This window comes from Coffea arabica, chromosome 3e, assembly GCF_036785885.1.
Source record: "Coffea arabica cultivar ET-39 chromosome 3e, Coffea Arabica ET-39 HiFi, whole genome shotgun sequence".
Classification (NCBI taxonomy): Eukaryota; Viridiplantae; Streptophyta; class Magnoliopsida; order Gentianales; family Rubiaceae; genus Coffea; species Coffea arabica.
Genome location: NC_092315.1, coordinates 11213979 through 11268701, shown reverse-complemented (window position 1 = coordinate 11268701; position 54723 = coordinate 11213979). Strand labels below are relative to the sequence as shown.

General features: G+C 35.4%; 2 protein-coding genes and 1 non-coding gene across 3 annotated transcripts; 2 read left to right on the top strand and 1 right to left on the bottom strand.

Annotated features, from left to right (window-relative positions):
• The first annotated feature begins 10918 nt into the window (after positions 1-10918).
• Positions 10919-15002, top strand: LOC113736459 (putative late blight resistance protein homolog R1A-3). The gene is made up of 2 exons (XM_027263444.2): positions 10919-14517; positions 14662-15002. The coding sequence occupies exon 1, from the start codon at positions 11004-11006 to the stop codon at positions 14490-14492; it is 3489 nt and encodes a 1162-aa protein (XP_027119245.2). The 5' UTR covers positions 10919-11003; the 3' UTR covers positions 14493-14517; positions 14662-15002.
• Positions 15003-21286: 6284 nt separating this feature from the next.
• LOC113737818 (probably inactive leucine-rich repeat receptor-like protein kinase At5g48380) lies at positions 21287-23240 on the top strand. The gene is made up of 2 exons (XM_027264988.2): positions 21287-21901; positions 22359-23240. The coding sequence occupies exons 1-2, from the start codon at positions 21287-21289 to the stop codon at positions 23238-23240; spliced, it is 1497 nt and encodes a 498-aa protein (XP_027120789.2).
• A 17963-nt stretch (positions 23241-41203) lies between these two features.
• Positions 41204-41310, bottom strand: LOC113710757 (small nucleolar RNA R71). The gene has a single exon (XR_003452943.2). It is a non-coding gene; the product is annotated as a small nucleolar RNA R71 (small nucleolar RNA).
• Between the last annotated feature and the right edge of the window lie 13413 nt (positions 41311-54723).

Sequence of the window (54723 nt, the reverse complement as noted above, 5' to 3'; positions counted from 1 at the left end):
AATTGCTGTCTGCTGCATTTCTCTCCCTGCTCTCTCTCTCTCCGCGCGGGTTGCTCTCTTCCATCCCAGCCCAGCTCCGCCACCACCAGCTCGCACTCGGCCCTCCTCGCGCGAGCTCGCCTCTTCCTCCCGCAGCGACGTGAGCCGCCAGCGCCTCCACTCCCGCAGTCCTCGCCGCCATTGCGCACCTCTGCTCTCCGTCTCCCTCTCGTTGCCGCAGCAGCCTAGCTCTCTTGTGCACGGCGAGCCAACCAGCTGCTGCCCATGGCTAGCTCTCACGCCGCGAGCCTCCCTGTCCTCTTCCTCAGCGCAGCCAACCTATCAGACGGGTCGCTCTTCAGGTCAGCCAATAGGCTTCGACCCAACTACAACCAGCAGGCACCCCACCCTTTTCCTCTCAACTCCGTCGCGGCTCCTGTTCTCATCACACGCTGCCAGCCGCTAGCCCATCGCACATCGCCGCCGTCCGCTCCTTTGTGGCACCATCGCATCCTGTTGGCGTTCAGGTGTAGGTATACCTCCACTTCAGCCGTAAGTTACGATTCTGAAATTTGGAGTGTGTGGGTCACTCTTGAATTCCATTGAGGTCCGTTCTACTGCTTTCGTATTGCATAACTTGAAGTGATTTGTTGGGATGTTATTGGGCGTCGACTGCACGACCTCTAGTGCAACTTTAGTGGCACAATTTCTAGGTTGTTTGTTGAAGTTGGTTGCATCATATTGACTTGTGGGGGATGTTTTGCCTTTTTATTCCACTTGCCTTACATATTGACTTCAATTGAGTTCATTTGCTGAGTTTGTTGGAGCCTTTGTTCAAAGTTTGGAATTGTATATTCTACTGTTGGCTGATGCATTGGGGGCCATAGGTAGCATTTACTCTGCTCTGTTATATCTATTTCATTGATTGTGGACTACGTTTTACACCAGTGGTACTGGTTGGGGTATTTTGCCTAGCATTTGTTATTTCTAATTGGTTGGCTGCCTGATTGAAAAGAGAAAACTTGTAATTGTGTGGTTATTCTCCAACTTCTATACTGCTATTACTGGAATTGCTGCTTTTGAGTTGAGAAATTAACTGTCTACTTGGAGGCTTTGTTGAGATTTTGGGTGGACAGAGTTTTGCATTTGCTGGTTGAATTGAGTATGATGTCTCAGAACTTGGGCGCGTACTTCCACCACATTGGTTTCCTCCACCGTCCCCGCCTACCTCTTGGCCACTCAAAGAGGGAAGTTTCGTTGTCCTCTTCACTTTAATTGCTTTAATTCCTCCATTGAGGACAATGTAGGATTTAGGTGTGGGGGGAGCAGTTATGGTGCTAGTGTCTTTCATTCATTTCCTTTTTCTTCTTTTTAGTGATTAGCTCGTATGTGATGCCAAGTTTGATGTTGGATTGTTGCCTCTATTTCTGCTTTTGCCAAGTTTTTAAAATAAGAATGTATCAAGTTAATGGGGTTGAATTCAAGAACATCTCTTTGGTGAATATCGATGATTGTTTTACTCTTATAATTTTTGGTTAACTTTCCTAGGCATGGGGAATGATTATTGGCATTTTCATGTGAATTGATCCGGTTATTAACTTTAGTTCTCCATGTTTGAAAATGAAGCTAGCTGATGCAAGTTTTATTTTGGTTCTTGTGTTATATTGAGTTTTTGTGATTTTTAGCTATGAATAAACTTGACTGTACTCCGCTATTAGTTACTACTGAGTAACCGGGGATCTGCACCTAAAAGTGTTGATTCTCGCGTCAAAAGGTAGTAATTCCTATGAGTACGTGGTCACGTGGCGATAGAAGCTGAGTAACCGGGCTCCTTCATCTGGCCAATGTTGGAGTTCGCGTCAAAAGGCTCAAATGGCTAGCGACTAAGTCTTTTGTTACTATTGAAAAGAAGAATAAAAAAAAAAAGAAGAGAGAAAAGTAGAAAAAAATGTGAAAAAAAAAGTGAAGGTTGTGTTAGTGTGTAATAAAAGTCAGCTTGCCGAATTATGGATTTAATGTTGAGATTTTGGTTAATAGTTGGACCATTTGCTGATAAATGTTATGCGTCATTCCTTTTTCTTAGATTAGTTAACCTGAAATTGGAGGAATTTGTGGTTTAGAGGCTAACCGGAGTGATGTTTTTTTTGGATCTTGATCACTGATGCTTGATATATATTTTTCTTGATATCTTGGCAATATGGTAGATAGAGCAACAGTCGTTATCAAATTTCGGTATCTGTTTACTGTTCTTATGCTTGAGGACAAGCCTGGTTTAGCTGTGGGGGGAATTGATAGGTTGCAATTTTGTCATTTATTTTATTATTAATTTTCCCTATTACCTGACTTGATATGGATTAATTATTAGATTCTACTCACTTTTCGTAATTTGTATTTATTTCAGGGAGTAGATCGAAAATACCATAATAAGAGCCAATTTGATGATTATCGGAAAAGAGTTCAAATAGCAGGCAATCAAGGGCATTCTTGGAACAAGGAGATGCAAGACCTTTTTGGTAATTTTGACCGAACACAGCAACTAGAAAAAGGGCAAAGAAAGCAAACCTGGGGGGGTCTTCTTCTTCCCCCTGAGGGGGCCGCCGCACAAGACCAGACAGTAGCAATAGGCCATTAGGATAGGAACTATTAGATTGCAGAGAACAAGCACTTTCTTTTTCTAGCTTCACTTTGACTTTTCTTCCTAGCTTTCCATTGCTTTTCTCCACGCATGTCAGGAGGAAGCAATTTTTAGTTTTAGCGTTTGACTTTTCCATTTCGTCTTCTTGTGGTTCTCTAGTCCGTATGTGAAGACCAAGTGAAAACATTGAATTCCTTCCTGTAGCTTGTCTTTCTCCTTGATTTCTCCGAATTGAATTTGACGATGGCCGCTACTGTTGCATCAGCTTTGTATGGGGTTTTTCCATCAACGATGAGCTAAATCCATTTTCTCTAGTCAAGGAGTAACGGATGCTTTGAGTCATCTAAAATTGTGAGATCGATTTAATTTTATCTTTTTCTCTTATTTATTGGTATTTGCATATTCTCTGGTTGCAGTGCTTATGGTTGTTTAATTAATTGATTGTCTTGGATCCGGATAATTAATTGATTTGATAATCTATTGTCAATTGAGGTATTAAATCCGTAATTGTTTAATTACCTCAAAATAGTGACAACTGGCACGATTAGATTCGTGTCAGGGGAATACGCGGGCTAATCTAAAATAACCCTGGTAGTGTGTTATTTGGTTAGAATAGGGCTCCTCTAATACGTAAGGCAATTGGGGAATTAAATTCTATGGGCGTACCTAGGATTATTTCTCAATTAGAACAGTGATTAACGGGCGTACCTTGATCACCGACACAGTAAGGAGAGGTTGACTGCCATCGCTTGTTTGGTAGTTATAACCTATTTATTAGTAAATAATTGGAATTGCCTTTGCTTATCGATGATCAATTGGGTGAACCATTGCTGAAGTTATTTCTTGGCTAGATCCTTAATTATCACTCATTTGATTTCAGTAATTTGTTATTTAATTTTTAGTAGTTTCTTAGATTTTAGTTGAATTTCTTTGATTGTCACATTCTGCACAAAAACACCCCCTTGTCACTGTGAACTTGAAAAGAAATAATTACTCCCAGTCCCTGTGGATTCGACCCTGCTTACCACTATCTACAGAAATTAATTTTAGCTGAGCAGGTTTTTATTATTGCACAGGCTGACAACCTGTCAATTTTTGGCGCCGTTGCCGGGGACTGGTGCCAGATTAATTTGTTTCTTTTTGAGTTTATCTTGTTTTCATTTTCTTTAATTTATTTTTCTCTTATTTTTTTTTATTATTTTTTTATGGCTGCTAACATTCCATATTTTGATGATAGACTGGACTTTGTTTCTGAATGGGATTATGAAACTCATGTTTTTCCTAATGATCAATGGGCTGTTGCAAATTGTGGAACTTATTTTGATTCAGGTTATTCAACTGACACATGCCCCGCATTTCAAGATAATTTAAGCGCTCCAATTGATACTTTTGGAGATTTTCCACCCCAATATCAAACGCAGTGTGACCCTTATTCAAACGGGTATGATCAAGGATGGTGGGATAATTCCAATTTTGATTATGCAACCGGGCCAATGGATTTTCAACAGCAAGAGTCTCGGCAATCATCCTCCGTGTCAGGTATGTCTCTTGAAGAAATGATAGGTTTACTAATTGCTAATTCAAATCGATTTCATCAGGAGACACAAGCGAGCCTAAATCGATTTCATCAGAAGACACAAGCGAGCCTTCGCGACCTGGCGGATCAAATGCGTCAATTGACATCCAGGATAGATCGATTGGCTTCTCAAATGGAAGAATTACCCGCACAAACCAATATCAATCTTGAGGAAGATGAGAGTGCAATTGTCCGGCCAAATGACATGGAACTGCAAGAGTTTCAAGAAAACGGATTTAAAGATGCAGTTGAAAAGGAAGCTGAAGTGCAAGAAATGAGACTCCAAGATCAACAAGTAATTATGTTACTCAGTACATTGCTTAAGAAACCGTATTGAAATGTCAAAACTTCATTGCCACTTAATTACTAAGTTGAGGTTAATTTGGAAAAAGCAAATGATATTTGCACTTCAAAAGCTTTAGGTACTCCACACCTGTCCCTTTTTTTGGTTAAAGATGACATAAAGATCCAAAGCCTATGTTCTATAATAACTTGAATACCAAAATTACCCCAAGGTAGTGTTCTTATTTAACTGTTAAATCAAACAACGAATTATTCACCTTGTATAAAATTATAGAGGGATTACGTGGATAAATACGAAAATCGTGAGGGGGTAAAATAGATATTTATGCAAATCATAAAAGTATTAAGTGAATAGTGTAATTTTATCATACGCGCTTTTAAAGCACGTGTGGTCGAATCGCCATAACTAATTATGCATTTCGTCCATTTTCCACTTTATATAAAATGATAGGGATTACGTGACTATTTTGATACCTTAGATGGATTATCTGACATTGTGCAAAAGTATAGGGGAGTTATATGCAATTTACCCTACAATTTGCTAAGTGACTCAAACTCTTGGTTTTCAAAAGTGCAGATTATCTACTTTTCTTTTTCATATGTTCTAGCATCAGGGGAGTTATATCTAATTTATCCTACAATTTGCTAAATAACTCGAACTCTTGGTTTTCAGAAGCGTGAGTTTATCAAGTTTTCTTTTTCATATGTTCTTGCATCAGGATAGTTCGAATTTGATGGCTTCACATATAGATATAATTGGCCCTTACTTAATTTGTGTACATTTTCTGTAACTATGATAATACTTTGTTTGGAAATAAATCCCCGGCATAACTGGGAAGCCAATATAATGGTGCATATTAATCATAACTTTACATTAAAAGTGTGTGGAGTTATAAAGAAAAATTTTATTTAAGAAAATTTGTGTAGAAATCCTTAACTTTACGTTAAAATATAAGCATATTAACGGAATCAGTTTTGTGACGTCGGAAATTTCTGTTTAACTTAAAGTCCTTATTTATTTTTCCTACTCAATGGTTGCTTTGGACGGTAAAATCATCAAAGTGTCTCGAATCACAAAAAAAAAAAAACAGAGCCCAGGTGCGGATGCAGGGTCCTTCCCAGAAATATGAGGATAAATAGCCCAAAAACAATAAAAATTTCTTTCCTTGAATCTTTCAAAACGCAAGGCAAGTGTAGGGTGCAGGTCCTTTCTTCTCACCAACCTATCGAGTATAAAAAAACTCCAAAAGAAATACTAAATACTTGCTTGCTCTGCAGTCGGTGAGGTCTGTTTCTATAAAAGGTGAAATTCCTGTAAACTTGCAAATTGTACATTTCTAAATACCCTACAACTCAACAACAACCACTTAACAGGTCAAATTCCAGCAGAAATTGGATCGGTTGAAGACTTCTGATGCTGCCAACATCCTTATATCTTGCCCTTTAGTAGAACGACCTTTGATTAAATTCATGTGACATAAAGTTAGTCAAAAAAATTAATATCAGAATTGATGGAGATCTGATGCAGAGGATGGTAAAGTGGCCCGATGGTTATGTATAACTTTTCAAGGTGTAAGTGAGTTATATATATATATAAAAAAAATCCATAAGGTACAAAAGTGTAATTTATCCTATATATATATATATTAAAATTTTTTTTTAGCAAGAAAGAAGTAGGGCTTTTTTTTTTTTTTTTTTTTGCAAAAGCGGAGAGGAGGAAGGAGAATTAGATTCCAAGACTTCTAAATCTTAGAATTTCAACGTTAGTTAATAAAATCATTTTAGGCTTTTAATATAAATAATTTTAACATTTTAACTAATTCCAACGCAGAGGACGATATCCATCATTTTGACACTGTGCTTCAAAGCTTGGAGTCATGTGCATTTTACCACACGATGATTATACGAAAATGCACTAGATTGTAAGGGGTTACACTATAATTTATTCGTTTGTTTGCTGATGAATATAATAGGAAGGAGGCTGATCAGTAAGGGGGTACTCTATGATCATGGACACAGTTATGATTTAATTTTTTGTCGAACCAATAGAATCGGTTCGGATTACAAATCTATTAGGCGGAAAGGACACCTGACCCGTGAAACATAATCACAGACTGATGCTTAAGGCCCCCTGTTAGTAGTTATATAAACTCAAGTCAAAGATTCCATCAAACTAAAATCTCTTTTGAAAATAAAAACTAGCTATTGGTTTTGGATTATAAGATTAATTTTTGGAGCATGCATATTGAACAGTAATGCTTGAATTTTCAACAAAAAGAGAAAAAAGCAAAATAAAGCTAACATGAATAACTAATTATAAATTATCATTCTCCTTTTCCTTTTCACTTCAAAATGAAAGAAACTATTGTCGTGATAATGAAAATTTCTCTTCAACTTTAACTTTTTCCTTTCTCTGTTTTTGGGCCCCTTATGTGCTCTTTTTCTCTCAAAAATTCCAACAAAGTCTTACTTTACGGAAAGCGAAAATTTTTTAAATTAAATAAAAAGGTCTAGGTGTAGGGTCCCTTTCTTAGTGGACAATGCCGACACTGGTGCTTCTTAGCTACAAAATGAGAGTGAAATAATTCATTCAAAAACCATAAAGTAATGAATAAAAAAAAAATTCTTTGCTTTTCCAAACCGAGATGCAACTTTCACGTAATTCCTACCCTACTGTCACCACTACGTTGTTATTTGTTAGTCTTTTCTTTCTTGCTCCGATTGTTTGTTGAATAATTGAATATTCCACAAAAGAAAAACTTGCTAGATCCGGAGAAGGCGAGATTTGTTAATATTTCTCCTTATGCTACACTAAAATTTGGGAGTGAAATTGAGGAATTTCCTTGCATTATAAGAGATGGAGATGACCTCCGCTTGCATTGATCGGATCTGATCGAGCTCATACGTAAGTAGATATTAGTTATAATATTTTTTTGAAGGAATTTAAAATAGACAATGGGTACTAATGTTAAAAAGTATGCCTACATATCATGAGGTTTGGGAGTATTTTCTTAATCAAACTACTTGATTTGATACTTTGATCAAACTGCTTGAGCTCAGCCAGCCAATTAAGGCAGTTTTCGCTGCTAAAAAGTTGGTTTACGAGATTCGTTTGTAGTTCTACCTAAGAGATAAATATAACACTATAAAAATCTTATCAGTTCATTAGCTGTGTATAATATTATTAAATTTAACCACAAGAGAATATGAAAATATTCTTCCAATGTATATCAATTAGCCCAAAATTGCTTAGGTCTCAAAACCTGAATATAGTTGCTCGCACGTAAAAAAAGGAGCAGGTTAGAATCACAAGGCGAGACTGGTTACGCATTGTGAATGAAATCTTCTCCCATCTAAAAACAAGAACCCCCGAATTAAAGGCTAAAGCTTGAATTAAAGAACAAGAAATGGGACCGTCCAGTAACCATTCCTGACCAAAACAGTATCCGATCTCCATCAATCCATCGAATTCTGCACATTGACCCCCCGAACGTGGAAGAAAGACTAAGAGTTGAATTGATTCCTAATAGCTGTAATAGTATATGCTTGTATTAGTATGCATTTCGGTTCTAACTCTTCAGCATTTAGTAAAATTGAAATTTGAATCTATTAAATTATTTGAATATGTCGCATTAAGTGTTAATGATAAGTGAATAGGTTATCATTTTTTTAAGAGTAAATTTTGTCAAAAAAATTCAGTGCTGCTTAATTAATACAAATGTTAATTTTTTGTTATCAAACGCATTTGAACATGTTAAAATCTGAATCCATTAAATTTAAGTGTTGAATTGAATTATCAAATAAGACCTAATTCTCAATCAACTCGTGGAAGTTTTCTATGTGAATAATAAGAATTGATATCAAACATTTAAAAATATGGGTATGCCTTACCCATGAACCCTTAGTTAAAAAGCAAGGAAAGGGACGGTTCTCTGGCCGTGCTTGACCAGAAGAACAACCAGTCTCCTTCTCTCTCATTTTCCAAACGGACACCCTCAATATTGAAGAAAGACTAATGAGAAGACTTTCAATTAATTTCCAATGGCCCAAGTAACACTGAAATGGGCATATATTTGTGTCTGTATAGGAGATTATTTCGGACAATATTTTAAAAAAAATTCTGTATCACTTTTTTGATGTGAAAAGGTAATTGAAAAATATGCTTATGATACAAGTAAATAAATTAGTATAAATAATTAGCATGCATTTAAGTCCTGACTCTTGAAATGAAGCACTGCTACTAATTAGCAGAATATTTTACTTCTTTAATCCAATCATTTTCTTTGACCATTGTATATTGTTAACATTAATGCATTCCGTAACATTAATTTTGAACTTTATCATTTTACTCTTTATATTTATTATGACTGTCAATGGGATCGGGCCAGCCCGACCTTGGCGCGTTCAGCCCGAAAAAAGTCCGATGAACCCGACCTTTCACTGAGCCAATTTGAGTTTGAACCTAAAAATTATGCCCAAATTAAATATGAGTCAAATTTGGTCCTCATCAGGTTTAAACCCGATATAGGCCTGATCCTTAAATTAGCTATATATATAATTATATATCCAAATATATTATTACTAAATGCTAAATTTATACTAATTACGAAACACAAAAATACATTTGAAAACTTCTCTACTAACTTTCTCGAGAGCCAATATTGATATTGCATAACTGAAACTTTAACTTTTCTTATTGGTTGAGCAAATTTTTTGGTTGATTTCTTTTTGGTCTAGAAACATAAATTTCGTTTGTATCATAAATATATTTTCTAATTCAACTTTTATATTCCCAATCACCTTTTTATCTCACATACATCACATCATAAAAAGTGCTATAATAATTATTTCAAATAACATTTCAAATAATACTCTATTCATATTTCAAACATGGATGAATTAAAACACTCAACCCTCACTCCACATCTGCTATCAAAACAAGGCTTCTTAATTACGAAGTTTAACAAATTAAATTGTGGATAGTCGATTTTTTCCTACTCACTGATTGCCTCATGACAAGAAGTGGAATTATTGCAAAAACAGGGGCTTACAATAATTGGAGAAGGGGCAGGAACGGTTACTGTTATTGCAGGTTCATGGTTAAGATTTGGTAAAAAAAAAAAATATAAAATTCAGATTGCATCTTATATAGTATTTTTCACACTATACATTAGACTTACAAAATTTTATTCTATAATTACATACTATTAAAAATAAATTACACCGTGTTATCCAGAGTCACACGTTGTGCATTTTACACAAAAACTTCACGCCCTGCCCCCGTCCGCAATAATTCTGGTCTGTGGAGCCGGACCCCATTGTGTGGAAAGAGAATACAATAATTCCCAATAATTCTATGAAACCGACCCGCTACTTATCAAAGGTTCAGAAGCGCTGAGCCCACCACTTGCATATGTCTGCTAATACAACTTATATTCCACTTTATATTCCTCTCTATTATAAATGTATGATAGAGAGGGGCTGATCCGTCTGGACCATTCTTGGTAGGGATTAATCCTACCTTTAATTTAGTTATTCTACATGCTTTGGACCGTAAAATCATCAAAGTGTCTCAAATCACCTAAACTACTACTGTTATTGTGAATGAAAGTCGACTAAAACAGAGGCTTTTCCTCGTACGAACGAATCATTATCTTCTGTTAATGAGAAGCTAGCATACAGCTCCATGTTATTCCTAAACTTGCACCAATAGTGTGTGAAACCATACTATTTTGAAAGAATTAACAACTTCAGAGTGCAAAACGGTAGAATTAACAACTGAAAGAATCCATTAACAACTTTGTTTTGGCAGTTCAAGCTTTCAAGGCCTGGCTCAGTTGTACTTATTTTCATTCAACTGAAAGAATCCATTAAACTAAAACCTCTAATGTCATTTTACTTTTTCCATAGTAACTAAAATGAAAATTGTTATTTCATAGAATTTATGTATGTAATAATCCACGTTGAAAGAGTACAAAATTAATGTGTTTGTAATACAACATTGGTTATCGAAATGACCCAATAGAAAATGTTTCAAGAATGCATTTCTCTGTGATCATGAGAGATGGTCATATCAAATTTCCCCAATAAAATGTTGATGACAGAGTCAACTAATTTTTATTAATTTCCATTTGTAATTAGTTCAAAATAAATTTGGATTTTGGGTGAAGCCAGTTTAACCCAATACGTGCCTAGCTCCAATTCCACCTAGTTGAATAATTGATTTTATCAACTTCCTTTTGTAATTAGACATGAGCAAATGATATTGCTGATGACCCACGATTTATTTTCACACTAACTTTTGCTAACGTGACAAAATTGTAGTATTATCAGTGTCTGGGGTCCACCTTGATGCCGATTCCACCTTGTTGCCAATAATTGATTGTCTCAATACTCTTCAGAAGAAGAAAAGCAAAGAAGTAATTTTCAGGAAAGAAATACTTGCTGGCTCTGCAATAAGTGAGATTTGCTTCTCTCTTAAAATTTGAGACCAAAATCCCTGCATAAGAGATGGAGATGGTCTCCACTTGCAGCATCGATCGGGTCTTACTTGATCTAGAGTTGCTGCTCCTGAACATCGTCCGAAGCCGGTATGTTCCTTGCCGTGATCGTGTTCGTGATACAATCAAACGCATGAAATTTCTCAAAACATTTGTTATGTGTGCAAGAAAGTCCACCCAAAGCAATGATTTGTACTTGCAGTCTGACAATGTAGCGAAGAAGGTGAGTCTTCCATCTTTCTTATCTTGCATTGAAGACACCTTTCACAAATACGAGGAGGACATTCACTCTCTTTCCCTTAGATCAAAAGCGGGTAAAAGATTACTTAAGCCAGAAATTCAGAAACAGATCGAATTACTTGAGCAAGAAATCAAATTACTTAAGCAAGAAATCATCCAAATTTACTTTGCTTTGGCAAGCAGCAGGTCATTGCAATCAAATTCTTGGATGACAGATGATGAACTAATGGAATTCATAGACTTCATCCTACAAAATCTAGCAGATTTGACAAATGGCTATATGCATCGCAAAATTAGTGAATCATCTATTTATGCTGCTTTGAGTTCTCAATTCCAAGCCCTTGAAGCAAAGCTAACATTCTTCAAAAGCTTCATTCCCTTTGGCAAATTGCGAGGAACTGTAGATATTCCTGCCTTGCTGTTGGCTCACTTTGAAGTGGTGGCTTTGAACGCAGCACGCCTCTCTTACATGTGTTCTTTTTGGGAAGATGAGGATCTGCACAATCCTGAGTTCTGCTCCATGATATATGAACAACAACAGAAAATCACACCTGTTGATTTTCAAGTCTACGAGATTTATATGGACGTTCTTAGAGCTACAAGATCCTCAAAATCATTGCATGATAGAATGAGGGATAAGCAGATATTGAACAACTTCAATGATTGTCTGATAAGTCGTCTCTGGGAGTTGTTATGCTGCAGCTCTAGCTTTGTGGATTCTATGAAAGATGAAATTGAAATTCTCTATGCAGGATTGAGGTTTTTGAGAAGCATTTTAAGGGAGCAGCAGGAGAAGATGGATGAGCAAAATGAAAAAATTGGTGCTCTTCTTAGTGAGGCAGGCATTATAATTTGCTCGCCTTCTCTAAACAGAGTGAAGGAAGGAGAAGTCAGCTTCTCAGGATCCACAGAGGCCCTTGACTGTTATGATATGCTGTCTAATACCAACATCCATATCAAGCATTTTAAGGATCAGATCAGTGGCTCAAGCATTATTGAAAGTCTTCCTTCCTTTCACAGCTTAAGAGCACCAGAAGGTAGCAAGACTTTCAGCCACATGCTATCAAAAGGTAAAATGCCAATAGCCCATGAAGTCATGGTTGGTCTTGATGATGAGGTAGAAAAGGTAATTGAACGACTTGTAAGCGGATCAAAACAGGTGGAAATTGTTCCCATTGTGGGAATGGCTGGGCTTGGTAAAACAACTTTAGCCAAAAAAGTTTACAATGATAGTTCAATTATCTATAACTTCCAGATTCGTCTTTGGTGCACTGTTTCTCAAAAATTTGACATGGAAAGCTTGTTAATACAAATTTTGTGCTCTAATGGAAAACAATCTAGGATGGATGAAGAGCTTAAAAACTTGAATGAACCTGAATTGCTTCACAAGCTCTATCAAAGGCTGAAGACGAAGAGGTATCTTGTTGTTTTTGATGATGTCTGGGACATTAAGGTATGGAATGAGCTGAGAATTTCATTTCCCGATGAAAAGAAAGGAAGTAGAATCATCTTCACGAGTCGATCTTCTAATGTGGCTTCACAGGTTGAATATGGGGGGAAACCTCACAATCTTCGCCCACTCAGTGAGAAAGAAAGCTTTGAATTACTGCTGAAGAAGGTATTTGGAAAAGAAGATTGTCCTCAAGCATTGCATGGATTGGGAATGGAGATTGCCAAAAAGTGCAGAGGATTGCCACTTGCACTTGTTGTTGTAGCTGGAGTCCTAGCAACTATAGACCATGATATTTGGGTTTGGGAAGAATTTGCTAAAAGTTTAACTTTAACCATGGTGTCTGGTACAGACCAGTGCAAGAATTCATTGGAGCTCAGTTATGAGCATTTACCATGTCACTTGAAGGCATGCTTGCTGTATTTTGCGGCATTTCGAGAAGATGAAATAATTGGTGCCAAGAATTTGATGCGTCTATGGATTGCAGAAGGGTTTGTGGAAAAAATTGAAGGAGAGAGACTGGAGGACATTGCCGAAGAATATTTGATGGACCTAATTGGTCGAAACCTAGTTATGGTAAGTGAAAACAGATCCATTGGAGGAGTCAAAACTTGTTACATTCACGATTTGATATTTGAGTTCTGTAAGGGTGAGGCGAAAGAAAAGAAATTTCTTCAGGTCCTGCGAGGATATGATGAGCTTTCTATCTTTAATGAACCTCCCAACCTACCTCGGTTGTCCATTTGCTCCAGTGAAGAGGATTTTATAAAGTCAAAGCTATTTTGTCCATATTTAGGTACTCTGGTATTCTTTGATGCTACTCCAGGACGTAATAAGTTTAAGTTGCTTAATATCTCCTTCCTTTTTTGCATCTACAAACATCTTAAAGTTCTGAATTTAGAGGGCATTAACCTAAGGCTGAAGGAACTCCCAACTGAAGTCGAATCACTTCTTTGTTTGAGGTACTTAGCCCTTACAGCTTGGAAAATGAAATTCATCCCCCCATCTATAGCCAATCTCTCACATTTGGAAACCTTTCGTCTAAAATCTGGTGAGAAGATTTCATTGCCGGACAGTATCTGGAACATGAAGAAGTTGAGGCATGTACATGTAAGGCGTGTTTGTCTTCCTTCCAATAAAAACGTTGTGGAAATTCTCTGCACCCTACACAATTTAGACACACTCTCTACTCTGTGTCTTTTTCGTCGAGGGGAAGAGAACATATTGAGAAGGATTCCCAATATTCGCCAACTTAAAATTTTCAATTGTTGGGGAAAAAGAAGAGTGTGCTGCGACATGAGTCGACTAGAATGCCTAGAATCACTCACCTTAGGGGGCTACAACTTCTCAGGTTCACGGGAACATGTTGGGCTTTCTTTTCCCAAGAATTTGAAAAAGTTGTGTCTTTCCAACCTGGGTCTATCCTGTCGAAAAATGTCATTGATTGAACAATTACCCAATCTTGAAGTCCTCAAATTAAGACAGCGGTCAATGGACGGCCAAAAATGGGAGTTGATGGAAGGAGGATTCCCTAAACTCAGGGTCTTGACGTTGGAAGATGTAGAGGTTGTGGAGTGGATAGAGACAGACCTTGACAGTGATGATTACTTCCCGTGCCTTCAGCAATTAAAACTCCACAGAATTTCTTATTTGGAAATGATGCCTGCTTGTTTAGGGCGTATACCAACTCTTGAAACCATTAAGATGAATGTTTGTGGAGATGGTGTCAAATCTTTAGTATGGGAAATTGCAGAAGAACAGAAAAATTATGGAAATGAGAATCTGAAGATCATTTATGGAAAATATTGAAGGGCATCAGCGGGTACAATATCAGGTAATTTTTTTTGTCATTACCATTAATTGGCTTGCAGAAATAATCTATATTTAGCTTTTGGTAGTTTTTTTTGGTAATGCAGGCATGAAATTGATGAACAAACAACTAATTATTGCTCTATTTTTTTCTTAATGATATCATCAGGGAGTGCTGCGGTAGTGCTCATCTGTGTGGTTTGGCTTTCTTTGGTGCTTTTGTAGAAGATTTGAGGTAACAGTAGGCTCTTTTCTTGTCAAGATATGGTGGAAACAATGAATGAGGTTTGTACACCATTCACAATTTTATCAATCTGCATGGCAGCATAAAGGCCATGCAGATAATTTGCTGTTGGCGTATTTTGTGTAATTTCGTTTTGCTGAATTTAGTAATGGTTGTGTGTTATTTCTTTTCAAACATGTGTGAATTTGCTGAATTGGGACAGTGTACGAAGATACTACGCAAATGGTTGGCCTTTTGCTCTCAAGAAACTCTGTTATCTTTTTTCATTTTTTTTCTATTTGAGGTGGAAATTCCATCATTTTGACAGAATTGATTAACAATTTCTATTTGGACTCACGATTCTTGGAAGAATAAGACGGCCCAATTTGGGAATTAACAACATACTTTTGATCTACAAATTCATGTCAAAATGAAACCTATATGATCTTCTCTTTTCTGCTCAAAACAGGTTTAAGATAAAAGTTGCAATTGGGATCGCAAAAGGCATTGCGTGGCTTGATCAGGATAGAGTAGTACTCCGTCGTAGAATTGGTTGAAGATGTATGCTCAATCTTAATTTTGAATCCAGGATATCCAACTTTGAAATTTGCTAAATTTTCAGAATCATATTTTACTTCTTCAAGTTAAAGAATTTTGGGCAAATTACATTTTACCCCCCTGTGGTTTACTCTTTTTTTACATAACCCCCCTATGGTTTCAAAAGCTATACATAACCCCCTCATGGTTTGGATTAAAGTGTCAAAGTGACGGAAATAGTCACTCGTAACGGAACTTCTAAAAATGTCGAAATTACCCTTATAAATACATGACACATTAACCCCGTATGCTTTTTATATTTTACCATATAACCCCCTTATGGTTTAGTACTTTACCATATAACCCCCTTATGATTTTCAAAATATACACATAACCCCCTTGGTCAATAAATAATTTTCAACTTTACATGAGGGTAATTTTGACATTTTACATGACGCCGTTACGAATGATCATTTTCGTCACTTTAACACTTTAATTCAAACCATAAGGGGGTTGTGTATAGCTTTTAAAACCACTGGGGGGTTATGTGAAAAAATGCTAAACCACAAGGGGGTAAAGCGGAATTTACCCAAGAATTTTGGCAAAGAATGAAGTATGGACTTAGGTTCCTTTAAGAAAGATGTCTGCAACTTGATTTCCTGCTGCTTGAGCTATTTGCTGGAAAGGACGTTAGTAAAAATAATTAATTCTCCAAAGAGCTTCAAAGGTCATATGATTGTATGGATATTTAATCTTCTATTTTTGAATTCCACACTATAAAATATCCAAATTGTAGAGAAAACATGTATAAACTTCACAATTGTAGAGTAGGTCGATGCCTATATTTATTTGTAGGCTATGACAAGTGAACCTAGACAACTAATACAATGAATTTTGGGCTAATTAACATAGAATCAAATGAAAAAAAAAATGAGATTTGAATAATTTTAAAAGCCTCTGCTTGTCAAGCTATGCTAATAGATGGTCGTATTCCAACCGTGCAATTACTCTGCTATATGATAACGGTTCAACTAAGTTGATACTTTTAGTGCTGGAGGGTAGTGACAATGTACTTATCAAAGTCAATAAATTATAAGCTCAGAATCCAAAATAATTTTTTCTAAAAAATATATATAATCTTTTAGTTTAATAGCAGATTTTATTTCCTCTAAATCTTGCAGCAGAAAACATATAGTATCTATGTTCTGCTTGCTTGTCATCATAATCCCAATTAACTATATATGCTACTCAGCATTATGCTTAAAAAACCGAACTGAAAGGTAAATATTTCATTGTCACTTATCAAGTTGAGGTCAATTTGGAAACTAATAGGACTTTTTGTGTAGTACTCTTCATGTACCATGAATTTATAGTAGCATTATTCTACAAGGATCACCTTGAGTCTACTTCACACTATAACTTTAGAAGGTAAAGCATATAATGTAATTTTTTTCAACAATAGTTGTTCAAGGTAACTTGTTACATCCATAGTTAGCTTCATTACATACTTGGCCATGGGACTAAGTTCCTTTCCATTGCATTGCAAAAAAATTCTCTCCATTACACCCTAATAAAATAAATTTAAAAGTTATTTTTGAAAATCAACACTATTCATAATGTATTTCATCACTCGTATTAGTTACACACAAAATTTTGTATAAATTTGATTAAGTTTTCTTGCTAATTAATCATTACACATTTTGTTATAATTTGGACTCATTTTTCACCATTCAAATGTTTAGTGTAAATTGAATGCGAAAGTATAAGCAAGAGTACCATTTCTTAATATGTTAATCTAGAGATGAGAAGTGGAGAGAACAATGGAGAGGAATTCAATGGAGTGGATATTAACCCCTTGGCTATGGCCTAGAAAAATGATAATCGTATACTTGTTTCCTTGTTTAGACTAGCTTTTTTTGATGAGAATGATGGATAAATATGTTAATGGGGTTACCAAGGGAAGGCATTGACAGGTTGTGAGCCAATAAAAAATAAAATATCTACTCTGAAAAATAAGAGTTTGTATGCAATGGTAATTAGAATCATCTCAATAGAGATTGGATTGATTTATTTCCTTTCAAAGCAATGAATAAAAGGGGTGATCTTGGAGATTAAACTAACTAATTAGTTTAAATACAAAATAAACATACGAAAATTAACCAAGATTAAATTAACAATGATGGAGCTCCAGCAACAGTCAAAAATAGTTCATGCAATTGATTCTTGATACAAAGATAATTCAAATATTCGTGAATAAAGTGGTTATAATTGTCAACAAACTCTAACGACCAACCTTTCATTATTTTGTCGACCATTAACAATTTTTTATAGGATTTAATCTTTTAAGAGTATTAAAGATTAGAAAACTCCAATTCCAATCAACAAATATGTTACGAGGGTTCGTTTAAATTAGATTGTATATTTCCCTGACAAAAAGCCAATCATGCCAGTTGCCACAAATATTAAAATAGTCAAATAATTATAGATTTAATTGTCTCAATTGGCAATAAACTATTGTGAATAATCATATATTGTGTACCTATTTAATCACACACGGTAATCATTACAGGCATAATACAGGAAATATACAAATAAATAAACAAAAAATAAAAATAAATTAGATCTCACAATTGTCGTGAACCAATTCTTCAATTATTCTTTGACTACCAAAGTACGATTAACCACACCCCGTGGAGAAAGTACCTAAAGAGAAAAAATATCGGCGTTTTTGTGTCTTGGGAGAAGAGGAAAGAAAAACTAGCTACTCTAATCCTCTTCTTTAAATGAGAGTAAGAGTTGAGAATATATCGATCTTTCTATTCAAAAAAATGTTGCTCCTAACAAAAGAATTATCTCTTCTCTAATAAAACCTTCCAGAAATAAATTATTCTCCTACATAAAGTTGGAATAAAAATCCTTACTAATTATCCATCCAAATGTGATTCCCAAAGAAAATAGGACTCTTGGTTTTTTGCCATAGTTGTAGAGAATCAATGGATCATCTACTTTAATTGCTGAAATTAATCTAGAGTTCCACAGCTTCTGAATATCGCAAGTATTTTAACACACGCCCATGCTTTAAAGTAAATAACCTCCACAGCAACTCTTTTTAGCCCTTTTTCATTCCATAATCCTATGACACCATCAAAACACAAAACATAAGTAGAATCCACAAAGTAAAACAATAATATATTAAATCAAAGGGAAAATTGACATAAATTGTATATTAATTTAGCACACTAGCTATCAAGCATTCATCAATCTACAACGAGAAAAGAGAAGGAAAAGGAAAAGGATGCAATCAAAACAAACAACAGGTGCTTGGATCCATCTAATTCCACTATTTAAAGAAAAAGGAAAAACAAAACTAAAATTAAAAAGGCTCACTAAGAATTCTAAATAGAGAGGAAAATTCTCACTAGATAATTATAGGAGAGGCTAAAACTAACACTAGAAAAATCCTAAAATAGACTTATTATTTAAAAAAAAAAAGAAATAAAGCCATTGGAAGGAGAGAGATCAAGAGAACAATTAGTCTCCTTCGCGAAGAGAAAGATGTTCTGTTTGACAACTAATACAATAAATCAAAAAAAAAAAAGAAAAAGAAGAAGAGATTTGAATTTTAAATCCTTAGTCTTTCAAGCTATACTAATAGATTGTAATATTCCATGGCGGTTTAACTAAGTTGATACTCTTAGTGGTGGAGAGTTTTGAATAATTTACATATCAAAGTCAATAAGTTAGATGTTTAGAATCCAAAACAATCTCTCTTTTTTTTTTTTTTAAATTCATATAGTCTTTTAGTTTAATTTTGGTGATTTGACTCCCATCATATAGTATGATTTGGATAGTTAAAGTACTAATTTACAGTATAGCATTAGAATCTAAGGCTAGCATTAGAATTTTGCTTGTTCAAGATAACTTGTCCCGTCTGTAATTAGCTTGATTACATACTTGACTAAGGCCTTAGAAGATTGCATTTCAGTTGGTCTTGTTACAAAGGACCATTTTTTATTTTTTTGACATTTTAGTTTAAATTATGAGAGGGTTATGTTTGTATGTGTGTCTATATATATATATATATACATATATATATATGTATAAGTTTTAAAATCATAAGAGAGTTATGTAGAAATACTTTAAATTACAAGGAAGTAAAGTGTAATTTACCCATAAAATTAGTGCTGTGTTATTCTAAATTATTTTTCTCTTTCTAAACCCGAGAACAAATTTTAATTGAATAAAACTCGAATGATCTTTTGCCAACATCAGGCCTGAAATAAGGAAACATGTATAACCAAAAAAAAGAGGAGTTCGAAAAGGTGTTCAAAATTGTCCTGAATGCCCCCAAAATTGTTCTTAGGATACGAACCTAAGGCTAAATCACAAGCCCGCATGTTCCTACCGAACTTTATGCAGTTATCGACGTTTGAAGTTTACTGACTTGTGCGACGGTGAGGCCCATATTGCCGCAACTTGTCCCACATCTGTTACTCTCTAAATTAGTACGCGTATTTCTCTACTTTCTAAATCGGGTAGCCATTGAATTTTAAATTGCTAACGCCGAAACCAAAAATTTCTAACACAGCTTTGTTTGGATAGAGTATTATTTCAAATAATTATTTAAAATAATTACTGTAGTACTTTCTGTAATGTGATGTATTCGAGATAAAAAAGAGGTTGAAAATATAAAAAGGTAGATTGAAAATTATGTTTATGATATAAGCAAAAAAAATTTTTGAAAAAATTGGCTATCCAAACAAATTGTCGACGTGTCTTGCACCTTACTCTGTTTGTGCGTTGAATAATTGAATACTTGCTAGCTCCCTACAAGATGAGGTTTGGTTCTTCTTTAGCTGCACTAAATTAAGAGAGTGAAATTGAGGAAGATCCCTGCAAAAGAGATGGAGATGGCCTCCACTTGAGTCAATTGCAATTAGGATTAAGGTAAATTTGGGATTCCAATGGAGTGACAATGCTTCCGTAGAGTAGTATAAATTGGTAAAGTTAAAGATCTAAGAGATAAAAATAGGAGCCATTCGTAAAATGCTTTGGTAGCCATTTAGGTGGGGAGTTAGGATTCTCTCCATTGGATTTCTCTCTATTGTTCTCTTCATTTGTTTATGTCTAAAATTTTATAACTCAATAAATTCATCCGATTATGTCATCCATTTTTTATATCTATATCAACATATTAAAAATACTTAGTTAATTTCAACTTGCACAAAACTTATGAATGGTGAAAAATGAGTTAAAATTATAACAAAATTTGTAATGATTAATCCAAGGGCAAAACTTAGTTAATTTCATATGAAGTTTTATGTACAATTAATACAAGTAATGAAATATATTATGAACGGGATTGATTTTTAAAAATAAGTTTTAAATTCATTTTTAGGTAGGGGAGCTCAAATTCATCTCATTTTTAGGTGTTGCATATATTTAGGTCGCTATGTATTTAACCAAAGTTGATTTTGGCTACGGAATTCTAGGTCATGGATAGTCATCTAATTTAAGCAGTCAAGAGGTTAGCATTTAATCTAGCCCGTGTATGATATTTTTAAGCTAATCAAAGATGAAGCCAATAATACAATTGCCATTGCACCTGGTTCATGACAAAATGTGCCAAAATTTGCTAGACTTTGGCTGCCAATTCCATTTGGGACGATGCAACAAGGCCTACAAAAATTCCTTTAAATTTTGGACTTGGATCAAATGTATGTATATCTCATTCCTGTCTCATCTTCCTCACCTTATTATCTCCAACATTGTTGGTGAAACTAGCCCTTTCATGGCCGAGCTCAAAACTTGTGCATGTCATTTCAACAAAGAAACTGCTAAGGCCCTCAGCAGATGCATACCAGGGTTGAAGAAATCGATAGAGGCTACGATGATGGTAAATATGATGAACCCTACAATCGCATCCGTAAGCTAGGATGGATAAGGTGTGATACCTAAATCCTTCATTTGGGTAGGGTGTGATGAATTCTGGCATCCTTACGAGAATAAGGTTCAAACTATTAACCTACGTGGAATGGGACTAAAAGGTGAGTTTCCTAGAGGCCTAGCCAATTGCTCAGCTTTAACGGCTATAGACCTTTCAACAAATAGTCTCTATGGAACCATTCCTTCTGATTTATCACGTATTGTCCGATTTGCTCCAAATCTTAACCTTTCTTTCAACAATTTTTCGGGTGAAATTCCTGTAAATCTTGCAAATTGTTCATTTCTAAATGCCCTACAGCTCAGCAACAACCAATTAACAGGTCAAATTCCTCCAGAAATTGGCCTATTAGATCGCTTGAAGATTTTTAATGTTGCCAACAACCTTTTATCTGGCCCAGTCCCTATTTTTATTAGCGCAACTATACCTTCTGAAAGCTATGCAAATAATTTGGGGCTTTGTGGTGGTCCATTAGAGCCTTGTAAGTCTAATTCAGAAACAAAGAAACAGGACAAAATCCTCTTCACAAGTGGTTTTGTGGTTGGATGGGTACTTTCTACCATCTTGGCTCTAGTTCTTAACTTGTTTATTGTGCCTATCCTGAGTGCAAGAAAACTAAAGAGCAAGAATGAGAAAAAACAAAAGACTACAGCTTCTCAAGGACCACGACTTTTAACTTCGAATGGGAGAATCCAAGACTCCAAGGTAACTTCATTCCTTATAACCAAATTGAGTACATAAGCTTGTGTAAAGATCCGTACTATTTCCAATTCTATCGCACTCCTTGTTCCAAGAAATAAAATATTCTTTGATCAAGAAAGAAGATTCCTTTTTTTTTTTTTGTGGGTAAAACGTAAAAGGTTTGATCATTTAATTCATTCAAGTTTTAGTATAAACTTGCTAGCACACAGTTTTGTTTTACTATAGACAGACAATGAACTTTAAGTTACACCGGTGTATATATGGATTAAATTGAACATCATATGTCTAGTTTTGTTTTCTTTTTTTGGTTATGATTAAGCAGCTAACTGTTTTCTTTCTTTTACCACTTCATGAGTGCTCTCCATTTTTCAGATCATATTTATAACAAAATTTTTTCGGCATAAGTGAAGCTCCTTAAGGAGTATATATTTTGCAGCAATACTTTGTGCTCTAATGATAGATTATGGCACTGGAAAAACATGTAACAAGAATGAGTTTCGAAGAACTCGGCAAGGCAACCGATGATTTCCACTGTATGAATATAATTGGAACGGGGAAACTGGGGACAATGTACAAGGCAATACTCCAAAATGGTTGGTTTCTTGCCGTCAAGAAACTCCATAACTCATATGATTTCGATCAAGAATTTATGTCTGAGCTCATGACTGTTGGAAGGATGAGACATTGCAATTTCGTACCACTCATAGGCTTCTGCTATGAAATTAACAGCAGACTTTTAGTCTATAAATACATGTCGAACGGAAACCTCCATGATCTCCTCTTTTCTGCTCAAAACGGCAAGGTCAAGTGCATAGAATGGCCTGTGAGGGTGAAAATAGCAGTTGGGATTGCGAGAGGACTTGCATGGCTTCATCAGGTTGGAGTAGTCCATAGCAGCATTTGTTCAAGATGCATATTGCTTGATCATGGTTGTGAACCCAAGATATCCAACTTTGGAAGTGCAAAACTTTTGAAATCGAACTTTACTTCTTCGAGTTGGAGAACTGTGGTAGACAATGAAGTATGGGAGTCGGGTTCGTTTAAGAAGGATGTCTATGAGTTTGGAGTTGTGCTTCTTGAGTTAATTGCTGAAAAGGAATTTAGCCAAATGAATGGTTGTCTGAAGAGTTTTGAAGGTCTTGATATGGTCGAATGGACATTTCAGAACTCCAAACCATGCGATTCGGATGAGATTAGGCAAGTATCTGAAAATGAGATCCTTGAGTTTGTTAGAGTTGCAGTTGACTGCATTCAATCTAATCCGGCAAGAAGGCCATCCATGCTAGAAGTGTACAAAACATTGAGCAAAATCACTGGGAGATCTGAACTTGGAAATGATTAATTTGGCTCTCTATGGGTAGATGATTTTTTTGTTTTGAACTTCAAAATTCATAGTATTGTAAGATCCACCAAATAAACTCCAATGTACTTGTGATTGCTAGGGAAACTAATACCCAGGTATAGTGTATCACTCTAATCCTAAGGTAAAAGCAAATAACATGGAGTGTTTTTGGATAGGAAATTATTTGAAATAATATTTTGAAAAAACATTGTAACATTTCTTGTCATACGATGTATGTGAGATTAAAAAATAGTTAAATGATTAAAAAAAAATGTGTTGACTACGATACAATCAAATAATTTTTTTCGCTGATAAAATAATATCTATGGTTGCTGAAGTACTCAAAACACAAAATATTTCAATTTGCTTTCAAGTAAAAAGTGTAATGTAAGCAATAATGTCAACAGAGTCAATACGCGAATTGGAAATTAAAAGGAAGAAAAAATTTACATCTTTAGGTCGCTTTCTTGACTGGCTTTCATCTTTTTTTAGCCTATCACAAAGAGTTAACCAGACTAATGACAGAGAATGTGACGGCACTAGTGCATGAAATCGCCATTACAAGCCGAGATGAGACAGTCAAGTGACTTGTGTGTAATGTAATTTGAAGGACTTGTTCAAACTAGATTAATGGGCATCCATACTTCTCGTGGCATCAAGATACATTGAAATTAAATTGGAAGTACAATAATTACTATCTATCTATACGAAAGCATGCTATGTGGGGATTGGGATAGTTACGTTAATTTGAATCTTCCTTTCATACCGTGGAAATGCTTGTGAAATATGCAATTAATGTTGTCATGAATCCATAACAATGAGGCTATAAATCTTATTTTGGACACTTACACTATAAATGCATTCCTATTTTGGTCCTTAAATTTAAATTTTGGATGCTTTACTTCCTTTAAGTATGAAATTTATTCACTTTACTTCGTAAACTTTATTTTTAGACACTGTATCCCTTCAAATATCAGCTCCATTCCATAGAATTGTCAAAACTAATGGTAAGTGATGCTCAACGTTCAAGAAGTGGGATGAGTTTTATGCTTAAAAGGGTGAAGTGTCAAAAAGTGAAGTTTAAGGTATAATATGAAAGTACTTCTAACCTTCAAGGGACCAAAACAAAATTTAACCAAAGAATTGCCTCCCATTGCAGAAAAGTATTGGCTATATACAAAACTTAGGCCTATTTTCTGACCCGATCAAATATTTTCCGTTACTTCCGGTGTTTGGTTAGAAATAATTCATGAGTTTAAGATTGAATTATATTGTCCCTCCATCTGGAGAAAGATGCATCAACACATGTATAATAGTATGACCATATTCTTTTATGTAAATAATGTCCAAATAGAAATCAAAATTTAAAATGTACGTATTACTCGTGAAGCTAGTATTTTGTTTTTATTTTTGCCGCAAAAATAGAATTCCTATAACCTAATCTAGTCTAATCTAAGGAAAGGAGAAGGGCTATAACCTAATTAGGGAGACTAGATATGAGCAGAGACTCCATAAAAGGTCAATTAAAACCGCATCATATAATGGCAACTTAGTGGTGACCACCAGGCCAAAGCCTAATGGCTGTGAAGCCGGTATTAAAGAGCTTGAAAAGAGACCATTCTGTGGCCGTGGTTGACCCGAACGAATGGACCCTCCTTGAACGTGGAAGAAAGATTAAATATTAGACTTGAAATAATTTTCAATAGCCCAAGTAAGACTATAAGGGCATAGACTTTGTCAGTCATGGCACTTGAAAAAGTACGATTATTAATTAGGAGACTTCTCTGCTTCTCTAGTCCCAAGCTTTTCTGCAAAAATTGAATCTGCAAAAATTGAATATCATTCTCCTTATTTGTAAGAGTAACTGGCTGACACTAGTTAAATTTGTTTCATTTTTGCAGGACTGCGGGTTGGGGTTCTATGCAATTGGCACATGAATGATTAAAAAAAAACTGATGGTTGAATAAGTTTAATTTGAGGATGAACAAGATTATTGTAGGACAACTTTCGACCGATAACAAAATTTGTTGTGTTTTATCATGTTGTTATCTTAGTATCCTATATTTGTGTATGGTGCTTACATTGTAGAAGCCAATTATCTATCTAATTCGACTACTTCAACGGTTGAAGCCCTGATTCTATTTTCTTTGTCGCGTGCGTTTACTTTAACACTCATGGTCATTAATGTTGGAGAATAATAGTCATGATTATTAACCTCGTTGGTCAAATTTTGGTGGTTTGGGACTTGAATGTGAATAAGAAAGAAAACAACGAAGAAAATTGGAGAGCTAACTTAAACATGTTTTGTTTTTTTTTCCACTTGGGGGGTGTCCCAGCCTTTTTTGGCCAGACTAATCCCCTTTAAGGCCAGCAGAGCCCTGCCCAAGGATGCCAACAATTTTATCACAGTGGGGGTCGAACATGGAATCTTATCGTAAAAACGGACTTACCAGTACCGGCTGAGTTGCCTGTGGGGGCCAAAACTTAAACATGCTCTTGCTGAAGAAAAAAAATACAAAACTAACCAACTAAACATGAATGCTACAAATGTTATTATTGCAATAAAAAAAAACTAAGAGTATTGCCCAATGGAGAACCAGAGAAGAGCTTTTAGTGTTTTTGTTGCTCTAAATTAATTTGTTTTCTTTCTAAATTTCAAAGAAAACACAAATGGAAACCTATGACTGATGCTTTTTCTTCTATTTCTTTCTATTGTTACTTATTATTATTATTTTTTCCCTTTTGTTCTTTCTGCTTATCTTGGTAACTAGATACCAGAAAAGCTCAATAACTAAGCCAACATGCAAATATTGCTTTCGATTTTTATGAGTTGAAAGTCTTTTAGGTTCTATTTGATAGCTCAATTCAACATCTAAAGTTAATAGATTTAGATCTTAACGTGTTCAGATGTGTTTGATAACAAAAAATAAAACATCTAAATAAATTAAGCAACACTGAATTTTTTAGGCAAAAATTGTTCCAAAAAATAAGTAATAAGTTATTCAATTATCATTCAATGTGATATATACTCAAATGTGTCAAATTTAATAGATTAACATCTGCAATCTCAATAATGATAGTACATCATCCCAGTGTTGATATTTACAGTAATGAGATTCCCAGATATACTCTCGCACGCTATGTACATCATAAGTGTATTCTTCTTGACGTTACTATAACGTCCATCCATCAAGGTTCCGTAATCCTTAAACTTAGGAAAGGAATTTATTTTATCCAAAAAATGTGATGTACCTATTTATGAATATCCTACACCCCTCATTACACCCCTTCATAATGATTTTCTCCCTCATTAGTATGTGAAAATGGTTTAGCTTGTCATTGCGAACATGAAGGTCCACTTTGAATTTGCGATTTTTCATTACCACACCGAACATATCTTGAAAATTGGGCTTACACTAACCATTGGACCCACGGTCCAAAACGATAAACAAGCCCAATATGCTATCAATTAGCCCACACTTCATTGTGCTGCATGGCCATCATCTATTAAGGCAGTATTACTGCCAATCAGCACACTTCCATCGATGTTAATGGAAACCACTTTGCACTTGTTGTCATATTTATGTTTGGGTCCTTGGTCCAGTTCCGGGAGATTCATGTAATCGTGCCACATGGCATCACATGTCACGCTTCGTTAAGGTCAAAGGCCTCATTTATGTGACAATGACAGGTTGTCGAAACCTGTACAATAATAAAAATAAACCTAATTGTCAGTTAAAATAACCAAGACCCGATTCCAAGTATTGGAGTAGGGACTCTAGGTGTGCAATGGATTACTTGATTCACCCTGTTCTCGAAGAGTTTATTTGATCCGATATACCCGAATGGGATGGCTTTTTTTCACAAATAATTATGAATTTGTAGATAGGGCAAGTAGGGTTGTATCCTCAGGGACTGGGAATATTTGCCTCTTTAGAAATCCAAAGTAACACAGGGGGTGTTTTTGTATAAAAGATAACAATTAAGACAATTCAACTAAAAATTAAATGACAATTCACTAAAATCAAAGTAGTAATAATTAAAGGTCTAGCCAAGAAATAACTTCACCAATGGTTCACCTAATTGATCATCGATGCACAAGCAATTCCAATTATTTATTAATAAATAGGTTATAACTGCCAAACAAGCGATGACAGTCAACCCCTCCTTACTGTGTCGGTGACTAAAGTATGCCCGTTAATCACTGCTCTAATTGAGAAATAATCTCAGGTACGCCCGTAAGATTTAATTCCCCAATTGCCTTGCGTATTAGAGGAGCCCTATTCTAACCAAATAATGCACTACCAGGGTTATTTCAGATTAGCCCGCATATTCCCCTGACACAAGCTTAATCATGCCAGTTGTCACTATTTCAGGGCAATTAAACAATTACGGATTTAATGCCCCAATTGACAATAGATTACCCAATCAACTGAATATCCGGATCCAAGACAGTCAATTAATTGAATAATCATAAGCACGGTAATCAGAGAATATGTGAATATTAATAAATAAAAAGAAAGGATAAAATTAAATCGATTTCACAATTTTTAGGCGATCCAAAGCATCTGTTGTCCCTTGACTAGGTAAGGGAAATTAGTTCATTCTTGGTGAACAAAGCTCACGCAAAATTGAAGAGAAAGCAGCGGCCATCAATTGGGTAAATTCACGTCGTTGGAATACTGTCGAAAACGTAAAGCTACAGGAAGTGGTTCATTGTTTTGTTTGGTCTTGACATCCGAAAGAAGAAAAGCCACTGAGAGGCCAAAAGAAAAGTCAAAGTCTTAAAGCTACAAGTATTCTCCTCCTGAGGAAGCACTACTAAGAGGTACCAAAAAGAAGAATTAAAAGCTATCTATCTAAAAAGAGTGCTAGCCCTCTGCAACTTTTTGTTTCTTATCTAAGTAGCCTTTGATGCTCCTGTGCGGCCGCTTGCCCAACGGTGAGAAGACTTTCGTCTTTTTTTTTTCTCGGCAATTACCGAAATAGGCCCAAGTTTTTCCGTTGCTAACATTGCTCCTGGGGTAACTCTATGACTTGGACTCCTTTTCTGTCAAATTGGCACTTGTTATTATATTTTCATTTTACTCCCTGAAATAAATGCAGAATACTAAAAGTGAGTAGAATCCAGCAATTAATCCACATCGGGTCAAGCAATAGGGAAAATTAATGATAAAATAAATGATAAAATTGTAACCTATCAGACAAGTATCGAGTCTATATAATAATAAATATCTATTTAAATAAAATATAGAATTTTTGTATATAGTGATAAGTAGAATCGAATGCACAGGGATTAGAAAAATTTTATTTTTTCTAGAATCGAAAGTAAGGGGAGTTTAATAAAAATAGGAATAATTAAACAACTTAAATAAAAAGGCCTAACTGATAATTTATTAAAAATGAAGCAATAACCAATAAATTCCAATCAACAAAATAACTTTGGAGATGGTTCGCTCAATTGATGATCACTGCAATGATAATTTCATTTACTCACTGATAAACAAGTTATAATTGCCAAATAAACAATGACAATAAATTTTTTTTTACTGTATTGATGATTTAGGTACAATTGTTAATCACTTCTCTAATCAAGAAATAACCCTAGATACGATCATAGAGTTCAAATTTTCAATTGTCTTATGAATTAGAAAAGCTGTTCTAACCAAAAAAACATGCTATGAGGGTTATTTTAAATTAATCCATGTATCCCCCTGATACAAACCCAATCATGCCAATTACCACTAGTTTAAAATAATTAAACAATTACGGATTTAACTACTTCGACGTGCGTGGAATGAGGACATGCAGGGTTCCCCCTTGCATATCTTGTGTTCTAAATTGCTGGCGACACGGCGAGGCATTCAGGATTGGAATAAGCAGTCATTTGGGAATGTATTTGATGCGGTCCGGGAGGCAGAGGCGGGAGTAGTTAGAGCAGAGGCGGCTGTGGAGAATGAAGCATTGGAGGAGGCGCAGATTGAGCTATAAAGAGCTCAAGCGGAACTTACGAGGTCATTAGCAATCGAAGAGCAATTTTGGTGGCAGAAGGCAAGAGTGAAATGGTTTCGTAGTAGGGACCGGAACACCAAATACTTTCATGCGGTGGTTAAGTAGATGACAAGTTGTCGAGTCTGTGCAATAATAATTATCTACTCAAGAGAAATACAGATTTTATATATAGCGGTGAGTAGAGTCGAATCCACAGGGACTGGGGAGAAATTTGTTTCCTTTCGAGTCAAGTCAAACAGGGGTTTTCAGAATTAAATGCTAACTAAATAATTTAACTGCAGAAAAGTAATTAATTGAAAGAAATAATTAGGAGAGCTCTAGCCAAGGGTACACTTCAGAAATGGTTCATGCACTGATCATCGATTCACAGATAATTTCACATTTATTAATAGATTGGTTATAGTTGTCATACATGCGATAAACAACTAACCTTTCCTTACTTTCTCGATAGTTAAGGTACGACCGTTAACTATTTCTCTAACGCAAAAATAACCCTAGGTACGACCGTAGGATTTAATTTCTAGATTGCATTAAAAATTAGAAAGGCCCAATCCTAACTAACAAACACGTTACGAGGGTTTGTTTAAATTAGATCGTATATTTTCCTGACATAAACCCAATTACGCCAGTTGCTACTGGGATAGAGATAACGAACAATTACGGATTCAATTACCTCTATTTAGCAAAATAGCCTATATGAATAATTAATTATTGCGCACTAATCAATCATACACAAGAGCTATAACAATTAGAAGCAGGAATCATATAAATACCAATAAATGAGGAAGCGATTAAAATAAATTCGATCTCACAGTAATTGCAGAACCAAATCTTCAGTTGTCCCTTGACTACAATTAAAAAGCTAGTTCTCCATTAATGGTTAATGGAGAACCAGCCGTGCAAATAATTGTTCCTGGCCAAAATCGGCCAACCAGCCAAAGCAAAACAATTTTTCTCTTTTTTCTTCCGTCTAAAGTAGATCCCCTGAATTTGTTGCTGGCTCCAGTCCTAATCCCGCGGGCTCCGGCTTTTTCTCCCTCAAATCCGTGCAAAGCAAATCAAAGACAAGGAAATGCTAACTATTGCCTTCTTTTTCGTCTCTAGCTACGAAGATGCTTAATTGGTTGCTGCCGAATTTGCCTCCCAATTACCTAATTGATTGGCTTCCTAATACCAATCCAACTCTTAAAAAGATTCCTATTACAATTAATTTCCTCCACCTCTCCTTTTCCTTGAGAATGATTCACCAAAAATAAGGAGAGTCCTATCAGCTAACAAACTAGGAAGTTGACTCAGATTGGGAGACTGTCCAATATCAATCCCGACCTTCTGGCCTTGAATGTAGGTCCCAAACGTACCATCATTAAATTAATTGAAAAATTATCACTTTTAATCACGTTTTGCTCATTTTCCTACAATTGGCACCATTAACCAAATATAAGTAGAATCTATCAATTAAAATAATATTTGGTTAAAATCAAAGGAAAAAATAATTATAAATTTAGTAACAAATTATGACTTATCAGCAGAGGAGAGTGCACGAAATGATACACAGAATTAGGAAGGCAGATGGGCAATGGGTGGAGGATGACGATGCAATAGCAAATGAGCCGATCGCTCACTTTTCGGATCTTTTTTTTGGAGACACGACCTACGCTTCGAGTGGACTACTACATTTAATTCCATCCTTGATCACGGGGGAAGACAATTCGATGTTAGAGAAGGCGCCGACATTGGAGGAAGTCAAACGAGTTGTATTTGCAATGGATGGGGATAGTGTTGCAGGCCCGGATGGGTATAGGGTAGGTTCTTTACATTTGCGTGGGACATCATTGCTACTGATGTCCATAGGGCAGTGGTGAGTTTCTTTTGTGGAGCAGAGCTACCTCGGTTTGTAACGTCTACCTCTATAGTGCTTCTTCCAAAAGTTTCGAATCCCCAAGATTTCTCCAAGTTTCGATCGATCAGCCTTTGTAATTTCTTTAATAAACTGATATCTAGGATATTGGTGGACCGTGTAGCTCCGATTTTACTAAAACTCATCCCCCCTCAACAGACGGGGTTTGTCAAAGGGCGAGCCATCACGAAAAATTATTTGTTAGCCCAGGAGCTGGTGAAGGACATTAGTAAGAATTCGAGGAGGGGTAATGTGGCTTTAAAACTGGACATGACGAAGGCATATAATCGCATGTCTTGGATGCATATTATTGCTATTCTGCGGAGATTTGGCTTTGGGGAAAGATTTATAGACATGGTATGGCACCTAGTTTCGAATGTCTGGTTCTCGATTCTAATTAACGAGGTGTCTCATGGATTTTTTAGATCTAGCAAGGGTGTACGGCAACGAGATCCCCTATCCCCCATACTTTTTATTATTGGGGCGGAGATGTTATCACGCGATTTAAATAATTTAACTCAACAAGTGGGTTTTTTGGGATTTAGGGTCCCAAGGGGTTGTCCTACTGTTACGCATCTCGCTTTCGCAGACGACGTGCTAATTTTTTCGAATGGGTCTACCGCTGCGTTAAAAAACATTATGCAAGTTTTGGGGAAGTATCAGCAGTCATCGGGTCAATTGGTGAATGTCCAAAAAAGTGGGTATCTAATGCACTCGGCTATATCCTCGACTTGCAGAAGGGTGATTGAGCGAGTTACACGATTTTCAAGGCAAGTTTTTCCATTTCGATATCTTGGTTTCCCTCTATACATCGGCAGGAGTAAACCGTCATACCTTGAGGAGGTTGGTCAGGCTATGCTGCGTCGAATCGTCTCCTGAAAATCTAAGTTTCTTTCCTAAGGAGGGAAACTTACCTTGGTCAGGCATGTTTTGATGTCCATTCCAGTACATTTGCTGACAGTGACTGTGATACCAACCTTGGTGTTCAAAATGGTGGAAAAGGTATGTGCAAATTTTCTTTAGGGTGAATCGGAGGCAAGGTTGAAATACCATTGGATTGGATGGTCTCAATTGTGTTACCCGCTTGGGGAGGGAGGAGTGGGGATTAGGCGTTTAAGTGATGTGTATGCGGCATTCTCTTGCAAACTGTGGTGGCAGTTTAGGACGGGCTCATCGTTTTGGGCAAGTTTTTTACGGGCTAAATACTGCAGAGATCTTCACACATGTCAGGTTGAGCTGAGTCGGCAGGCCTCGGGGACATGGCAGAGGATGTTCAGTGTCAGTCGGCAAGTGGAGTTGTCTATGGTCTGACTGATCCAGGAGGAAATTTGTCATTTTTGGTATGATAACTGGCTGAGAACTGGCGCATTGTTTCTTAAAACCACAATGCATCCAACCCTATCTTTCAAAGATTTCATTACACATGGGAAGTGGGATGCAAGTTTGCTCTCCCAGGTCATTACTCTTGACCTTCTCCCTTCGGTTTTACATCATTCGGTTCCCCAGCATGGGCGGGTGGATGAGGTCGTTTGGAGCTTGTCGTCATCTGGCAAATTCTCTCTATCATCGGCGTTCAAGGAGATATGGCAAGGCCGAAGCTCCTTGATTGTTCTCTCTCTCATCTGGCATTGTCGCATTCCGACAAAGGTGTCCTTCTTCATGCTGCGCTTGTTGCTCAGACGACTGCCAACCCCAGACGTCTTCGGTAAGATGGGATTTCATATGCCTTCCAAATGTTTCTGCTGTCATAATGGAGCAAATGAGACATTGGAGCATCTCTTCTTGGAGGGACAGATCGCGATGGAGGTATGGACCTATTTTACTGACTTAAATGGGCTCCAGACTGTCGTGTCAACTTTGCGGGCTCGGGTAGTGGATTGGTGGATGGTGGGTCCGAGAGCTGAGAAAAGGCGCATACTCTTCAGGATTTTACCTTGTTATATTTGTTGGCACATATGGAAGGCAAGGAACCAAGCAGTATTTGATGGGATTCAGATGTGCGCGGTCACTATCCGACAAGCCATTATGTCAGACGTTGTGGCAGAACTGGAAATTCATTTTAATCATAGACTAGGAAGGGTCACGTTTCCCCAACTATATGACTGGTCGGGTCAACAAGCGAGCGGTGTCAGCTATCAAATTGTACGGTGGCAGGCAAAGAAACAGGGAGGTTTAACGCTGAATACGGATGGGTGTTCCAAAGGCAACCCAGGTTGGAGTGGTGGGAGAGGGATATTTGCGGGATTCTTCAGGCAGCCCCGTATTCGCTTACTCGGCATTCTTTGGGAGAAGATCCAGTTTGCATGCGGAAGCTCTGGCAATGCTAACGGGCTGTAGCTATGTGTAGAGAAGGGTTTCAGCAGTGTTGACATCCAATCGGATTCTCAGGTATTAGTGGGGATTGTACAACGCCGCTTGCGATGCCCGTGGCAGATTCGTCGAGAAATAGAGCAGATCTGGCAAATGGTGGGAGATGTAACGCAGGTTTCTCATTGTTTTTGAGAGGCTAATCGTGTGGCAGACATTCTGGTTAGCGAGGGTGTTTATCATCAACAACGTGCATGTACTGTCTATGAGCATATCTACAGTTATCCAAAACTAGCTAGGGGGGAATCCCGCCTGGATAGGCTAGGCATATCAGCTGTTAGGAGGACATCAAGGGGGAGAGATTGACCGCTGATATTCAAGGATCATCCTTCACATTGACTGGAAGAGCTGAAGTTGAAAAGAGAAGATTTAATCTTAGTTTCAGATCTTAAATGCTTAAAATTTTCACTATGATGTAAATTTGTTGTTGAATTGTGGGTTGATGGCAGGGAGTTTCGACCCTTTATAAGAGGAAACTCTATCGAAATTTTTTATATAAAAAAAAGTATGTTCAAAAAAAAAAAAAGGTAACCGCTACTTCATCTCTATGGAATAGAAGGCGCTCAAGTCACCTTCTTGTGCAAAAAATATATATATATCAGGCACCCTTAATATTTAATTAATATAACAACCGTAAGAAATAAAATCAGAAAATATTTGAATACTAGTAAATAAAAAGAAATAAATATAATTAATTCGATCTCACAATTTTAGATGAACCAAATCCTTCGTTGTTTCTTGACTAGAATGAGAATCTTAGTTCATCTCCAAGGAAAAAGCCATGCGCCAAGTATTGGAATTAATTGTCAAGACCATTTTCCAAGAATACAAGATGAAGTATTGAAAAAAAAAAAGGAAAAGACAAGTCGTTCTAATTACTTGCCTCGTTGTTCCGCGAAAGAAAAGATAAAGAAGCAAAACATGCCTTTTCTTATTCCATTTCCTACTACTACTAAACTACTATTACTTATCCAACCAAAATTCAAATCTTAATAAGCTAAAAAATCATCTTCAAAAAGTCCTACAAACTAGTCTAGTCTAGTATTTCAACAAAAGTAGGAGGCTATCCATTCGATGGAGAATCCGACTTTCACTTCTTCAATTTAAAATAAGAGATCACGTGCCAAATCTCGAGCTTCCGAAAGTGCAAGTTAATGCTTTGACATGCCTACGTCGAACAGTATAAAATTTAGTGAAAATCACGTCTTTAATCCATTTTTTATCCAAATCCCTATGTCCAATACCAATTACTAAAAATAAATAGAATATACCAATTAACGCAATATTTGGTAAAATAAAAGAGGAAAACAATCATAAAAGTTATAGCAAAAATGCAACCTATCATTATGATACTCGTTTGTGTGAAAGGGCGCTTCCTACGGCGCAAAAACAGCCTTGTGCGTCTTCCAAACATTGGCCCTGCGCTGCCACTGGCACCTATGCTGTTGAACAGCCTCCTCCTTTGCGGAATAGGTCTCACCAGAGTCCTGAGAGCAGCGTATTTTTTTGCAACTCAACTAGCCATTTTTCGGCACAACCATGAGCAGATGTCGAATCGCACACTCCAATTTATGTCACATTATTTCAGTGCATAACCTTTATGTCAATCACCAACAATTTCGTTCCCCTCTTCAACTGTAGATTCCTTCTTCTTCAAGGATACAACAGTAATTTTTATACTCTACTAGGCCAATTTCATTGGCCCAATAAATGTGTGAATAGTAAAATGGTCTGACCCACGGCGCTTTGGGGGCCAAAGAGATCGCGAGATCAAACAGTATATCGACCATAAGGATCTCCTTCCCAGCCTTTGCTTCGTAAATCGTGCAAAGGGTCTGCAAGCTATCCCTCCTCATCGATCACTGCGCAATTTGATACACTTCCTAGATTCTGATTAATAGCACCGGCAAAGTGAGGGTGTTCATATTTGACACAAAACTAGAAGGACAAAATTAGTTGTAGGCGGAGAACGTCTTTCCGGTGACATGTCCAATCATCCTGCACTATTACGGCACATTGTATTCCTCACTTAATGACGAGAAGGGTCCACGAGTAGCCAAGTACAAGCTCTAAGACTTCAACATCAAGATGGGGATTAATTTCTGTAAGATCAATGTCTACATGAATTTGGCTACCACTAAAGTACTAGACAAGATCTAATTCTAACCACCGAGGGCGCAGATACTTTCTGATCAATTCACCGAGGAACATATAGACCTGTGACACTGCAACTATACCTCCCAGCAGCCTACACTTTGTCAATCCACATCAACATTAGTCAGGTCCGCTACCTCTCAACTCCTAATTGGGCAAAGTAATTTGATGTCCCAGGTCTTTGCATCCATATTTGATGTTGGGTTTGGGCTCGTGATGACGGATTTGATCCAGGCCTATCGGCATCCCAAGTGGGCTACAATATTTCTCCATATTTGATGTTGGGTTCGAGATGATGGATCTGATCAAGAATCTGATTTAGGCCCATCGACATCGCAAGTGGTAGCAATGTGGGCCATAATATTTCTGTGGAGCAGTTGGACCATGTCGTGGCCTAATCAATATCAATAGTCATGTCAACTATAAAGGTTCAGAATCAACCCAACTTCAAGTTTGAGGTCAAACTTCCAATTTAATTAGTCCAATGGACCACATATCGGCCCAATTATGTATTTATTAATGTTCCACTGCGCTTGCCCATGTAATAGAAAAGGTTTATCGTTCAATAGATTGATTGTTCTATTATATATTTGTTGCACACAATATTTCATGTTTTTTTTAATTAAATAGCATAAATTAATAGATTTAGTCAATATATAACCGCAATCTCACTAATGATAGTATATCATCCAGGTATTAATATTTACAGTGGTGGGATTTTTGAGTATACTCTCCCACACTATGTATATCATAAGTGCATTCTCCTTGACGTTATTGTAATGTTCATCCGTCAAGGTTTCGTAATCCTTAAACTAGACTTGTCAATCAGGGCTACTAAGCCGGGTTTTCATAAGCTCGAGTTCAACTCATTTAATTTGTAACATTTTCGAATTTTAGACTATGAGTTTCGGATTAATAAATGTGAAACTTATACTCAATTTACATAATATGCGGTTGTGAGCCTTATTCGAGTTTAGCCCAAACTTACTTATTACCACTTAATTTTCTTAATATAATTATTATAACTATTAAGTTGTAAAACTAATTTAATATTTACAAAACTATAACATTAAAACTAAACATGAAAAAGCAATAGTTTTTATAAAGTATATAAACCAAAAAATTTTCAATAATATTTATATCTAATTCGTTCAAAATACATGAAAAATAGCAATAAAAAATGCAGTCATAAACCAATACATTTTTAAAGGTTGGAATTTCTTTATAGTCTTATAATTTGAATCCAAACATGCTTGATGATTTGTGCTTCTAGATCAAAAGGAAATCAACTAATATTATGGCAATACAAAAATTCACTCAACCAATAAGAAAAGTCAGAGATTCAGTTATGTATACTAATATTGGCTCTCAAGAAAGTTAGTAGAAGAGTCTGTAAATGTATTTTTGTGTTTTATAATTTGTATATATTTAGTATTTAGTAATAATATATTTGGATATATAATTATACATAATATCAAAATATAAATATTATTCCCTCCGTCTCATTAAAAGTGTCATACTTTCCTTTTTGGGATGTTCCAAAACAATTGTCATGTTAGAAAAGTCAAAGCACCTTTTAACCTCTCTTTCCAATATAGCCCTTCTTTTTAATAATATACATGTTATCAGTCAAATTTAAATTTTGAATTTGTGGGAGTAAAACTTGAAAGAGAAATACGAACATCACAATCAAACCACTATTCTTAAAAAGTTGGATTTCCCAAACACAACTAAATAAATAGGATGGAAGGAGTATATATATATATATATATATATATAGGTAATTAAAGGGTCGGATCTATGTTGGATTTGAGCCTAATGAGGTTTGAGCCTATAATTCAGGGTCAGATCTACAAATATTATATATTTTTGTATTTTGTAATTTGTATATATTGGGTTTGAGCCTATAAGTCGGGTAACATTAATATTGCACATTATTGTTTTATTGTTTATATTTATTATCTTAGTATTTACATTTATTATGATAATACGGATATTTTATGATATAATTGACACTAGTAATTGCAGAAATCCCAAATTCTTTGCTTCCACAATTTCAAGGTTGAAGCCCTCAAAAAAAAATTTTCTTGGACTGTTTACTTGTTGGTCATGATTATTAATCTCCCAGATCAATGGTCATGATTATTAATACAAGGGAATTAGAAGAGAAAGTAGTCAGATTTAGTGGTTTGCTCAAGAAAGAAAACAATTGAAGAAAATTGGAGAGCTAGCTTCAAGATTCATGCTAAAAGGAAACTACTCTTCATGAAAGTCGCTTAATTCCTTTATATTTTTGTGTTTCATTATTTATTTTATGAAAGTTGCTTAATTCCTAATATACCCACACTAAATAAGATAATACCTTAACCATAATTGACGAAATTGTCATATTTAAAAGATGGATGAATTAAAAGAATCAACTCTTACTTCATATTTGCTATCAAAACACGGCTTCTTAATTATAAAGTTAAACATATTAAACTGTGGAGAGTCGATTTTTTCGACTCAAAATTCAGTATGTTTGGTTATCAAGAATTTCAAAAAAATTTTAAATTTTATTCGGCTTACATCATAAACATAATTTTCAAACACTTTTTTATTTCATATGTATCACATCACAAAAACTGATGCGATAATTATTTCAAATAAATATTTCAAATAACCTCCCATCCAAACAAACTTTGCAGCCTCGTGATAAGCAGTGGAATTATTGCAAAAACAGGACCCGTTGTGTGGGAATGGAATACAATAATTCCCGATAATTCTATGGAACGGGACCCACTACTTGTGAAAGGTTCACAAGCACTGATATTAATGGCAGAAGAGGAGTAATTAGCATTTAATGGATTTTAAAAAAATTAATAAGAATATATGGAGTTAACTAATTGAGGGTAATTTTGACATTTGAGAAAATTTTCCTTTGACAGGAATATTATTACACTGGAAATATCACCAGCTCGAGCCCACCACTTGAATATGTTTGCAAGTACAACTTGTATTCCACTTTAGATTTCGGAAGGAATTTTTCTTTCTCACCCCATGTTTTTCCCCTATTGATTTAGTTATTTTCAATTTGAGGGAATATAAATGCATAATGGGATAATTTCACAAACTTCTCTTGAATTTTTTTAAAAATTACAGAGAGCTCTTCTTAGGTTTTAAAAATTACTTATACCTCCCATATTTTTACTATTTATGGTGCAACAAGCTAGATTTTCTCTAGACAATTCTAAATTGCCCTTTTCTACAAAACTGAAAATGAAAAATATAGTATAGTCAATCACTTTCTCTTCCACACTTTGTACAAACCCACTATCTTAATCCCTAACAACTATGTAAGCATAAACTCAAGGTCCAAATCCAAGTAACCGCCAAAGAGATCCCACCCCTTACCCCCAAATCAACAACCAATTTTATACCCCAAACTTAAATGTAAATGTCCTAACATCTTTCCAATACAAGCTAATCTAGTCTAAAATCACCATTTGATAGGTTGCAATTTTACCATATATTTTGTAATTAATTTCTCTTATTACCTTACCAAATGTGGATTAACTGTCAGATTCCACTCACTTTTGGAAATTTGTAATTATTGCAGGGAGTAGAATAAATTACCATAAAAAGGTGCCAATTTGACGGTAGCTAGCAGAAGAGTTTGAGTGGTAACAGGAGACACGAGACCAATGAAAGACAGAATTGAAGATTGTTTCCTTATCTTCTGATAATGACAGTACAGCGGATGAGAAGCAGTTGAACTCTTTCCTTTTATTTCTCTTGGCAACCGTATAGTAGAGGACTTTTAGGGAGGAAACTTTTTGGCTTTGGACAATTTCATCTTTTAGTGGCTGGGAGTCCATGTATGTTAGACATTTAGGTAGAAGCAATTAGGCATCTTTTGACTTGGTGGTATTCCGTTGTTCTTATTCTACCGTTTTTCATCTCAATTTCAGTGACAATGGCTGCGACTGGTTCTACAGTTTTGTGTGGGTTTTTCTTATCAAGGATGAACTAAATCCTTTTTTCTAGTCAAGGAACAACAGAGGCTTTGGTTCATCTAAAAATTGTGAGATCGAATTAATTTTATTTATTCTTCTTATTTTACTGGTATTTGCATATTCTCTGTTTGCAGTGTTTATGGTTGTTTTGTTAATTAAATATCCTGGGCTCGGATATTGAATTAATTTAGCAACCTAATGTCAATTGGGGCGTTGAATCCGTAATTGTTTAACTGCTCTAAAATAGTGACAACTGGCATGATTAGATTTGTGTTAGGGAAATACGCAGACTAATCTAAAATAACACTGGTAGTGTGTTAGTTGGCTAGAATAGGGCTTTTCTAATACGTAAGGTAATTGGGAAATTAAATTTTACGGGCGTACCTAAAATTATTTCTCGATTAGAGTAGTGGTTAACGGGCGTACCTTAGTCATCGATACAATAAGGAGGAGTTGACTGTCATCGCTTGTTTGACAGTTATAACCTATTTATTAGTTAATAATTGGTATTATTAGTTGAATTGTTATAATTGTTAATAATTATTGTTATCTCTGCATCGATGATCAATTAGTTGAACCATTGCCTAAATTGCTTCTTGACTAGAGCTATCCAATACTATTTGAGTTTTTACCTTATTGCTATTTAATTGTTATTTAATTCTTATTCAACTGTAATATTTGGTTAGCATAGTTTATTGTTAATTTTCTTAAAATCTCCCCATAACTTGAACTTTAGTAGAAACGAATTACTTCCAATCCATGTGGATTTGATCTTACTTATCCTATATACAAATTAACAAGTTCTTGGGAATAAATTCTGGTATACCGGATTAAACAAACTTTTTGAAATCAGGATGAATCTAGTAACCCATTGCACATCCAGAGTCCCTGCTGCAGTACTAGAATTGACTCAAAACTGCTTTTGTTGGCAACTAAGTTTATTTTATTATTGTACAGGCATCAACAACCTGTCAATTTTTGGCGCCGTTGTCGGGGACTGGTGTTAGTTAATTTTTTTTTTTTTTAAGTTCATTTTCGTTCTAATTTTCTGATACTTTTCTAGTGTATGCCCCGTTCCTCTTGGGCAGGTGAATTAATTTTTGATCATGAGATAAAGAGGACTGCGCATAATGCCAGCTCGAGCGATTCTGATCAAGAAGGTGACGCCATGACTAATGCTCGAATTTTAAGGGAATTGGCTGCTCCAAACTTAAATCAACAGTCATTATGCATTACCTTTTCAAATTTAGATGAAGAAACTCCTTTTGAATTAAAGTTTAGTCTAATTCACCTTTTACCTTCTTTTTATGATTTTTCGGGTGAGGATCCTTACAGGCACTTGCACGAATTTGATGTAGTATGCACAAGTATGAAATCTTCGGCGATTACTGAGGAGTAGATAAAAATGAGCATTTCCCTTTTCTCTCAAGGATGCGGCAAAAGATTGGTTCTATTATTTGCCACTAGGTAGTATAACAACTTGGAGACAGTTAAAGAAAAAGTTTTTGGAAAAATATTTCCCTGCGTCAAGAGTCGCCAATCTGAGGAAGGAAATATGCGGCATTACACAGCATCCGGGGGAGTCTCTCTACGATTACTGGGAGTAATTCAAGAAATTATGCATCAAATGCCCTCAGCATCAAATAAGTGAGCAGTTGCTCATCCAGTATTTTTACGAGAGGTTATTTTTCAGAGACAGGAGTATAATTGATACTGCAAGTGGAGGGGTGTTGGTGAATAAGACTCCTCGAGAAGCGTGAGAGTTGATCGAAGGGATGGCTGAGAACTCGCAGCAATTCAGTACAAGAGAGGATGTCCCGACACGTAGAGTGAATGAGGTAGAGACATCCTCTATCCAACAACAGTTGACTGAGTTGACATCATTTGTTAGGCAATTGGCTGTGGGATTTGCATGGCTATGGGTCACTCTACAGAGATATGCCCATTGACTCAAGAAAAGAATACGGAGCAACTAAACATAACTGGCCACACGCCCGTGCCAAGAAAGTCATATGACCTGTATTTGAACACATATAATCCGAGTTGGAGAGATCACCCTGACCTCAATTATGGAGGGAATAGGCGATCAAATTTTGCACCGAACAGACAGCAAGGGTATCATCAGCAATACCAACCTTGGCCAGCACCATCACCATCTCCAAGATCAGGGCCGTCTTTGGATGAAATGATGAAGCAGTTAATTGCTAGCCAAGCGTAATTTCAACAAAAGATGGAATCTGACTTGTAAAGTCAAATGGGTCAGATACAAGCAGTGCAAAATCAAATAGTACAGATGTAAGCAATGCAGAGTCAAATGAGTTAGATGGCAATAGCAATCAACCGTTTGGAATCTCAAGTTTACGGAAGACTTCCATCTCAGCTTGAAGTTGACCCAAAGAACATGAGTGAGTGCCATGACCCTCAGAAGTGGAAAAAAAATTAAAAGGCCTACAGTTCTGGAGGATAAGAATCAAGATCAAATTCAAAATGAGATGGAAGATGAAATGCGTGAATTGGCATCTACACTGAGCAAATTGAATTCTCCAATTTATGAAGAATTGCCCTCACAGACCATCGTCGACGTTAAGAAAGATGAGGATGTAATTATTCGGACAAATGACATGGAATTGCAAGAGTTTCAAAAAAATAGATCTAAAGATGCAGTTGAAAAGGAAGTTGAAGTGCAAGAAATGAGGCCTCATCATCAACTCGTTTAAGTGAATGAATTCAGTGAACAATCTCTAAATGCGGTGACATATTCTCCATTTCTTAATCAATATTCTCCTGACTCTTATTTTTCAATTCATGTTAGTGAGATTGACTTTATTATACTAGAAAATTTTAAATTTTATGACAGGAATAAGTTAAGAGTGGCGATGGAAAAATATCTTGAACCAATAAATACACGTGATGAAGGAATGAGTGAAGAATTTAGATTATTGTTGACTTGTTTGGCACCATCTACTAGTCCATGGAAGACCGTAGCTTGTGTGCTCAAGGATGAATCTATTCACGAGGGTTATCAGGACTATATAGAGGATGAATCATTGAAACGAGTTACAAGATTTTATCCTCCCTGAACAAACATGACAATGTCTACCCAAATATTGGTTTTGTTTATTTTTCGTTGTTCAATGCTTTAAATTTGTCGTTTTTCACTTGGGTACTAATTGATCTTGATGTTTTCCTCAACTGTGACCAGGACAAGAAAACTTGGCGTGCCCACACGAGGAGGGCACGCATTAATCTCATAAGCCCCAACCTCATGGTCAGGAGACTTTTGTAAAACATGGCGTGCCCACGCGATGTTGATAAAACCTTAACATCTCGTGACATTGGCAGGAAGTGGAATCATGGCATGCCCACACGAGGAAGGCACGCGTTAAATTGCAAAAAGTGACTCTCAAGTCAGAATACTTTTTCCAACCTTGGTGTGCCCACGCCGTGTTTGACGGCCCAAAAAAAATAAAAAATAAAAAATAAAACCAAAAACTATTTTTTTTCTTTTCCCTTCTTTTTCTTAGTTTCTTCTTTTTCTTTCCTCCTCTTTTCTTTCTATCTTCTTCCCCTTTTCCCCTGCTCTCCCCTGTTACTCCTTCTCTTTCGGTCGCAAACCCTTTTGCTGCCGCCGTCCTGTAATCACCAAGCGCCACCCGCCGTTTCCCCCTCACTCTCTCCCTCCCCAGCCGAACGCTCCATCGTCGCCAGTGCCGTGCCCGTCTCCCTCTCTACACCACTACCACTCCCGTTTTCTTCATTAGGACAACGGTGGAGGTATTTAAAAATCCATTCCCAATTTTTGGTATTGTTTGGTGTTGTTTGGGTTGGCCGTTTGAAATATTTCATTAACTGTGAGATGCCCAGCGGTACTAGTTGGGGTATTTTGACTAGATTTGTTAATTCTATCTGATTGGCCGCCTAATTGACAATTAAGAGCTTGTGGCTGAGTTGTTATTGTCAAATTTCTGAACTGCTATTGCTGGAATTGTCGAATTTTTGGGGCATTCTCTACGATTTTTGGTTAGTTAACATTTATTGAGTATTTGGGTGGACAAATTTTGTATTTGACTATTGAATTGGGGAACACCAGTGACTATTGATTTGCATTTGCTGGTTGCTATCTTTGTTGGATATTCTGTCTTTTGTTGTTTGGAGTGATAATTGGCGACAATAGTGCGTGGTGCCACTTATGAGCACAAGTTCATCACGTAGATGAGCGAGTGATAAACATCACCCATCAAGTGACTCAGATGTCTCAGAACCTAGTCGCCTACTTCCATCATATTGGCTTCACTCCACTGTTCCCGCCTATCTCTTAGCCACTCGAGAGGGAAGTTTCATTATCCTATTTGCTCTAATTGCTATATTACCTCTATTGAGGACAATGTCGGATTTAGGTGTGGGGGGGACAGCAGTGGTACTAGTATTTCTAGTTTTTAGTTTTAGATGTTCTTCCTTGATTTTTAGTTTGTTATTTGTCTATTTTTCTTTTTTTTTCTAGTGATCAGTTCTTCTGTGACTATCAAGGTTTGATGTTGGTTGTTTGGCTCCAATTCTACTATTGTCAAGTTTTAATAATAAAAGTGTATCAAGTTAATTTGGTTGAGTCTAAAAATATCTCTTTAGTGAATATCGATGATTTTGTGACTTTTATGATTTTTGATTAACTTTTCTAGACATAGAGAATAACTGTTTGGCATTTTCAAGTAAATTGGTCCAATTAGTAACTTTAGTTCTCCATGTTTGAAGAAATAAGGCTAGCTGCTGCTATTTTCTTTGTGATATTTTGAATTATTTTGTTGTCTGACTGTGAATAAAAGTTGGTTGTACTCCGCTAGTTGTTACTACTGAGTAATTAGGGATCTTCACCAAAAGTGTCAATTCTCACGTAAAAAAGTAGTAATTTCTATGAGTACGTGGTCGTGTAGCGATAGGAGCTGAGTAACCTGATTCTTTCATCTGACAAATGTTGGAGTTCTTGTCAAAAGACTCTAATGACTAGAGACTAAGCCTATTATTACTTCAAAAGAAAAAAAAAAGAAGAAAACAGATCATAAAAACAAAAAGATGTGTGAAGGTTGTGTCAATATGTGATTAAAGTCAGCTTGCCGATTTGTGGATTTAATGCTGAGATTTTGGTTAATAGTTAGACCATTTGCTGATAAATGTTGAGCGATCATTCCTTTTTCTTAGATTAGTTTGCCTTAAATTGGAGGAGTCCGCGATTTAGAAGCTAACCGGGGTGATGTTTCTTGGATCTTGACCATTGATGCTTGATATGTGTTTTTCTTGGTGTCTTAGCAATAAGGTAGATGGAGCAATAGCCATTATCAGGAGTTGGTGTCTGTTTGCTGTTCTCATACTTGAGGACAAGCATGGTCTGGGTGTGGGGGGAATTAATAGGTTGCAATTTTACCATATATTTTGTAATTAATTTCCCCTATTACCTTTCCAAATGTATTCATTTTCATATTCCACTCACTTTTGAAAATTTGTAATTATTGCAGGGAGGGGAATAAAATATCATAAAAATGTATCAATTTGACGGTAGCTAGCAGAAGAGTTTGAGTGATAACAGTAGACACGAGACCAATGGAAAACAGAATTGAAGATTGTTTCCGTATCTTCTGATAATGATAGTACGGCGGATGAGAAGCAGTAGAACTCTTTTCTTTTATTTCTCTTGGCAACCGTATAGTAGAGGATTTTTAGGGAGGAAAAATAACAACCAATTTTGACCCCTTTTTGGCTTTGGACAATTTCATCTTTTAGTGGCTGGGAGTCCACGTATGTTGGATATTTAGGTCGAAGCAATTAGGCATCTTTTGACTTGGTGGTATTCCGTTGTTCTTATTCTACCATTTTTCATCTCAATTTCGGTGACAATGGCCGTGACTGGTTCTACAGCTTTGTGTGGGTTTTTCTTATCAAGGATGAACTAAATCCTTTTTTCTAGTCAAGGAACAACGGAGGCTTTGATTCATCTAAAAATTGTGAGATCAGATTAATTTTATTTATTTCTCTTATTTACTGATATTTGCATATTCTCTTTTTGCAGTGTTTATGGTTGTTTTGTTAATTGAATATCTTGGGCCCAGACGTTGAATTAATTTAGCAACCTAATGTCAATTGGGGCGTTGAATCCGTAATTATTTAACTGCTCTAAAATAGTAACAACTGGCATGATTAGATTTGTGTCAGGAGAATACGCAGGCTAATCTAAAATAACCCTGGTAGTGTGTTATTTGGTTAGAATATGGCCCCTCTAATACGTAAGGCAATTGGGGAATTAAATCTTACGGGCGTACCTAGGATTATTTCTCGATTAGAGTAGTGATTAACGGGTGTACCTTAGTCATCGATACAGTAAGGAGGAGTTGACTGTCATCGCTTGTTTGACAGTTATAACATATTTATTAGTTAATAATTGGAGTTATCTCTGCATCGATGATCAATTAGTTGAACCATTATCGAAGTTGCTTCTTGACTAGAGTTGTCCAATACTATTTGAGTTTTTACTTTATTGCTATTTAATTGTTATTTAATTCTTATTCAACTGCAATATTTGGTTAGTGTAGCTTATTGTTAATTTCCCTAAAATCCCCTCATAACTTGAACTTTAGTAGAAACGACTTACTTCCAATCCCTGTGGATTCGACCCTACTTGCCCTATATACAAATTAACAAATTTTCGGGGATAAATTCTGGTATATCGGACAGGGTGAATCTAATAACCCATTGCACATCCAGAGTCCCTACTCCAGTACTAGAATTGACTCGAAACTGCTTTTGTTGGCAACTTGATTTATTTTTATTATTGTACAGGCATCAACATCCTGTCACCATTAAAACACTCGCATGTTTTTAAAAATATTAACATCTCAGAAGTAGAGAATAAATTCCACCTCCACAGAAAATTCATAACCAACAATTACTAATGCAACAAAAGAAATCCTTATGCAATTATTGATATTTTACAAAGATTTTTTCTTGATAACAAACAAAATACAACAAATTTCACATCTTTGGTCCTTCTTCCTATAACAATCATCAAATTCTTTATTTTTTTTTATCACCGTGAATATCTTCATTTTCTTCTGGTTTGATACACAATCTTCTATTGATTTTGCAATTTCAATTTGATGATCCATAAAACTAAAGATAATAAAAAGGAGCATAGCATTATAATAATTAGGAAAGAGAGAAGTAGAAATAGACAAGCAATAGAGAAATAGGATTCTTTTTTGTTATTGTAAATCTATTGCCTTAAATAATGAATTATGTACCTAGTAGATGACATTATAGGGACTTTACTATATCAAGGGAGCTAAGTGTAATTACTTAAATCTAAGGGGAGCCGAGTGAAATTGTTAGAAATCTCAAGGAAGGTTTTTCAAAGTATCCCATGTATAATAGGGAGGGGGCTGATCCATCTAGACTATTCTAAGTGGGGATTAATCCCACCTTTAATTTTTTATTCTACAAGCCTTGGACCGTAAAATCATCCAAGTGTCTCAAATTACCCAAACTACTACTGTTGTTGTGTATAAAAATCAACAAAAACATAGGTTTTTAATCATAGGAACTAATTATTATCTTCTGTCAAGTATATAGATCCATGTTATTCCTATACTCATACCAATGGTGTGTGAAACCATACTATTTTGAAAGAATTAGCAATTTTAGATTGCAAAACGTCCAAAACAAAAGTCAAAGGAGCGATTTGGCATTAATTGATAACTTTCAAGTGCATATTACTCAAAATAAAAGTTTAGAATGCAAAGTGAGAGTCAACGCAAAAATCAAGTGCAAAGTGGAATAAGTTCTTAGTAGCACTATTGATTTACAATTTGGGGTTAACTGCTACTAACCTCCTATGATTTTATCTACTACCACATAACTTTTTTAATGTTTTAAAATATCCATTGCACCCTCTATGGTTTGATGTAAACTAGAAACTTAATGGAAAATAGTCGATGTAACATCATTCATTGAAATATTAGTAGTACTCTTATTTAAATGCTTAATCAAACAACGAATTAGTCATCTTGTATAAAATTATAGGGAGATTATGTGGATAAATACAAAAATCACAAGAGGATAAAGTGAATATTTTTGTAAATCATAAGGGAGTAAAGTGGATAGTATAATTTTATCACACACTTTTAGAGCACGTGTGGTCTAATCGTCATTATGCATTCCATCAATTTTTCATTTTACATAAAATCACAAGGGAGTTATGTGGTTATTTTGAAAGCTTAGGTCAATTATCTGACATTATGCAAAACTATAGGGGAGTCATATGTAATTTACCCTACAATCTGCTAATAACTCAAACTCTTGGTTTTCAGAAGTGCAGTTTATCAAGTTTTCTTTTTCATATGTTCTAGCATCAGGATGGTTCGAATTTGATGGCTTTATATATAGATATAATTGATCCTTACTTAATTTGTGTACATTTTCCGTAAGTATGATAACACTTTGTTTGGAAATAAATCCCCAGAATAACTGAGAAGCCAATATAATGGTGCATATTAACACATTAATCATAACTTTACATTAAAAGTGTGTGGAGTTATAAAGAAAAATTTTATTTAAGAAAAATTGTGTGGAAATCCGTATTTTACATTAAAATATAAGCATATTAATGGAATCGGTTTTGTGACGTTGGAAATTTCTGTTTAACTTTAAGTCCTTATTTATTTTTCCTACTCACTGGTTGCATCATGGCAAGAAGTGGAATTAATCTCACCTTTAATTTTTATTCTACACGCTTTGGGCCGTAAAATCATTAAAGTGTCTCAAATCACAAAAAAACAAAGCCTAGGTGCAGATGCAGGGTCCTTCCCAGAAATATGAGGATAAATAGTCCCAAAACAATAAAAATTTCTTTCCTTAAATCTTTCAAAACGAAAATCCTGGGTGCAGGTCCTTTCTTCTCAAAAAAACTCCAAAAAACTATGCAGTAGTCAATAAAATTTCTTTACTTTACTCAAGCCAAGATCATTTCCAGATTATTCGACTGCTCTCTCGTTAACTTTGATTGATCTGTTCTTTCTTGCTCCGTTTGTCCGCTGAGTAATTGATTATCTCATTTATCTTCTTCAACTTCCCACCAGGAAAACAGAAATTTCAGGAAAGAAATACTTGCTTGCTCTGCAGTCTGTGAGATCTGTTTCTATAAAAGGTGAGATTCCTGTAAACTTGCAAATTGTTCATTTCTAAATACCCTACTAGAAACCCTTCATGAATATAATAGGAAGGCGGCTGATCAGTCCAGACCATTCGTGGTGGGGCTAATTTTGGATGAATTATTAACTTTAGGTGCAAAATATCCAAAATAAATTTTAAGGTGCAATTTCATGGTAATTAGTAATTTTAAAGTGCAAACTATCCAGAAATAAAAATTTGAGATGCAAAGTGGAAATCATTCAAAAGGGTGTAAAGTGAAATTGATTGCTTATTGCAAGCAAGCTTACAAGGAGGGAGGGTGAAAACAAGGAGTCTACTAAGGATTTTTGCGGTTAATTGATTAACATTTTATAGTTTTGCTTGTTCATATACCAAGGTTTGAGGACTTTGTTAAGATGTAAGTATTTTCATTCAACTCAATGAATCCATTTAGCTGAAATATCTAATAAAGTCATTTTAAATTTTTCTTAGCAATTACAGATTAAAAAATTGTTATTTCGTAAAATTTATGTTGTTTGTAATCATAGGATGTAAAACTTATTAAGCAACACTACTTGAATTTTGAAAGAAACTATCAATGAAAGTTAAAGTTCCTTTGACCCTTTCTGTTCTTTTTCTCTCTTGGACTATGGTAACTAGGCCAACATGTAAGAAAGTCTTACCTAATGAAAGGCACAAATCTTGGTTAAATTTATTTAGCTTCATGTGGTTCAGCACTTTTCATGTAAATCTTCTATAATTTTAAATATTATAAATAAATTTTTCCATATTTTGTACTAAAATATCAAAGTAACAAAAACAGTTCTTGACAATGGAGCCAAACTAAATGTCCAGATAAAATATTTATTAACCACAAAGATTATGTATAACTTTTCGAAACATATGAGAGTTATGTTAGAAAGAACTAATCCACAAGATGCAAAAATGTATTTATCCTATATTTATATATCTTAGTCACTAAAGTTATTTTAGGTTTTGGTCTTGACATTTTAGATAATTCCACCATGGAGGACAATATATATATATTGGAGGTGTGATGGAAGGGATAAGCCCTATTACATAGCAGCTAGTGTGGTTTAGTTACACCCATTACATCTTTAGCTAAAATGCTTCTTAAACAATAAGGATTAGCGAGGAAGTTCCCTCCTATCTGCCGACATAATTGACAAGTACTGAGGATAAATAGTCCAAAAAACAATAAAAAAAAATTCTTTCAGAACGAAAAGCCAGAGTGTGGGGCAGGTTCTTTCAGACCGGTTCTTGTCACCTTATGTGACGGTCTTCATTGACCAGTTTCGATGGAGTCTTTACTCACATCGAGTCCCCTCCCCCTCCCCCTAGAATAGGCTAGCTTAGGTTATAGGAATTCTATTGTGTCGACAAAAAAAAAAAAAGTCAATAAAATTCCTTTTACTTTATTCAAACCAACATCATTTCCAGCTTATTTGACCGCTCTCTCGTTAAATTTGATTCATCTGTTCTTTCTTGGTCTTGCTCCGTTTGTCTGTTGAATAACTTATTATCTCATTACTCTTCTTCACCTTCCCACTGGAAAAAAGAAATTTCAGGAAAGAAATACTTGCGTGCTCTCCAGTCGGCGAGATCTGTTTCTCCCTTAAAATTTGAGAGTGAAACTGGGGAAAAATCCATGCTCCGTTTCGGGTACAATGCGTTTGGAGAACTCAATTTTGGAGTGCCTAGAGTCACTCACCTTAGGTGGCTACAGCTTCTTAGGTTCACGGGAACATGTTTAGCTTTCTTTTCCCATGAATTTGAAAGAGTCGAGTCTTGAAGCTCTGAGTCTTCCCTGTAGAAAAATGTCATTGATTGAACAACTACCCAATCTTGAACTCCTCAAATTAAGACAGCGGTCAATGGACGGCAAAAAATGGGAGCTGGTGGAAGGAGGATTCCCTAAACTCAGGGTCTTGACTTTGCAATCTCTAGAGATTGTTGAGTGGATAGAGACAGACCCTGATAGTGATGAATGATGATTACTTCCCGTGCCTTCAGCAATTAAAACTCCTCAAAATTTTTAGCTTGAAAATGGTGCCTGCTTGTTTTGGGCGTATATCTACTCTTGAAACAATTAAGGTGAGTTTTTGCGGAGATGGTGTCAAATCTTTAGTACGGGAAATTGAAGAAGCACAGAAATATAATGGAAATGAGAATCCGAAGATCATTTATGGAAAATATTGAAGGGCATCAGCTGGTGCAATATTAGGTAATTTTTTTTTTTGTCATTACCATTAATTGGCCTGTAGAAATAATCATGCTTTTTTCATTCAAAGGAGTTTAATTTATATTTACATTCTGGTAGCTTTTTTGTACTTCAGTTGCCTATAATGTGTGCACGAGCACATTGAAAGTGATGAACAAACAACTAATTAAATGCTCTTTTTTTTGGCTTTTGTTAATGAAATTGATGAACAAACAACTAATTAAATGCTCTTTTTTTTGTTTTTTGTTAATGAAATTGATGAACAAACAACTAATTACTGCTCTATTTCTTCTTGATGATATATCATCAGGGAGTGCTACGGTACGTAGCAGTTTTTCTTCGAGATTGTAATTGATCATCTGTATGGTCTGGCTTTCTCTGGTGCTTTTGTGGAAGATTGAGGTAAAAATTGAAAGGATCGATGGCCTCGAGAGAACTCCTGCGTTTTTTGCGGGTAAGGAATCTAAACACATAATTAGGAGCGTGCTAAAGCCCCATGTCTTTGGATGGCTACATCTTTTCCTATCAATTCCCCTTCTTTGGGTGGCTCAATTAGATTTCATTAGTTGGCTAAATTTTGGTTGTAAAAAATTCTCAACTGTTAACCACTTTAATGTTCTTTGATTTCCTCTTTTTCCCGTTGTCTGTTGGGTTGTATGGTATGATAGGAATAAATTTTTGTTTGATTGTCATTAATTAATAAAGATTTGCAAGTTTATGTAACACATGTTGTTTATTTTGATCAGAGAAATTCAAAAAATTGTAAACATTGATTCGATATGAACCGTAAATATAGGATACTCGAATTGGTTTTAATGTGTAATTCGGATAGTAGCAGATCGGACCCAATTCATATGTAAGGATATACTTATAATTTTGTCCGTTAAAACTAAAATTAATAGAGGAATATATAATCATCTTTCATCAAATATTTATATTTGAGATGATATACTTGACTATCTCAACAATATAAAAGTCTTAACTTGTTTAACTTGCTAATTATCTAGTAATATATTTAGCTTTTGTTGCTGAGAATAAGTGATATTTACAAACTTGCTTTTACTATGAATATGCAAGTATTGATGCTTATGTGATCTTTCTTAACAAATAATGAATTATATTTAAATAAAGTCTTTTAGTTGTTTACTTATTTTCTAATTCTCAATTATGAAAATATGATTTCTTTTTTAACTTTGGTATTGAGTCTTAGTACCTCCGGGTCCGTGAACCGCTTTGCCAAATATCCGGTCATTCGAGTACTCTATAACCGTAGACACAGTTCTGATTTAATTTTTTGTCGAACCAATAGAACTGGTTCGAGTTACAAATCTGTTAGGCGGAAAGAACACCCGACCCGTGAAGCGTAATCTCGGACTGATGCTGACTCCTCTTTAGTCTTTGTTCGTGGCTTAAGGCCCTTGTTAGTAATTATATAAACTCAAGTCAAAGATTCCATCAAACTAAAATCTCTATTGAAGTCATTTTACTATTTTCTTTTGAAAATAAAAACTAGCTATTGATTTTTGGATTATAAGATTGATCTTTGGAGCATGCATATTGAACAACAATGCTTGAATTTCGAACAAAAAGGAAAGAAAAACGAAATAAAGCTAACATAGATGACTAATTATAAATTATCATTCTCTTTTTCCCTTTCACTTGAAAATGAAAGAAACTATTTTCGTGATAATAAAAATTCCTGTTCGACTTTAATTTTTTCCTTTCTTTTTTTTTTGGCCTCTTATATGCTCTTTTGCTCCCAAAAATTCCAAGAAAGTCTTGCCTTGTGGAAAGCGAAAATTTTTTAAATAAAAAAAATGGTCTATGTGTAGGGTCCCTTTATTAGTGGACAATGCCGACACTGGTGCTTCTTGGCTACAAAATGAGAGTGAAATAATTCATTCAAAAACCATAAAGTAATGAATAAAAAAAATTCTTTGCTTTTACCAAACCGAGATGTACTTTCTCGTAATTCCTACACTACTATCACCATTACGTTGTTACTTGTTAATCTTTTGTTTCTTGCTCCGTTTGTTTGTCTAATAATTGAATATCCCACAAGAGAAATACTTGCTAATATTTCTCCTCATGCTACACTAAAATTTGAGAGTCAAATTGAGGAAGTTCCTTGCATTATAAGAGATGGAGATGACGTCCACTTGTATAGATCGGATTTGATCGAGCTCATATGTAAGTGGATATTAATTATAATATTTTTTTTGAAGGAATTTAAAATAGATGATCAATAATAATGTTAAGAAGTATGCCTACATATCATGAGGTTTAAGAGTATTTTTTTAATCAAACTACTTGATCTGATACTTTGGTCAAATTGCTTGAGCTCAGCCAGCCAATATTGAGGCAGTTTCGCTGCTAAAAAGTTGGTTTGCAAGATTCGTTTGTAGTTCTACCTAAAAGATAAATATAATTCCGTAAAATTCTTATAAAATCATTGCGAGATTCGTTTTTAGTTCTACCTAAAAGATAAATATAATTCCGTAAAATCCTTATCAAATCATTAGCTGTGTATAATATTATTAAATTTAACCACAAGGGAATATGAAAATGTTCTTGCGATGTATATCAATTAGCTCAAAATTGTTCATGTCCAAAAATCTGAATAGAGTTACCCACACATAAAAAAGGGAGCATTGTGAATGAAATCTTCTCTCAACTAAAACATTGGCCGTTAAAGGATAAAGCTTGAATTAAAGAACAAGAAAAGGGATCGTCCAGCAGCCGTTCTTGACCAGAACACTATCCGGTCTCCATCAATCTATCGAATGCTGCACAAGGACCCCCCGAATGTGGAAGAAAGACTAATGTTAAGAGTTGAATTGATTTCCAACAGCTGTAACAGCAGATGCTTCTATTAGCATGCATTTCGGTTCTGCCTTTTGAGAGTAGTGGGAGTAGGGTGATTTTGATAAGATTTGAAATTTGAATCTATTAAATTATTTAATTATTAAATATTAAATTTGACATATTTGAATACATGTCACATTAAGTATTAATAATAAATGAATAGGTTATCACTTATTTTTTAGAGTAAATTTTATCAAGAAAATTTAGTGCTATGTAATTAATTCAAATGTTAATTTTTTGTTATCAAATACGTTTGAACATATTAAGATCTGAATTCATCAAATTTAAGTGTTGAATTGAATTATCGAACAAGACCTAATTCTCAGTCAACTCATGGAAGTTTTCTATGTGAGTAATAAGAATTGATATCAAACATTTAAAAATATGGGTAAGCCTTACCCACGAACCCTGTGTTAGAAATCAAGGAAAGGGCAGTGCTTGACCCGAAGAATGATCAGTCCCCTTCTCTCTCATTTTCCGAATGGACACCCTCAATGTTGAAGAAAGACTAAGGAGAAGACTTTCAATTAATTTCCAATGGCCCAAGTAACACTGAAATGGGCATATACTTGTGTCTGGATAGGAGATTATTTTGGATAATATTTTTTTATAAAAATTCTGTATCACTTTTTTATATAATATATATGAGATGAAAAGGTAACTGAAAAATATGCCTATGATACAAGTATATAAATTAGTATAAATAATTAGCCTGCATTTAAGTCTTAACTCTTGAAAAGAAGTACTGCTACTAATTAGTAGAATTTTTTACTTCTTTAA

Coding starts and splice junctions, on each gene's coding strand:
- LOC113736459 (XM_027263444.2), top strand. CDS start 11,004: ATGGAGATGGTCTCCACTTGCAGCATCGATCGGGTCTTACTTGATCTA.
- LOC113737818 (XM_027264988.2), top strand. CDS start 21,287: ATGGGACTAAAAGGTGAGTTTCCTAGAGGCCTAGCCAATTGCTCAGCT. Junction 21,902..22,358: donor GGAGAATCCAAGACTCCAAG/GTAACTTCATTC, acceptor CTCTAATGATAG/ATTATGGCACTGGAAAAACA.